The sequence below is a fragment of the Rhinolophus sinicus genome, linkage group LG16 (assembly GCF_036562045.2).
Source record: "Rhinolophus sinicus isolate RSC01 linkage group LG16, ASM3656204v1, whole genome shotgun sequence".
Classification (NCBI taxonomy): Eukaryota; Metazoa; Chordata; class Mammalia; order Chiroptera; family Rhinolophidae; genus Rhinolophus; species Rhinolophus sinicus.
In genome coordinates this window covers 4024087-4094869 of record NC_133765.1, presented here as the reverse complement: position 1 = coordinate 4094869, position 70783 = coordinate 4024087, and the positions used below count along the sequence as shown (strand labels likewise).

Genomic DNA, 70783 nt, shown 5'->3' with positions numbered 1-70783 from the left:
TGGTACCATTCACAGGGAAACCACACACAGCTGCCGCTCTGTGAGCTGATCCCTGCCACCACCACCACCGCACCTTGGAAAGACTCCCTTCAGAGAGTGCTTCTCTTCCTCGGCCCCTTTTCCATCTTCCACAAAGCCCCTTGGAGAGTGATCACTTAATTAGTATATAGATGTATGTCTTGATGCATTTGTCTAAATCTTACACAAGATAGTAGCTTAGGCAAAAATTATTTACTGTGTTTGGTAATCAATCCAAGCAAAGGCTAGGATACAGCTGAACCTTAGGAGTTATTTGCTCCAGAGGCTTAAATGACACCAAGGCTTTTATTTCTGTTGCCCAAGTGACTATCAGGCAGAATCTTCCTAGTGGCTGAAGACAGAAACTCCAGGGAATTCTCAGACTCACAGCAGATGCTTAGCCACCATAGAGAAAGAGAGGCCTATTCTCTTAGGTCTCAAGTTAAAAAAAAAAAAAAAAGTTCTGTGAAAGCCCTCCGACTGGATCTAGTTTAAAGCAGATGCTCCTCCTTCTTGCACAGGGAGACAGAACGTATAACATGGCAACTCCTATTCTAATCACATCGATACAGTTGTGCAGAAAGAACCATTTCCCAAAAGGTGAGAAGAAGGCAGGGAAATTGTGCTATTCTAGATAGAAAAATAACTAAATATCTAATATGACACATTGAATTCATTCAAAGACAAACCCAGAAAGAATCTTTGGCATTTATATCAGGCCGACCACTCTTGTATTTTCTGTTTTGTCTGTTCATTCTCTTGCTCAATTTCAATTGCAGAGGTCCATGTTCCCTGTGTGTTTGCTAAGTCCTGGCCTTAGAAGTGATTGCAGAAGAGAGAAGCCAATTGACTCTTCCAAGTGTCTTATTTACAGTCTCACCCTCTACTTGACCATGATACTTTGGGGTTACTCAAGGCTGATTCCTAAGTTTTATTTCTTCTCATTCAAAACCCTCTTTCTTGAAGACCTCGTCTCAGCTAATTAACTATATTACCACTATATGTAAATATCACAAAAATGATTACCTCCAGTCCGGACCTTTTTTCTGAGTCCCATACCTATATGTCCAGCTGTCTCCTCGGCTTCTCTTCTTGGATGTCTCAAAGGCACCTCAAAGACAACACCTCCCAAAATGAGTTCACAATCTTTCTCTTTCCACTTTTCAATGGATCCTCCTTATTGTGTTCTTAGGAATTAATACAACTCATCCAGTTACAGCATCTGGAAGCCTAGCAAACACCCTCGACTCCTCCTTCTCCCTCACTCCATATCTAATCCTTTACTTCTTAAACATCTTTGAATCCATGCATTTTTCTCAACCTCCAACACAATTCTTATCCAGGATACCATCCTCACCTACCTGCGCTGCTGAAATCTACCCATTTGGTCTAATGGCCAACATCATCATCCATAGCTGGAGTGACTGTTCCATAATCCAAATATAGTTATCTTACCCATAACTTAGATATAGCTATAAATACTCCACATGGCTACCCACGTTCTGCCTAAAAATGAAGGTGGAGGTGGCGTTCTGGAGTCTCATGGAAATACAGCTGCAGTTGAGGCCAAAAAGACCCCAGATATCAGTTTCAGCATCAACGTCAGCAGAAAAGTCTGCAACCTAGAGACCCTGTCCTTCCCCTCATTGTCCATTCCCTCCAACCCCAGCCTGAACATTCACTGGAAAAAGGAGGTCTCAGGTATTTGGAGTACCTACTACTCAGATCAACAGCACATAGCAAATGTGAAGCAGGCTGCCAGATTGGCAGCGAAGCCCAGAGATTAACAGAGCACTGACTATGGTACAGAAAATTCTTTCTCTAGAAGTCGGTGAGTTTCCAGAGGTAAACCAGTCATAACTTGGGAATCTGTGATGGCCTAGGCCATCCTTAATTGTGTCTGTGTGTTGACAGAGGGAGACATGTGTGTGAGCATGTGAACGTGAGGGATTAAAAGCCCCAGTAAACTTCTAACCCCCTTGAAACGTCTTTATTTGATGCTAAAGTTAGCAGGTTATCAGGTTATCACTTGAATCTTCAACAAGCCATTAGGGCACAGTCATTAAGAAAAAGGACGCTGAAGTGAGATTGTGTGGCTACAATCCTGGCCTGATAAAATTAGCTTCAGAAATTTGATCAAATCACTCAATCTGTCTCTGCTTCAGTTTCTTGACCTATACAATGAGGACACTCATATCGTACCTATACTTAAGCGTTATTTAAGGGTTTATTACTTCTTACATGGCGTAGTTGGAGAAATACGCATACTGTAAGGGAGAGAACTACACTGAAAATAGAGGATTTTGAGTCAGACAGAAATGAATTAGAATCCCAGTCCCACCCTTCACTATTTGTGTTAGCCTGAACAACTTAATTAATTTTCCCAAGTAATCTCACTTGCAAATGTAGATAAAAATTATTCACAAACTCTTAGGGAGGCTTAAAAATGTAAATGTATGTACACTTCAGCACTTGGCATGTCGTAGACCTTAATACATAGCAACCATTACTATTAAAAGCCATGGATCCTAATACCAGTCTAGACGGGAAGACGAAATTACACAATGAAAATATATAATAAAACTAAGCAAATGTGACATGTCCTATGAGAAGGAAGCTCAAGTTTTTAGCGTATTTGGAGTAGAGCGAGATCAGTTCAAATTGGTAAGGGTTGGTGTTCGTGTTCGGCTTTAGAAGAGGGGGAGAGTTTAGACTTTGCAATGAGAACTTTTAGCCAGAAATAGTGAATATTTGTACACGTACTTCTGTTTCCCTCTCCTGGTACCACAATCATAACACTTGAGCACAGCCTTTCCCTGATTCAGGTGAGCACCACCAAACCTCCTGCCACCCACCCTGCAGGCAGCCATTGCTAATCAATTTGAGCTGGAGCCCAGATCAAACTGTTACCTTCTCTGAGTTTGATATATGGAAATGTGGCTGAAAATAATTCCAGGTTATGGAAATACTGTAGTCAAAGTCATAAAGCCAGGCAGTCATGTGTCAGGGATGGGGAATCTTGGGGAATTAAGGTATCTGAATGGATTATTGGGAAATTAGTATGGAAGAGTGACAATATTAATAGGTAACATTCATTAAACATTTGCTATACACCAGGTTCTTTTCTAAGTGTTTTATTTATATCACCTCAATCCTTGTGATAACTGTGAGGTACAATAGTCATTTGTGTTTTACAGATGAAGAAACACGGACACAGAGCATGGCTTATGAGCAGTAGATCTGGGATTCAACGCTGGATGGTCTTGCCCCACAGCCTGTACCCTGAACCCTGCCCTATATTCTATGTAGACTGGGACATATCAGCGGTCTCAGGAGGGGGGATTCAGTCAATAGGCAACGGGGAACTGAACAAATGTTGAACAGGACATGTTTAGGTCCTGTTGGCAGGGCACAGAGGGATTAGATGGTCTGAGAACAGTGACCAGCTAAGAGCAGGATACCCTTGAAGAGAAAGGAAGGGGAGCAGGGCAGGGGAAAGAAGGAGAACAAGAGAGAAGGATACAGAGAGAAAACGTGTGACTGTATTTCAGCTCTAAGCAACAGCTGAATTTCTACATCAGGAATCATTTTAAGAGTTTGTCAGGCCATGTTTTGGCCCAAGCCGTGGAATAATCAATTTCTGGCACCATGAAAGCCCATTGTGAGTGGCTGAGTTAGTTCTCAGAGAGTCAGTAAACTGAGCAACGCCTTGTCAGAGAGGGATGGGGGCAAAATTACAGCTGTGGAATTTATCGGCAGTGTCTTTCTCAGGGTGTCAATACATTTTTTATTAGCTCTTGTGCAAATAGCCCTAGAAATGAGGCAATGCGCAGGGGAACGAACCTCATAAACGTGGGAGTGCTTTGCAGCCCTGTATCTGCCCACAGCCTCTGGAGCTTCAGATCACCCATCCTCAGCATTTGTCTCTTTGTGCTGATGGCCACTCATGACACTGCCAGGAGTTAGACTAGTTCCGCAGGAAAGACCATGACAGTCACACTGTCACAAGGCAAGGGAAAGACTTCAATGTCGTGTTTTGCAGCCTGCAGATTTGTTTGGTAGAATTGCATCTTACACTTCCCAGAGAGAGGATTGTTTACTCTTTCTTTTAAAGTCCATATAAAGATCATTTTCTTACTATAATATCACATAACAGTAGATAAACAGTTGTTCTTTCTGTCTAGATTAACTTCCTTTTCCTGTAACCTAATAAAAAGATAGTGCTGATGAAAGAAGAACCACATGTTATTGGCTGGGTGCCCTCTTAAATCCCCATAAGAGTCTCTAAGCCTCAGTTTTTCTTGTCTAATATAAGAACAATGACTTGTTTTATAATGTTGGAGGCCCGTAAGAAATTTGCAAGATCAAGTGAGTCAGAACTTGTACATGTGAGGATACATTTGACAACCATAATAACAGATGGCAGAAGCTAAATTCTGAATATTGACCCTAAACACAGTAAGAAAACAGACCAAGAACGGGGGAATGAAGGAGGGGAACTTCTGCTAAATGAAGACCAGGGTTTAGACAGAGAAAGATATAGTCAGCTTTGGCAAAACTACCACATGAGCAGAATCCTTGAGGGTGAGCATGTAAAGTGAAGAACTGCCCCTCAGTTCTGCTGGGGTAACTCAGCAACTTCTTTGCCATGATGGAACTTTGAAGAGAAAGGAGGATCTCACTTTTAGAGATGGATTATCAGCTCCATTTTCTCCCATGGTCTTCCCCGGAAGGGTTGTGGGACAGACCAATGATAATCCCTCCCTCCACCAGGAGGGAATTAGATCAGAGAAAGAATGGGAATCCAACCATTCATTTCCTATGTATTTACCCAAATTCATAAAAACAGGTGCACAAAAGACTTGTACACTAGTGTTTAGAGAAAATTTATTCTTAAGAGCCCCAAACTGGAAACAACCAAATATTCATTGATAGGTGAATGAGTAAACAAAATATCGTGTATCCAAACAATGTAATATTACTCCACAATAAAAATGAAACACAAAAGAGAACATGTATCCAAAGGAAATGGAAACATGATGTTGAAGAGATATCTCCAGTATTATTCACAATAGCAAAGATTCATCAATGGATGAATGGATAAAGAAGATATAATACATATATACAATGGAATACTATCCAGCTATGAGAAAGAAAGAAATCCTGCCATTTGCAACAACATGAATGGACCTTGAGGACATTATGCTAAGTGAGATAAGTCAGAGAAAGACAAATACTGTATGATTTCACTTATATGTGAAATCTAAAAAAGCTGCACTCATAAAAACAGAGAATAGAATGGTGGTTACCAGGGGCCGGGGTTAAGGAATAGAAGAGATGTTGTTCAGGGTACAAATTTAAAACTAGTAGATAAATGTCTTAGGTATCTAATGCACAGTACAGTGGTTATAGCCAATGATATTGTATTATAAATATCAAACTTGCTAGGAAACTAGATCTTAATTATTCCCACCACAAAAAGGTATTATATGTATGTGATGGAATAGAGGTAATGCTAATGTTATAACGGTAATCATATTGTAATATATAAATGTAGTAAATCAACATGCTATATACCTTAAACTTACACAATTGCATGCCAATTAGCTCTCAATAAAAATTAGTGAAATAAAAGTAAAAATAAAATGGGAAGTGTAGGCCATGTCAGACTGCAGACTTGCCCCCGAGCAGCAGTCTCTCTGGGTCAGCCCCACCTTCCCCACGCATGATGGTCCCCATGGCAGCTCACCTCTGGCCACAACTTCCCAGAGCAAATTAGTTTATATGCTCCCACCTTTGTTCAGAGTTTCAGTGTGACCTCCTCCCAAATATTAACTGCCACTCCCAGCAGCTAGACTGTTCAGTTAAGCTCTGACAAGTTCCAGGCTCAGGCTGGGGGTGCTCTGCCCAGCATCTGAGACGAGCATGGCCAAAAAATTCCATGGCCAGGTTCTCATTTCAGATCACAGTGAACTGGCAGTGAAAGAATTAAACCTATTCAGAATAACACAATGTCTTCACAGATTAATTCTGTTCTAAGTGGACTTGAGGGGGTGCTAATGTTTTCTTTGTGGGGTTAGTAGCAGAGGTCCAGGAGAAGGGCATGCATGAAAGTGGGGGAAAGGTGATGGAAGATTGCTTCTTTTGGAAACATTTTTAACATACAAAAAGATAGAAATCGTACATCTAACTAATATGGAATGCTTTGTGCTGCCCACATATTTAATATTGGTTATAAATGAGTATATCAAACCCATCCTTTGCTGCATAATTTTGCAATTTATTCAATTAAATGTCTCTTTGCCTGCATTGCATTGATTTTATAGCAAATGAAATGAGATAAGCATAAATGCAATCTTGTAACCCATAAGATATTTTATTATAAAATTCTGATGATGTAATTTCAGGAGAAAGAATAGAGAAGGACAAAAAAGAGAAGGTTAAATAAAAGAAAAACAGGAAAAAAGAACAGGAAGGGAAGGAGAGGAAGGGAGAGAGAAAGAAGGTAGAGGAAAGAATAGAGGGAGGGGGAGAGAAGAGAGAGAGGAAAGGTGATAAGGGGAGGAAAGGGAGAGAGAGAGAAGAGGGGGAGAGAGACAGAAATGGGGGGCTAGGGGGAACTGTCAGTATTCCAAAGGCTAAGGTTATATTTTATTTATTGTTATTTTCTCTTCTCCACAGTCCTTCCTTACACAGTGCTTGACACATAATTTATGCTATCTAAGTATTTGTTGAATTGAACTGAATCACTCCACCTGGGACAGGGTGGAGAAGGGAAGAAAAATAGAGATAAAAAGTAAAGATAGAGATAGAGATAGAAGGAGATACTAAAAACATGTAACTATAGTTAATAACTAAAGAAGGATAGATTAAAAAAAACATGGAGGAGAACTGACTCTGGGTGATGAACACACAATGGGATTTATAGATGATGTAATACAGAATTGTGCACCTGAAATCTATGTAATTTTACTAACAATTGTCACCTCAATAAATTTAATAAAATAAAATTTAAAAAAAAAAGCATGGAGGAACAAAAGATAGTAGAAGATGGGAAACAGGAAAAAGAAAGAAGAGTAAAGGAGAAGTAGAGGGAAGGAGGAAGTTTGATAAAGTAAGTGATCTATTCAGGGACTGTGAGTCCAGTGAATTCAATTAAAACAACAGGATGGCTCACAAACTTGGACGCCAGTGAAGTGCACAGGCCAATGTATGAGCATAGACCTGACATTGTGCCCTCCCTAGAAGCCTTGAGTTCCCATCCAATACCTTTCAATTTCACCTCAGCACTGTCTGATAAGAGGGTTCCCCAGCTCAGAGGGATTATGCTCAAATGCACTGCTCAATAAGGTACCCAGAAAGAAGATCTCTCCAGTTCTGTGGCCACTTACAATAATGACACAAAGGTCTCCAAGAGATACCTGGGCCAGATGAAGGAAGGAGACCTGGACTGGACTGGTGTTTGGTGGACAGACATGATTCTCCTGCTCTGGAAAGATGGGATAACCACTGCTGGGGTCGATCCCCTGCCTCTTGCTTCCACTTGACACGATAAGCATATATTAATCTCTCATGCATCAGGGACAGGGTAAAATAAAATAATGGAGACAGCCCCTCTCTTCTCTCAATTTGGTATGAGGGGATGCAAGCATCAATGTGTTGGGTTTCTGTCATGTGCCAAGCCCTGTGCCAAGTCCTTCACAGATATAATTTCATTTAACCTGCACAACTCAAATAAATATCATTACCTCCATTTTTACAAATGAGGAATCTAAGGCTCAGAGATGCTTGCCCATGCCATGACATTATGGAGTAAAACAAATAGATAAATTGATATAAAACAAGATAAATCTCTGTTCATTCCTCAATACCCTGAACAGTGCCTGCAATATTGAAAGATGTTCAGTAAATATTTCTGAACAAATGAGGAAAAGGAGGGCATGGCCACAGACAGCTACAAATTGTTTCAGGATTTCTAAGGAGAAGAGCGATTATATGAGATTTGTGGCTGTCCCTTGAGGAAAAGGTAGTGCCGTGATAGAGTGGAGATGAAGTGGAACAAGATGAAGGAAGGGCCAATGTCATCCCCAAAAGTCTTCTCCCAGCACCCAGTATTAACTCCTCAGATGGGCCAGGCCAGGCCAGTCCTTCTGTCTCTGAAATCACTGCCCATGTTCCAAGCCCTTGCTCTCATACCTCTCGTCACCAGGGGTGCCTTGCTCTTCTGCTTCATCGGTGAAAATCGAAATAAGCTCCATTTAACTCCCAGAGTCTCTTCTGTCTGGGACCACTCCCCTAGACGTCTCTTCTTTAAACTCTTGCTGCCCAGATGGTCAGTACTGGATACATACAGCTCTGTTCTGAGCAGTATTTGTTGCCAATAACTTAAATGGACATAGGAAAATAAATAAATAAATAATATGTTTGTGTATATATATATTTTTTTTCTTTTTAATATGTGAATGATCTCAAAGCAATATGAGTCACTAAGAGACTGGTTCACAAAATTAGAATTCAGAAATGATAATCTGAAGCAAACAAAGTTAAAATTTTATTAAAACAAATGTTAAGTCATCTGTTTATCTATTCAACAAGATCTCACAGATAATACTCTGGCCTCAGACCTGATCTAGTTTCTAGGGGTACAAAGTTGAATGAGATGTATGTTCCCTCTCCAACTAGAACTTCATACTCTATTGGAGAAGACAAATACAAAAAATAAAAGTTTGCAATAGTGGATGATAAGTGCTGTAATGAAGGTATAAAAAGGCTGTGAGGACTTTTTGTTTCTGGTCTGACATGTATGTCCTAACAAGATCAAAGCTGAACAAATTAACAATCAACATATTTTTCTTGATCAGAGAATTGAGGTCAGAACACAAACTGCTGCCCCCACATTGGAGATACAGACAGGCTGATACAGAGACCACAACAGAGTAGAAACCATCAAAAGAACCAGGGTAGAAAAACTTAACCTGTAGTTGACAAATTGCCAAAAACTCAGTATGGACAACTGGAGAGTTAAAAACTGCTTCCAAGAGCTCATACTAAAGATTGAAGAAAAAACCTTTTGTGCTTCTAGCAGAAGGAGAAGTAACTATTTTGAAATATGTCAGAATATTCTGTTCTCAGTAATAAGGCCTGCCCTCAAGAGACATTATTGTACTAGAGACTAATCGATTGGGGTTTTATCAGAGCCTATCCTATTTGTGGAGAGGGAAATACCCAACTCTAGTCCCCTGTAGCCTCCTGTCTAAGGGGTAAAAACAAAATAAAACCAAGACAGGAATAAACTTGCTCAGATCTTTTCCCCCATTCTCCACATGTCTATCCCAGAAGCTGTCAACTCTCCCTTGGCACGTTGACTGCAGACAGCCTGGTCTACTCAAGAGGAGTTGTCAGTATTAAAGGAGCCAATGTGCATGAAAGTGTGAAGAGCTGCGCTTAGAACATCTCTATCTAATGTCCTTCAGATCCAATATATTGTACTATCACCAAATCTTTCCCACAATCCCACTAGTGACCCACACCATTGTCTCCCCTGTGGGTTAGGCAGAAATGCAGAAATTATCCTGCATGTCTCCTCTTCCCTACAGCCCATCATGGTGAGGTCCTGTGGATTCTAATTCTATTGCCGCTCACAAGCCCAGTTTTTGTTCCTAGTATTTTAATTCGGGCCCCTTCCTGTCACTGCATCTCTCTCTCTCTCTCTCTCTCTCTCTCTCTCTCTCTCTCTCTCTCTCTCCCTCCCTCCCTCCCTCCATCTGGCTTGTCCCTCCAATACCATCTCAATTCAGACCTAGAGGTTCAGAAGGGCTTAGCAGAATCCTGTGTCGAGTAAAGTTCAACAGCTGTTACTATTATCACTAGAAGTGTAAATATGGATGAGACAAGCCTTCATTAAACTCCTTGAATACATTCCTATTGCCTTGAAGTAAAATCCTCATTTCTGCCCATCTTTGCAGCCTTTCATCCACTCCTCCGCTCACACTCTCACCTCTTGCCCTTCTGAGCATTCTGCCCCAATGCTTCCAATACCTTGATTCTTTTTTGTTTTTGTTTTTGAACAGGAGGGAAAACTTAATTTTAAAAATGACATCTATAGGAAAACAGCCAAAAAAGGTGCACAGTGCATGTTATGCCTCTGTACATCAGAAAGCAGTTAAAAAGGCGACCTGGGAGGCCTTGTGTTAATCCAGAATCGTTGGTACCTCCTTTAAATTCCTGAATTCTAAACTTCATTGTATAAAAGGCCACTTGAAATATGTATCAACACCCTCCAAAAGCAGGTTTTCAAATCTGAAGGCCCCTAAAGAGGTGCATTTAGACTGCTTCACACTGTGGAATGCTTGTGCAGACCTTGATCCCTGTGAGAGGACAGCAGCATCCACCACACAGGACGTCCATGGTCGGGCCACCAACCACAGAAACCAGCCCTGTGAAGACCACAGTAGTGAACTGAGCCAGAGCTAACACTGAGATATGGCAAAAAAGAAACATCTGCCCAAGGCAAACATTTGAGTTCCAGCTCATTTGGTGATTTTCTTGACTTGTGAAATGAAGGACATCAACTGAATTTATTACGATGAATGTTCCGGGATGAGAATGTTCTGGAATGAGAATGGCATCACAGAACTGCTGTTTCCATGTGTAACTTCAAAAGTAAGTGGCTTTTATAGAAATGTCTTCCAAAAGATCATTAGTTTATAAAATAGCAGGGATTCACCAGAAGGGCTGGGTGGATCTATAGTTGTGACTCTCACCTGTGGGAGCTGCTCCTCTTTGCAGTTGGCTAATAGCACTGTTCTAGGTCATGAAATCAGTATCATGATAGCTTTACTGTCAGTGAAGACTGCATATTTAAAGATACAATGGCATTTTTAAACCCAGTAAATAATTTCAGGATGTAAACAGAGCTGCGATTTGGAAGCTTCTCTGTGGTTCTCAAGACTCCACCTCCTCATTTTTAATTTCAGAAATTCTGTCTATAGATTTAAGGATTTCAGTAACAAGAGTCCACGTTTCAGCTCCAGACACCAGGTGCTTTACTGAGGAGTGCGCGTTGCTCATAACCACACAAAGATTCTGCAGACGGTGTTCGGCGGACTGTTCTGCTTCACCACCTTCACCACCATTGGGCTTGTGGTTCTCGTGCTTGAAGTTAGGGACCTGCACCTGGAGCAAGCTTATTTCTCATTTTAGTTTCATGACTGATTTTCTGCCTTTACAGACTGTGTGGTCATCAGCTCCACGTTCTGCTTCATCTGCTGAACCACGGATTCAAGGTCGTGATAGTCACTCTCCTCCTTTATCATTTTTGCTTCTAACTTCCGTTCAAGTGTCCTCACCATTTCTGTCTCAGAGAAGCTCTGAATCTCAGTCAGCTAGCTTTCTTCTTAGCTTAGAAGTCTCATTCATTGCTTTATAATTTATCTTCAGCATCCGAAGATGCCTGTCCCCCAGAGGCTTTTAGTGGGCTGCAAAGTCTGTGCCGGGGCTTCCTGCCAGAGAGGCACGAGGATCAGAGTCACTGGACCTCCGCGGGGTCAGAGACTTAGGCCGCACCAGCTCCAATTAGCTGGAGAAGAAGATGTATGTGATACAGGGCAACGTGCTGGCAGTGACCCTCGACGAATGGTTCCTTTCCACAAAGGACAGCAGACAGGCCCCCTTCCACCCATCGTCCTTTTCCTCGACCTCTCCAGGAGGTCGTCAGGCCCTAACAGGTCTTCAAAAAATGGCTACTGGTATTCCAGGCCAAACCTGATGGTTTGGGAGGTTAGGGAGTTGCATTTGAGCCCAAGTGAGTGCCTTGTGGCTTCCTTTGAATAAATTCCGTTGTTGGCTGTGTCCTCTTTCAACAGGTTGAGTTCTTGGTTTTCGGAAACTCTTTAAAGGAGAATCGATTTGCCTCTTCAAGTTCTTCAAGTTTAACATCTCCAACATGTGTCTCCTGGGCTCCTTGATGCATCTTGCTTAGTACACTTCCCCTTTCCATAGACAAACTCTGTATCTTCCATGGAAGCTAGCACTAGACTGGGCACATAGCACATGAACGTTGGCCTAATGCGGAAGAAGTGGGAGTCCAGGTTCCTGCCATGGAGGCACTCACGGTCTAGCTGGGGAGACAAGACGAGAGATGGAGCATCTGGAATGACGAGGCGGTGGGCTGGGGACAGTGGAGTGACACTGGTGGAGCATGTAACTTGCCAATTGCCATGGGCCCTGACACTCCTGCCCACCCTAACCCACAAGCAGTGGCTCCCTGGCCCTGGCGCTGCCCTGGCTTCAGCCTAGTAGGCTGCCCCAGTGGCCTGCAGCGCAGCAGCCACTCCAAGCCTCTTGCCGAGGTTTCCGCTCCCAGCACCTTGATTCTTTTTTCTTTTTAATTTTATTTTATTAAATTTATTGGGGTGACAATTGTTAGTAAAATTACATAGATTTCAGGTGTACAATTATGTATTACATCATCTATAAATCCCATTGTGAGTTCATCACCCAGAGTCAGTTCTCCTTCCATCACCATATATTCGATCCCCCTTACCCTCATCTCCCACCCCCCCACCCCCCACTCCCCTTACCCTCTGACAACCACTAAACTATTGTCTGTGTCTATGACTTTCTGTTTCTCATTTGTTTGTCCTGTTCTTTTGTTGTTTTTGGTTTATATACCACATATCAGTGAAATCACATGGTTCTCTGCTTTTTCTTTTCTTTTTTTTTTATATTAAATTTATTGAGGTGACAATTGTTAGTAAAATTACATAGATTTCAGGTATACAATTCTGTTTACATCATCTATAAATCCCATTGTGTGTTCATCACCCAGAGTCAGTTCTCCTTCCATCACCATATATTCGATCCCCCTTACCCTCATCTCCCACCCCCCCACCCCCCACTCCCCTTACCCTCTGGCAACCACTAAACTATTGTCTGTGTCTATGAGTTTCTGTTTCTCATTTGTTTGTCCTGTTCTTTTGTTGTTTTTGGTTTATATACCACATATCAGTGAAATCACATGGTTCTCTGCTTTTTCTGTCTGACTTATTTCGCTCAGCATTACTCTCTCAAGATCCATCCATGTTGTCACAAATGTTCCTATATCATCTTTTCTTACTGCGAATAGTATTCCATTGTGTATATATACCACAACTTCTTTATCCATTCATCTATCGAAGGACATTTTGGTTGTTTCCATGTCTTGGCCACCGTAAACAAAGCTGCAATGAACATTGGAGCACACGTGTCTTTATCTCTAAATGTTTTCAGATTTTTGGGTAGATACCCAGGAGAGGGATTGCTGGGTCATATGGCAATTCTATTCGTAATTTTTGAGGAACCTCCACACTGCCTTCCATAACGGCTGCACCAGTCTGCATTCCCACCAACAGTGTATGAGGGTTCCTTTTTCTCCACAGCCTCTCCAACATTTGTTACTATTTGTCTTGTTGATGATAGCCATTCTGACTGGGGTGAGGTGATATCTCATTGTGGTTTTGATTTGCATTTCTCTGATGATTAGTGATGTTGAGCATTTTTTCATATGTCTATTTGCCATTTGTATGTCCTCTTTGGAGAAATGTCTCTTCAAGTCCTCTGCCCATTTTTCAATTGGGTTGTTTGTTTTTTGTTGTTGAGTTGCATGAGTTCCTTGTATATTCTGGATACTAGCCCCTAACCGGAGGCACTGTTTGCAAAAATCTTCTCCCATTCAGTTGGTGGCCTCTTTATTTTGTCAATGGTTTCTTTTGCTGTGCAGAAGCTTTTAAGTTTCATATAGTCCCATTCGTTTATTTTAGCTTTTACTTCCATTGCCTTTGAGTCAAGTTCATAAAATGCTCTTTGAACCCAAGGTCCATAAGTTTAGTACCTATGTTTTCTTCTATGCAGTTTATTGTGTCAGGTCTTATGCTTAAGTCTTTGATCCATTTTGAATTAACTTTGGTACATGGTGACAAATAGCAGTCCAGTTTCATTCTTTTGCACGTGGCTATCCAATTCTCCCAGCACCATTTATTGAAGAGGCTGTCTTTGCTCCATTGTATGTTTTAGCTTCTTTGTCAAAAATTATCTGTCCATATTTATGTGGTTTTATTTCTGGGTTCTCAATTCTATTCCATTGGTCTATGTGTCTGTTTTTCTGCCAATACCATGCTGTTTTGATTATTGTAGCCCTGTAGTACAAGCCAAAGTCAGGAAGTGTGATACCTCCATTATTGTTCTTTTTCTTAAGATTGCTTTGGCTATTCGGGGTCTTTTGTGGTTCCAAACAAATCTGATGATTTTTGTTCTATTTCTTTAAAATATGCCATTGGGATTTTGATGGGGATTGCATTGAATCTGTATATTGCTTTGGGTAATATGGCCATTTTAACTATGTTGATTCTTCCAATCCATGAGCACGGAATGTCTTTCCATTTCTTTGTGTCTTCTTCAATTTCTTTCAAAAATGTCTTATAGTTTTCAGCATATAGGTCTTTCACATCCTTGGTTAAGTTTATTCCTAGGTATTTTATTCTTTTGCTGCAATTGCAAAAGGAATTGTTTTTGTATTTCTTTTTCTGAGATTTCATTGTTAGTATATAGGAAGGCAATGGACTTTTGTGCGTTGATTTTGTAGCCAGCAACTTTACTGTATTCGTTGATTGTTTCTAATAGCTTTTTGGTGGAGTCTTTAGGGTTTTCTATATATAGCATCATGTCATCTGCAAAGAGTGATAATTTAACTTCTTCATTCCCAATTTGGATGCCTTTTATTTCTTTCTCTTGCCTGATTGCTCTGGCAAGGACTTCCAACACTATGTTGAAAAGCAGAGGTGATAGGGGACATCCCTGTCGTGTTCCTGAACGTAGAGCAAAGGGCTTCAGTTTTTCTCCATTAATTATGAGATTAGCAGAGGGCTTGTCATATATGGCCTTTATTATGTTAAGGTATTTTCCTTCTATACCCATTTTATTAAGTGTTTTAATCATAAATGGATGTTGTATCTTGTCAAATGCTTTTTCTGCATCAATTGATATAATCATATGATTTTTGTCCTTTATTTTGTTTATGTGATGTATCACATTGATGGATTTGTGGATGTTGAACCATCCTTGTGCCCCGGGGATGAACCCCACTTGGTCGTGATGAATAATCTTTTAATGCATTGTTGTATTCGATTTGCTAGAATTTTATTTAGGATTTTTGCATCGGTATTCATCAGAGATATTGGTCTGTAGTTTTCTTTTTTGTGCTGTCCTTACCAGGTTTTGGTATCAGGGTAATGTTGGCCTCATAAAATGAGTTAGGGAGTACTGTCTCTTCTTCAATTTTTTGGAAGAGTTTGTGCAGAATTGGTATTAGATCCTCTTTGAAGGTTTGGTAGAATTCACTAGTGAAGCCATCTGGTCCCGGACTTTTGCTTTTGGGAAGGTTTTGGATGACTGATTCAATTTCGTTACTGGTGATCGGTCTGTTTAGATTTTCCAGTTCTTCATGGTTCAGCCTTGAAGGCTATATGTTTCTAAGAACTTGTCCATTTCTTCTAGGTTGTTGAATTTGGTGGCATATAGTCCTTCATAGTATTCTTGGATGATCCTTTGTATTTCTGTGGTGTCCGTGATAACTTCCCTTTTACGTTTCTGATTTTGTTAATCAGTGTCTTCTCTTTTATCTTAGTAAGTCTAGCCAAGGGTTTGTCAATTTTGTTAATCTTTTCAAAGAACCAGCTCTTTGTCACATTAATTTTTTCTATTGTCTTTTTGTTCTCTATTTCATTTAGTTCTGCTCTAATTTTTGTTATTTCCTTTCTTCTGCTGACCTTGGGTTTTACTTGTTCTTCTTTTTCTAGTTCTTTAAGGTGTAACATGAGGTTATTTATTTGGGAGTTTTCTTGTTTCTTGAGATAGGCCTGTAATGAGATAAATTTCCCTCTTAAAACTGCTTTCGCTGCATCCCAAAAATTTTGGTAGGATGTATTTTCATTGTCATTTGTTTCTATGTATCTTTTGATCTCTCCTCTAATTTCTTCTTTGACCCAGTCCTTCTTTAAAAGTATGTTGTTTAATCTCCATGTATTTGTGTTTTTTCCCGCTTTCTTTTTACAGTTGATATCCAATTTCAAAGCCTTGTGATCAGAGAATATGCATGGTATGATTTCAATCTTCTTAAATTTGTTGAGACTGATTTTATGTCCCAATATATGGTCTATCCTTGAGAATGTTCCATGTACACTAGAAAAGAATGTATAGTCTGATGTTTTAGGATGAAGTGCTCTATAAATGTCAATTATGTCCATTTCATCTAATGTGTCATTTAGGGCTACTATTTCGTTATTTGTTTTCTGTTTGGATGATCTATCCATAGCTGTCAATGATGTATTTAAGTCCCCTAGTATAATTGTGTTTTGGTCAATTTTTCCCTTTAGTTCTGTTAGTAGTTGCTTGATGTATTTTGGTGCTCCCTGATTGGGGGCATAAATATTGATGACTGTTATGTCTTCTTGTTGTACAGTCCCCTTCACCATTATGAAATGTCCATCTTTATCTCTTGTTATCTTTTTCACCTTGAAGTCTGTTTCATCTGATATCATTATGGCTACACCTGATTTTCTCTGGGTACCATTTGCTTGGAGTGTCAATTTCCACCCTTTCACTTTGAGTCTATGCTTGTCCTTGTAGCTGAGATGTGTCTCTTGGAGACAGCATATGGTTGGGTTTAGTTTTTGATCCAATCTGCTACTCTGTGCCTTTTTATTGGTGAGTTCAGTCCATTTACATTTAGGGTGATTATTGATATGTGAGGATTTCCTGTCATTCTATCTTTAGTTTTCTGGTAAGGCTGTGTCTCCATTGTTTCTTTGCCTTTTGTTGTTGTCTATTATTTCTGTGTGGTGGTATTCTATGATGTTTCCTCTGTTTCTTCTTTTATTTCAGTATATATTTCAATTCTGGATTTATTTTGAGTGGTTACCCTTAAGTTTATGTAAAAGAAAGTTTGATATTTAGAGTATTCCATTTTCTTCAGCACGCTTACTTTCTCCATTCCCATATTCGGTTCAGGCCTTTACTCTCCCCTTTTTGAGTTTTGGTTGCCACAAATTGTCCCTGTTGATGGTGGTCGAATAGCCTCCTTTAGTATTTCTTGTAGTGCAGGTCGTGTATTAGAAAATTCCCTCAGCTTCTGTATGTCTGGAAAGGTCTTTATTCCTCCTTCATATCTAAAGGATATCTTTGCTGGATATATTATTCTTGGCTCATGATTTCTCTCTTTCAATAGTTTGAATATTTGGTTCCACTCCCTCCTGGCTTGTAGAGTTTCTGCTGAAAAATCTGATGATAATCTAATGGGCTTTCCTTTGTAAGTTACCGTCTTCTTTTCCCTGACTCCCTTGAGGATTCTTTCTTTGTCGTTGATTTTAGACAGCTTCAATACAATGTGCCTTGGAGAAGGTCTGTTGGGATTGAGGTAACTAGGTGTTCTGTTTGCTTCTTGGATTCGAGGGTCCAGTTCTGTCCACAAATTTGGGAAGTTCTCATCGACAATTTGTTTGAATATATTCTCTGTTCCCTTCTCTCTTTCTTCTCCTTCTGGTATGCCCATTATTCTTATATTGCTCTTTCTGATGGAGTCAGAAAGTTCTTGTAGAGTTCTTTCATTTCTTTTAAGTCTCAAGTCTCTTTCTTCTTCCATCTGTGTCATTTCCAGGTTTCTATCTTCGATGTCACTGATTCTTTCCTCCATCTGGTCAACTCTACTACCTAAGCTGGTTATTTCATTCTTAATTTCTTCTATTGAGTTCTTAATCTCCAGAAATTCTATTTGATTCTTTTTTAAAATTTTAATCTCTTTCGTAAAATGCTCATGCTGTTCTTTGATTGAGTTTCTGAGTTCCTTTAACTGCCTATCTGTGTTTTCTTGTATCTCGGTGAGTTTTTTCAGAACTGCAATCTTGAATTCTCTGTCATTTAAGTCACATATTTCTGTATCTTTAAGTGCCTTCTCTGGAGATTTTTCACTTTCTTTCTGAGCTATCTTGTTGCCTTGGTTATTCATGGCAATTACTGGTTTACTATTTCTCTTCCTAGACATCTGCAGGAGTGACTTCTGCAACAGGTTGATAGGAAGTGGTCTTTCTTTTGTTTTCCAGTACTTGTTGGTAGAATGTTTTATTATTTCTCCAACTGCAACTTATTTTTCTTCTCCCACACGGTAGTGCTATGTTTTCTCTGCACTATTCCAGCTTCTCACACAACGGGGGGATTCCCTGGGAGACAGGCTTCTCCTCTGTTAATAGTTCGTCTAGGTCACAGGGCGCAGTGTCCCGGTGGGTATGCGGAGAGCTTTTGATGTTCCAAAGCTCTTCTAGCTCCTGATTCAGAGCCTGTATGTTTCAGCAGTTCTGTTTACTCCTGCAGGGATATGCCCATATAGGTGGGGTCAGGGGCGGGGTGAGTTGTGAGAGGTGGCCCAGAGCAATGGCGGCGACCACCACCACAGCCGGTCCTGCTTCCACAGCTCCCTCCCCTTTGCCGGAACTAGTTGGGCTGTGAATTTGTGTCTGTGGTCCACAGTTCTCAAAATAGCAAATTTTCTGTTGTTTTGATCTGACACTGCTACTGTTCTGTGTCTAGCACCGGGCAGGTGGAGGTGGGGTGAGCTCTGGCAGGGTAGGGAGGGAGCGGCTAGTCTCAGTGCCTAAGGCTCCGTTCTCTGCTCTGCAGTGCGGGCTTAAACCACTGTTTTCAGCCTTTTTCCCTCAGTCTTTTCTCCGAGGTCTCTGCCGTGAGCGTTAGGTTCAGCCGTGTTTTATGCTGCCCCCTCAGCCCTGTGGAGCCCTTGCGGAGCCCTAGCCATCAGAGTTCTTCCCTCTCCTGCAGCTGTGGTAGTTCTGGGATGCAGCGAGCTCAGAGCACTGAGCTAGGTCTGCGTCCTGTGCCCGCGAGGCTCCGTCTCCGCGCACTTCTCCCTTCCCTCCTCCCTCCACTCGCGCGAATCTCCCACCTGTAGGTGATTTCAGTCGGTAGTGGGCCTCTTCGTCTTGCCTGTCTGCTGTGCAGGGAGTCCTTTGTGGAGTTTTTGTTGTTCGATTCTTTGTAAATTCCAGGGGAGCTTTACCGAGGCTCACCTCACTCCGCCATTTTTCTGGTCTCTCTGGATACATTCTTAACAATACAACCAACGGTAATGGAAAATGATTTTTTTTTAACATCTGAAATATTTATCAAGAAGTAAGAATCAAGAGTAATCTATAGGTCAATTAATATTTTGCATGTTTTAAATTTCAATTTTAGAATGATAACTTTTGAATATTAAATATTTGTGCTATTCTACCTTTAACATTTTTAATTATTTTTATTTGACAGTTATTTTGTGTTAATGTTTCCTTTTCTTTAATGTTTTCTTTTATCAAATGTCTATGTCAGATAGAAATAATTTTACATGTAACTAACATATGTAACTTTATTGGAATATATTGTTTCATGATAAAATTATATGTTATTATTGTACAGAAAACTTCTCAAATTTTAGTATAAGCCTATCACAGAGAAATGATTCACTATTCACTATTTATTACTATTGTCACTTAAAAAATGTAAATAAAATATTAGAAAACTACAGAACAATTAAAATTTCAGGAATTCCAAATAATTACTGGGAATTCCAATTGTCTTTCTTGAGTCCAGAGGATTAATTCAGACAGAGAGTAATAAGAAAGATATATGTGTGTGGTGGGAAGGTGGGGTCCATGTTATATAATGTGGGAAATGTATAAAACACTAATCAAGGACAATAACAAAATAACCTATTTATGAAACATGGCAGAATGGCTAAGCAGTCTTAAAGTAAATGATCATAAATTTATACTCTGAGTTTTCCTTCCTAGTGAAAAGCTCCATTGCCAAGAGGAGGGATGTTATGTCAGTCACCATCAGAAGCACTCTATTTATAGAAACAAGGAAGAGAAAGATGAGTCAGGGAACTACCTCCCCTTGGCAGTGAGACTGGATGGACTTAGATCTGGCAGAAAGTTGGAGAAGAGACTATTCCTTTAAGAACTACACGTTTCAGTGTTAGGCATATAAGACAACTCTCTAAGGAGGGAGGTCATTGGCTAAGGAATCACATGTGTGGTCCAGGAGATTCAAACACACCTGGGAGGGAACGAAAATAGCTGAAAAGGGTGAGAAGGAAGGTAGAGAAGAGGAGCTATTTAAAATAGAAAAAGATTATTTCACTCATGCACATAACTGTAAGTAATGTCAGTAATTCTGAGTCTATGGCTGTGCAATGCATAGACTTACATGTACCTTACATGTACAGTCTGATGCTTTAATGTTTCCAAAATACTTTTGCATAATTTGTGTGATAGCTTTTCTCCAGAATGTTTAGTTCTTTAGTGTACATACCAATATATAAAGATCTAGTTGAGTTCTTTCAGGAATAAGACTTAGTAAAATAACTATAATGAAGTGATATTTGCCAAAAGAGTTGATCTTATTTGTAAGGAAATGCAATGTAAAGATAGATTTAAAATATATGTACAATAAAAAATGAATGAAAAAAATACTAGAGGGCCTATGTAGATATAGATAGATAGAAAGTTGTAGAATCAATGGATTGCATGTATTGTTGAATGTGAACAATTATGAATTAAACTGATGAGGTTGTGGTCAAAACTGGCCATTTGAACTCATTTTGGGGTTATGACCATCTCTGGGGATGAGTTGCTAAAAGCACTGACAGGTCAGGGTGTTGATGAATCATTTAGATAGTGAAGCCCTGAGAATGAAGAGAATGACTGTGAGCACATGCTGAAAACTTTAGTGGGGTGGAACGGAGGAGGAGCCAGGACCTCGGTGGATAACACTGATGAGAAGGGAGACGGCAAAAGCCACTTGTTAGGAAATTTACAAGAGGGGGAAGGAAAACATTGATACTATATAATGAGAAAGTACATCAGCAGTGATAGAGGAGAATTTTTTTTAAATTTCTATTCTATTCTATTCTATTCTATTCTATTCTATTCTATTCTATTCTATTCTATTCTATTCTATTCTATCCTATTTCCTCTCTTCCTTTCTTCCTCCCTTCTTCCCTCCCTTTCTCTCTCTCCTCCATCCTCCAGGCTAGCAGCCTAGCTCAGTACATTTCAGATAAGTTAGACAAGTCACACCAAATTTGATGATCAGCATTTGCAGTTAAGAGGAAAAACAAATGTTCAATTAACAATGCTACAATTATTCTCACTCCCACATTCCTATGGCCTCTGCCTTACCAAAGCAGCCTGTTTCAACTTTATGTTTACTGCACCTATATTCGTGTTTTATGTTCATTTCAGAAAATACTTTCCATAATAAAATATGTTCAGTTTACTATCTTATTTACAAATATAGGTTTCCCATTGTTTTATTTAACATTCTTGTAAAAAAAAAAAAAACTATTAAATTTCTAGTTCTGACCGTGACACAGTAATAGGTATCAGAAATACCCTACGGACCTAGATAGCCTTAATTTTCCCCTCAGCCTGACTAAATTTAGACAGGTTTCTTCCTGGCTATAGTCTCCTAATCTCGCTTTTCTTAGAGCATTTACTTTAGAAATCCTATAATTGCAAATTCTTTCTCTGCCAGTTTGAGATGCGGATCATCTCCCAGCCATAAAAAAGAAGAAAATCTCGCCATTTGCAGCAACATAGATAAATTCGGAGGACATCACGCTAAATAAAATAAGCAAGACACAGGAGGACAATAGTGTCTGACCTCACTTAATTGTGGAATCTAAAGAAGTCAAACTCATTGAACCAGAATGTAGAATGGTGTTTACCAGGGACTGAAGGTAGGGACAATGGGGAAATATTGGTCAAAGGGTGAAAATTCTGTTACAAAATGCAAAAGCCCTTGGGTTCTAATGTACAGCATGGTTACTACAGCTAATGATAGTGTATTATATATTAGAACTTTGTTCAGAGAATACATTTTCATCACAAAGGTAATTGTGAAGTGATGGATGTGTTAAATAACTTTATTGTAGTAATCATTTAATAACATAAACACATCAAATCATCATGTTGTACATCTCAAATTTATACGGTTCTATTTTTAAAACAAAAGGATCTATGTGAGGTGATGAGGTAACTTGATCAATTCACCATGTTATATGTATAGTAAATCTTTAAAAATCACATTGCACAACCTAAATATATACAATTTTTATATTCTAATCATATCTCACTAAAGTTGGGTGAAAAATGTAACCCTCAAGAAGGATAGCATCTCCATCTACCAGTTTCTGTGAGAGCTGGAGCCTTACTTCAATAAGTGTCAATTAGTAAACAAAGATGCTTAATCACATTGGACTATCTCCCTCTGAACAGCCTCCAGTACTTTTTCATTTAATTCACTCCAGTGTTTTGAAACCTCCCTGCCTTTTGTTTCAGTGGAAATGAGTTTAATCTCTGTTCCTATTGTAACAGTCTCAATCCCTATTGCAATAGTGTTGAATAAAGTTGTTTTTTTCCTGTTTAATTCCATCCAGTGAAATTTTTCTATAACACTAACACTGCAAACAGCTATAAAACCAGGCAAAATCCATGAAGGAAATGTTTTCAGGCATTGGAAAACAAACAGAACAGGGCTATGTTCCTTGAGAAAAGGGAAACACAGAGGTGGGCTCCACATTTACTCTAGCTTTCCACGTGGGGCACTTCTCAAACCATGTCCATTAGTTCCCCGAATGCTACTATAACAGATTACCACAAGCTTAGTGGCTTAAAGCAACACAAATGTATAATCTTACAGTTCTGGGTGTCAGAAATAGGTTTCACCAAGCTAGAGTCAAGGTGTCAGAAAGGCTGGTTTCCTTTTGGAGACTCTAGAGGAGAATCTGTTTTCTTTTTTTAGCTTCTAGAGGCCGCCTTTTATTCGGATTTGTGGACTTTTCCTATATCCTCAAAGCCCATAGTTTAGAATCTTCATATTTCTCTCTTACTCTCACCTTCTGCCCCCCTCTCCCATACGTGAAGGAACTTGCTTACATTGGTTCCAGCTGGATAACGCAGGATAATCTCCTCATCTTAAAATCTCCTGATTAGGTGAGTACTAGACATATCTGGGGGAACCCCTATGTAAGTTATATAAATGTCTAACCACTATGCTACACACCTATAACTAATATAAAATAATACTGAATGTCAACTGTAATTGAAAAATAAAAATGAAAAAAAATCAGCTGATTAACAACCTTAATTCTGTCTGCAATCCCCTTGCTATGTAACATACTGTGTTCACATATTCCAGAGATTAGTACATAGATATCTGTTGGGAGGACTATTATTCTGCTTACCACACCATGGCCCAGACTAAAGTTGCCATCTTCCTGGGTAGAGGAAACACATAAAGGTCTAGGGCTACTTGGGTTGTCATAACTTGGAGGGCAATTGTACAGTAGACGAAGGAGCTGTTCAGGGAAGATGACTGCTATGGCCTGAGTGTTTTGTCCCTCCAAAATTCACATATTAAAACCTAAATTCCAAGGTGATAGTATTAGAAGCTAGGATCTTAGGGAGATGATAGGGTCATGAGGGTGGAGCCCTCATGAATGACATTAATGCCCATGTAAAAGAGGCCAGAGAGAGCTCCCTAGTCTCCTTTAACCATATGATGACATAAGGAGAAGTCAGCTACCCAGAAGAGGACCCTTATTCAATCATGCTGGCATTCTGATTTTGGACTTCCAACCTCCGGAACTGTGAGAAATACATTTCTGTTTGTTTATATGCTACCCAGTCCATGGTATTTGGTTGTAACACCTGAACAGACTAAGACAGTGACATAGAAATCTGCATGAGTCACATCCCAACTCAAATCTTTGGCAGTTCAGGACAAGGCTTAGAAGAAAACAGCTTTTTGGGAAACGAATGGCTGGTCACACAGTGCTAGAAGATGCTGAAATTATGACCAAGTAGAGCAGAAAGATATCACTGAAAATTTTTGAAATCAGTTGAAATCTCAGAATGGCCAAACATTAGAAATGGGTTATTCTAACACAAGAGTAAAGATTACACTAATCAGCCAAAATAACACAACAAACAACAACAAAAATTTAACTAAAACCAAGCCTGGAAAAGACCAAATAATGACTGATGAAAACAAAGTTCAATGTTCTTAAAGGAGAACAACAAAATCCAGACCAGAATAAACAAATTAAGGACAATACACATTATTTTTATATTCATACAGAGTATTCACCAAGGCATACCACATGCTGAATCACAAAACAATTTTTAATACATTTAAAATGACAAAAATCACATGACACCAACAGAAATTGACAAACCAATAGCAAAAAGATATTTGAAAAAATGCCGGTATATTTGAAAAGTATCCAACCCATATAATCTAAGGGTCAAAAAAGCACAAGAAAAATAATTAATTTTCAAATATTTTGAAATGAATAATAATGAAAACACAACATTTGAAAATGTGTGGGATGCAACTGAAACAGTGGTTAAAGGGAAAATTATAGCTCTAAGTGATTTTATTAGAAAAAAGAAGAGATGTTTAAAATCACACATCTAAACTTCCACTTTAAATATCTAGAAGATCAAGAGCGAATTAAACCCAAGGTAAACAAAAAAAGAGACATAAGAGCAGCAATCAATGAGATAGAAATAAATATTAAATAAAAAATAGGTTACTTCAAAAAATTAAAAATTTGTATAAACATTGGCTAAATTGCTCAGGAAAAAACAAATGCAGATTACCAATATCAATAATTAAAAAGGAGACATTACTATATGCTTCAGACATTAAAAGATTAATAACAATGTATTATGGAAAAGTTTATACCAATAAATTCAATATTAGAAACGAAATAACTCCTTAAAAAAAACCTTATCAAGACTAAATAGAAATTCTATGATATATATATATATATATATATATATATATATATATATATATATATGTGTGTGTATGTAATATATATTATATATATATATACATATATATATATATATACAGATATAGTACATAAGAGATGTGATAAAAAATGGTGAATGTTTAAATAAAAAATATATTACAATAAAAGACACATTGCCATTGTCGTGCAGGGTGCCAGGCAGTGTCTCTGCTCCCACTCCCCTCATAAGAACGCAGGACATGGTGAGGCCAAAAAGGAACACCCACGGAGCCATAGATAGGGGTTTCATACTACTATATTCTCGCTGGTGGCTGGGTTGGAGAAACAGGAAACAGGAGCCACACAATTCTCAACCTTCATTGCTCCGCTTGCAGGCTTAGCCACCATATTCTTGCTAGCCCCCATTTTTTTGCTAGCATAGCCACAGCAGTTATATTAGTGGCCAATGGCTCACTGGTTACAGCTGACGGCCAACGAGTCACAGCTGATGGCCATGCAATCACAGTTGATGGCCATTTACTACCTGAGCCAGCACCTATCTATGTGAGGCCGAGAGCCTGGAAACTGCTTTCTGGGGCTCTGTCCTCACACTCCAACCCTACAGGCTCTCGCCTCACAATCTACGCAACAAGTGTCTTCCGCGAGGGGCCCTGCGCGAGGAGCCTGGAGGTAAATGCAATATCCTGGACACAGCTAGGCTCTCTGGGCACAGCCAGGGTTTCTCAGGGCACCACCAGCACTTCTGGGCACAGCCAGACTTCCTGGGCTTCTTAGGGTACCACCTGTCTTCCCGGACACAGCCAGGGTTTCTCAGGGCACCACCAGTACTTCTGGGCATGGCCGGACATCCTGGACTTCTTAGGGTACCACCTGTCTTCCCGGACCCAGCCAGGGTTTCTCAGGGCACCACCAGTACTTCTGGGCATGGGCAGACTTCCTGGGCTTCTTAGGGTACCACTAGTCTTCCCGGGCACAGCCAAGGTTTCTCAGGGCACCACCAGTACTTCTGGGCATAGCCAGACTTCCTGGGCTTCTTAGGGTACCACCAGTCTCCCCAGACACAGCCAGGTTTTCTCAAGGCACCACCAGTACTTCTGGGCATAGCCAGACTTCCTGGGCTTCTTAGGGTACCAGTAGTTTCCCCGGGCACAGCCAGGTTTCTCAGGGCACTGCCACTCTCTCTGGGAACAGCCCGACTTCCTGGGCACAGCCAGGGCATCTCAGGGCACAGCCAGACTTCCTGGACTCAGCCAGGGTTCTCAGGGCACTGCCACTCTCTCTGGGAACAGCCCGACTTCCTGGGCACAGCCAGGGTATCTAAGGGCACAGCCAGACTTCCTGGACTCAGCCAGGGCTCTCAGGGCACTGCCACTCTCTCTGGGCCTCTCGGGGTACTGTGCTGGAACAACAGCGACTCACAGTCAAGGTGCTTACATATTCTCAATGGTGGCCGGTCACGACACAAAAGCAAATATCCCCAGTTCCACTACATGGTGGTATGTTCCCAAACAGTCAAGTGGTCCATTAAATTAGGGATGGAAGGCAATTCCCTATAGTCCATAGTCATTCACCAGGGCTGTTCTGGGGGTGAGGGACGACCTTGACCTCACCCTCATTTCCCACGGAGGACTCAGCAAGCGTTTCCTCCTGGGACTACAAGTCCTGTGTCTGGGCTGCCTCAGCAACAACTTTCCAGCCCACAGGGCCACAACGACCTTTGCTTTCTCCGACCTGTGCTGGTTGGGGAACCGCCCACATCTTTCCACCTCTCCACTGGGCTCCATCTCTCCAGCAGCTGCATGGCTTTTCCTGTGCTGGTGGGAGAACCGTCCACATCCTCCCACCCCTCCACGGGGGTCCAGCTCTCTGGCAGCTGCTCCTCCTGGTCTTCCAGACTGAGTGTTCATACACACAAACTGCTCCACCACTCTTCAGAGAGCTTTGGCCGGCACCATATCCCGCCGACTATGCCATGTGTCGGGCGGGGCGTCCAGCGGGGTCTCTGCTCCCGCTCCCCACATTAGAACGCAGGACACGGTGAGGCCAAAAAGGAACACTCACGGAGCCATAGATAGGGGAGTCATACCACTATATTCTCGCTGGTGGCTGGGTTGGAGAAACAGGAACAGGAACCACACAATTCTCAACCCTCATTGCTCGGCTTTCAGGCTCAGCCACCGTCTGCTTGCTAGCCCCCATTTTCTGCTAGCCTAGCCACAGCAGTTATATTAGTGGCCAATGGCTCACTGGTTACAGCTGACGGCCAAGTAGCCAGAGCTGATGGCCATCCAATTACAGTTGATGGCCATTTACTACCTGAGCCAGCACCTGTGTATGTGAGGCCGAGAGCCTGAAAACTACTTTCTGGGGCTTTGTCCCCACAGCCATTAATCCCTTTCAAAATACTCCCCCTTGTTTGGAACACACTTATCCCATCATTCTTGCCACTTTCTAAAACAGTTTTGGAAGTCCTCTTTTATGAGTATCTTTAGTTGCGCTGTCATGGCTGCCTTGATCAATTCAAAATGTTTGCTTATTATGGTCATTTTGACTTTGGAGAAGAACCAGAAGTCACATGTGCCAGATCAGGTGAATAAGTTGGATGAGGACACAACTTAATGTTTTGCTTGACAGAAATTGCCATACGAGAAGCAATGTGTGACACAGAGCCTTTCCGCTGTGATCAAAAACTATGGTGAAAGCTGCTGCCGAGTGCCATCCAAAAGAAAGGCAGGCAACTTCAATACGGAAAGTGGTGCCTTGAACCTTAGTAACTGTGTGACAAGTTTCAACTTGTTCAGTGCAGTGTATCAGGTGTGAGCTAAGGTTGAGAGAAAGTGTGTTTTAAAGTGTGTCTTAAATCATCCTCCATCATGACAATGCTCCATGTCACACATCATTTCTGGTATAGCAATTTCTGTCAAAAAAAACATTATGTTGTGTCTTCATCCACCTTATTCAATGGATCTGGCATCGTGCAACATCTGGCTCTTCCCCAAAGTCAAAATGATTCAGGACATGGACATAGCCACGACAGCACAACTGAAGACACTTATTATGAAAGAGGGCTTCCAGAACTGCTTCAGAAAAAAGTGGCAAGAACGATGTTGGATAAGTGTGATTGAAGCAAGGGGGAATATTTTAAGGGGGATTAATGGCTATGTGTCTTTCACTGTAATAATTTATTTTTATTTAAACATTCACTGTATTGTATGATCACACCTTATATGTATATGTATATGTAATGTGTTTCCCCGAAAATAAGACCTAGCCAGACAATCAGCTCTAATGCGTCTTTTGGAGCAAAAGTTAATATAAGACCTGGTCTTATCTAACATAATACAATATAAAACCAGTTCTTATATTAATTTTTGCTCCAAAAGACGCATTAGAGCTGATTGTCCAACTAGGTCTTATTTTCGGGGAAACACGGTATATGTTGTAATATGTATGAGATCTGCAATGAAGTTCACGAACTTGCCACCATGTGCTTACACTGGCAGCACTGTACAAACAGCTCAGTAAGGTTTCATTACCTTGGTATGTGAGTGTCTCACAGCTATATTCATGTGGCATTGTCTTGCTGAGTGGCGCTCATTATTGCTGTTATGTGTTTTTGTGCACAGTCATGAGAAAGTCTGAGTTTCAATTAGAGCAACGGGACAAATATTAAGTTTCTTGTTAAACTTGGCAAGAGTGGAAGTGAAATCAGGGACATGTTAGACCAAGTTTATGGGGATAATGCCATGAAGAAAATGGCAGTGTACAAATGCATTAAATGTTTTTCTGAGGGGAGAGACCACATCACTGATGAAGAGAGGTCAGGATGACCAGTAACGAGCAGAACTGATGAAAATATTGCAAAAATTTGTCAAAATATGCATCAAAATTGTTGGCTGACTGTGAGAGGCATAGCAGAGCAAGTAAACATTGATAGATAAATAGTTAGGAAAATCTTAACTGAAAATCTTGGCATGAGAAAGATGTGTGCAAAAATGGTCCTGAAATAGCTCACTGATGAACAAAAGCAAAGGAGAGTCGAAGTTTGCCAAGATCTTTTGAAGAGGCAAGGCAATGTTTTGGGTCGTGGTATCACTGGTGATGAAATATAGGTGCACCAATATGACTGAAACAAAGCGTCAAAGTGCACAATGGAAGTCAACCCATTCTCTATGACTGAAAAAGTTCCGTCAGTCCAAATTAAGAGTCAAAACAATGTTGCTAAACTTTTTTGATATCAGAGGGATTATTCATTATGAATTTGTACCAACTGGACAAACAGTTAACCAAGGTTACTATTTGGAAGTGCTGAAAAGGCTGTGTGAAAAAGTTAGACGAAAACGACCTGAACTTTTCACCAGCAATTCATGGCTCTTGCATCACGACAATATATCAGCTTACACAGAACTGTCTGTGAGGGAGTTTTTAGCCAGTAAACAAATAACTGTATTGGAACACCCTCCCTACTCACCTGATCTGGCCTCCAATGACTTCTTTCTTTACCCCAAAATACAGAAAATATTGAAAGGAAGACATTTTGATGACATTCAGGACATCAAGCATAATCCAATGACAGCTCTGATGGCCCTTCCATTAAAAGAGTTCCAAAATTGCTTTGAAGAGAGGACTAGGCACTGGCGTCAGTGCATAGCTTCCCAAGGGGGTTACCTTGAAGGTGACCATAGTGATATTCAGCAGTGAGATATGTAGCACTTTTTCTAGGATGAGTTCACGAACATAATTGTCAGACCTCATATACATGTATACATATATATATTTCATATAGGTATGGAATTGATTTTGTTCAAAAAGAAAAAAAATCTTCCCGGACAGAAACCTCCAGTCTCAGAGGACTTCAACTGACTATTAATAGTGTGTGTGGGTATGTGTGTGAATGCATGCGTGTGTGTGTGTGTGTGTGTATGTATGTATATGTGTAGGTGTGTGTGCTTGTTTATATTTGTGTACACAACTGTATGTGTGTGTGCATGTGTGGGAGTGTATGTTTGTGTGTATGTGTGCACACATGTGTATGTGAGTGTGTGTGTGTGTGTGTGTGTGTTTCTGCCCATGTGTGGACACTTCCTGCTGCACTGCCTTTTCTCTTGAGAATTGGGTGGCTTCCATGATGCAGCACTGGGCTTTCTTCATATGCCTCACACTATGCTCATTGTATAGTAATAACAGTAAGAGTAAGAATAAGAAGAATTAGTAACAAGAATAATAATGATAAAAATGACTGATGTTGTGTCAGAGTTTTCTGCAGAAAGAAAAGAAGTTGCTATTTCTGAAGAGAATGTAGTTGGAGAACTGATGGACAAAATGTATTTTCAGACCAATTTATCAGTTTATATTTTAAGCCTTTCTTTGAGGATGATACATATGAATTGCTTAGCTCTTCTTAATGAACACTAGCAAAGGTTTATTTATGCATCTTAATGACTCCAGAAGTAGGAGTAACATGAATATTTAAGAGATTGTTCCTGCCTATGCAAATATTTGGAGGTAGCATGGCATTGACTTGTTATCTGACTGCCCGTTAATGTCCTCTGAGGAACAAATTCATAAATGTTTATGACCTCGTATCCTGAACTTATTATCATCAGTAGGAACATCAGTATTGTTTGGATAGCCCAGTTTTAATTTGTCCTGGTAGTTCAGTGTGATTACTTGACTTAAGTTGTTTCAAGACTCCAGAAATACACATCATCATTATTAACTTTTGGTCATTTTGTGTTTGTTTTCAGAGCATCTTTGGAAAATAAAGTGTTGCTTGTTTAGGGAAACAGACTTTGCAACAATTCCTGTCCCAGTTCCTATTTCTCTGAGGCTGGAAACGACTGTGTGCCTTCTTTCCCATTCTATGTCGTTGTTCCTCACCCTGTCCGAACAGGCTCCCCTCCGCTCTTAAAGCAACGCAAAGGGTCTGCTTAGTATCAGTGCGCTCACTGCCTGATTCAGAAGGCGCTCTGAGGGGTTGGGGTGGCAAGTGAGAGCAAAGAAGGCTGATTCCCAATTAGTGTTTATCCTCTGGTGTGGACATTTTTTACCTGAACTTGTAGTTTATTCACTGCTCGTTCATTCTTTTATCCCAGCCTCCAGCATTTGCTCCATGCTTGCTTAGTGCAAGGCCTGTGCAGGGGTTTGGCTCATGATTTCTAGCATGATAAAGGGACAGAGTCACTATGAGGACTGCATCTGCTCACAAATAACAAGAACTTTGCATACCTGAGCTTACTTCTACACCACAATCACCCCCATGAGGTCAGTGATAGCGTCATTTCCATTTACTAGAGGAGAAAGCTGAGGCCTCACTTGCCTGTGGCAGCATCCAGGAGATGAACAAGGCTCCACTTGCTAAACTCAGAAGCCCCTGCTTTTCCCTTCTGCTTTGCTTCCCAGGGGTTCCTTATCCGCTCCACATCTACCTTAGCCTAAGATGATCGTCACACATACCCTCTATACCTGAGTTTCTAGGTGGCAATCTGCCTCACTAGTTAAAATCTTGGAAACTCTCATACCCAATCTATTTTCAAATATTTGTGGAGCACCCACTCTTCAAATCACTAGGAAGGAGGCTTTCCCTGGATTCCTTCACCTCTCCTCCCCTCACATTGTGTTCAGACCCATACCGTGGTCACCCTAGTGATAGATGTTGCCTGTTAATTAGCAACCCTCTTGAAATGTGGTGCCCACAATGCCCTGATAAACATTGAGCACAGAGGTGCTGTTAGCACTCTTGACCCAGCTATCATTTGGGTCCTTAAAGCCTAAGACAGGATTTGTACAAAGGAGACATTAGCTCTTCAGTGCACCTTCCTTAATGGATACTCCCACATTCCCAACCCCGACACATACACCACACATACATATGCACACACTGCCACAGGGAGAAAAGTTGTTACCTTGATTAGGGGTGAGATTATAATACTTTGTCTAAAGAGTAAGACTGCCTGGGTTCAAATCCTAGTTTCACCACTTGGTAATCATGTAACCTTGGGCAGGTCACTTAACCTTGCATTCTATAAAAGGAAACTTGAAATAGGACAGCTGTGAGGTCAGAGCACCTTAGTCAAGGATGGTGTGTGTACCTGTGCTCCCTGACATGTTATTAGTGCCCATTCTTAGATACATCCCTCAGAGGAGACAGCCATTACCGTCCTCAGAGAGGAATGCATCACAATTTATCTTCCATCAGTCGCTGAGAACTTATTTCTCAACCATGTGTTACTAAGATCTCTCACTGTCCCATCTTCTGAATGGCAATAGCTCTGGTTCAATTGTCTATTTATGCTGATCTATTCTGGTATGTAAATAAATACACCATCTATGTCACAAAACTTATTTCAGCCAGAACTCACAGAGCACTATGCTGATTCATTTGCATAATAACCTACCAAAAATGTGAAAAAAGCCATATGCCAGTCTCCTAACTTAAAAGATACATCAGAAAATGCCTAGAATAAGTGAAACCCTTGGGTCATTATTATGGCTATCTCAGTCACAGAGGATGCAATTTCTGGCATACTTGGGCCCAGTAGATGGTGCCATGTTATATAAAAACTTCATGTTCTGAGAAATATTGGGGTAATTCTGTTGCCTCCTCTAGGGTCCTGGTGGGACCCAAAGAAGAGGTCAAGGCTTGGGAGAATAGTCTGAACCAGCCAGACAAAGGATGCTTACAGGACGCTGGCCCTGAGCCAGGATCACACATGGTGGGGAGAGGAAGCAGGAAGTAATAGATAAGCCAGTCTTTCCATAGCTGGACTAATAACATCTTCCTTTTTGTTCCTGATGGTTCAAATTCCAGATTTAAAGGGCCAGAGATATGTTTTCCAAAGGCTCATAAAGAACTTTGGTAAAAAAATTGAAAGAGAGAGAGCCTTTCTGTTGGTGGACACCGCTGAGTAAGCATCACTAAATCTCTCCTCCTGCAGTTGTGGTGTCTAAGTCAGAGTCTCCCAAAGAGCCTGAACAGCTGTGGAAGCTCTTCATTGAAGGCTTGAGCTTTGAAACAACAGGTGAGTCTGAGGAGCCATTTTGAGCAATGGGAAACGCTCACAGACTGTGTGGTGAGGAGATCCAAACACCAAGTGCTCCAGAAGCTTTGGGTTTGTCACCTATGCCACTGTGGCAGGAGTGGATGCAGCCATGAATGCAAGGCCACACAAGGTGGATGGAAGAGTCATGGAACCAAAGAGGGCTGTCTCAAGAGAAGATTCTCAAATACCTGGTGCCCACTTAACTGTGAAAAAGATTTTCGCTGGTGGTATTAGACCCTGAAGAACATCATCTTAGAGATTATTTTGAACACTGTGAGAAAATTGAACTGATGGAAATCATCACTGACTGAGGCAGTGGCAAGAAGAGAAGATTTGCTTTTGTAACCTTTGATGACCATGACTCTGTAGACGATTGTCATTCAAAAATACCATACTGTGAACGGCCATAACTGTGAATTAAGGAAAGCCCTATCTAAGCAAGACATGACCTCACTCAAGAGGTCAAAGTGGTTCTGGAAACTTCAGTGGTGGTCAAAGAGGTGGTTTCAGTCAGAATGATAACTTTGGTCATGGAGGACACTTCAGTGGTCTAGGTGGCTTTAGTGGCAGTCGTGGTGGTGGAGGATACGGTGGCAGTGGGGATGGCTGTAATGGATTTGGTAATGATGGAAGCAATTTTGGTGGTGCTGGAAGCTACAATAACTTTGGCAATTACAACAATCAATCTTCAAATTTTGATCCCATGAAATGAGGAAACTTTGGAGGCAGAAGTTTTGGCCCTGTGGTAGTGGAGGCCAATATTTGCCAAGCCATGAAACCAAGGTGGTTCCAGCAGCAACAATAGCTATGGCAGAGGCAGCAGGTTTTAATTACTGCCAGGAAACAAAGGTTAGCAGGAGAGGAGAGCCAGAGACGTGACAGGGAAGCTATAGGTTACAACAGATTTGTGAACTCAGCCAAGCACAGTGGTGGCAGGGCCTCGCTGCTACAAAGAAGACGTTTTAGACAGTACTCATGTGTATGGGAAAAACTCAAGGACTGTATTTATGACTAATTGTATAACAGATTATTTTAGTTTTTGTTCTGTGTAAAGTGTAAAGCATTCCAACAAAGTGTTTTAACATAGATTTTTTTTTTTGCATCCCTGCTATTGATTGCTAAATGTAATAGTCTGAGCATGACACTGAATAAATATGTCTTTTTTAAAATGTGCCGTGTGAAGTTAGTCTACTCTGAAGCCCTCTTGGTAAATTACCCCAACAGTGTAAAGTTCCTTCAGGGTGGTGACAGGTTCCATCTGAAATTTATATACAACCTGCTTGGGCTCAGAAGCCATTGTCTTCAAAAACCTTGGTGTAATTGAATTGACAGTTACTGTGTTGTGACCTGGAGGTCACCATTAAAAAGGTCACCCAAGCAGAGTAATGGAGTTTATTTGGTTATTAATGATTGTTGGCACATCCTATGCAATATATCTAAATTGAATTATGGTACCAGATAAAATTATAGATGGGAATGAAGCTTGTGTATCATCCATTATCATGTGTAATCAATAAATAATTTAATATTTTCTTTGAAAAAGGGTAAATTTTCCATTGATATAAAAATAAAAAGGAAGGAAGCTTGGGTCTAGGGAGGGAGAGAAAAAAAAAGAGGAGAGGAGAATACTACAATTGCCAGAACACACCTAGAAAGGAAAGAGAGAGAGAGAGAGAGAGAGAGAGAGAGAGAGAGAGAGATCTGAGGGGAGAGAAGAGCTGCTGCCTAGAAGGAGGTGACAGTGGTGTGAGAGGGAGGGAGGGAGTACTCTACAGCAAAAAGGAACCTTGTGAGAATCCTGGAGACCCAATGTCTAGCCTTAAGTAAGGAGGAATCTTAACATCACCGGTGTCCTTGGCTGGCCTCAGTTGATGGTCATTGTTGCCTGTAAGCTCAAACTTGGAGGTATGGGGTGCTAAACTCAGCTCCTGTACTTGGCCAAGGACCCTAGTCCTTAGAGTCACAGGTCTGGGGAGCTCTGAAGGAAAAACTAGGTTTCCCACCATCAGCTGAAAACAAACAAAACAAACAAAAACAGTAAGTCTGCAGGTCCAATCTATCTCCTCCATGGTCCTTATAAGGAGGAGTGTCTTTCCATGAGGATAGCTGGGTCTTATAGGCCCTCTAACTCTGCAGAGATGTGTGTTCTTTTGAGGATCTCTCTCCAAGAGTCACTGTTGCCCGCACATTGACTTTAGGTGATGCTGTCCTACAATTGGTGGTCAGGGTCGAGCTTAGAGACCTGAGACCAGGTAAAACTTTTAAATATGAGCTAGCTCCCACAAGAACGCCAATATGTTAGCCCTGGAAAACTCATTCATCAAGTTACCTTATGGCTTCCAACTCAATTTCTGTACCAGGTGAAATAAAACTCAGTATCTCACAGGGCTACTTTCACTTGTACAATGTGCCTAGACAGACCATGGATATGATTCAAGAACCACTAGGAAGACCCTGTTTCAAAACAAAACAACTCTTGTACTCATATTCTTAGAGAGACGGAATGCTGTCTTAATGGCATTTTGACCAGGAGGTGCAGAAATACACGGTTCTTATCTTGTTTTACCCAACTCTCCTCCCCAAGGCAATACATAGGCAATGATGAAAGGAAAGCATAGTAACATATCATTAATTAGAGCTTTGGTTCTGTTACTTAGGCAGAAAGAATATGGCTATGGGGAGAGGGGGAAGGAAGTAGGATGTGAGGGGAGGCAGAGGAAAGAGAGGAGATGAAATCATTCTTAAGAAAAGGTGCAGCTACAGCTACTTGTAATGGATTATAACACTATTAGCATTATAGGAAAAATTCTCCACCCCCTGTGTTGCCATGACAGGTCCAACAAAGGCCAAGTAAAAACAAGGGAATCCCGCCTCCTGACGGGAAGGAGTGATCATCGAGAACAGCAAGGACCCACCTTGGGAACACCACCCCTAAAACTTGAGTTTTTCATGCCCTCATTCTAATAAAACCCTAAACGTCTTTGTTCTTTGGAGCAGTTTACCTCCTCTTGTCCTTCCCAGGCCCATTATTTTAGGAGTGTACTCTTTTTATTTACTTTAATGAACCCACTGCTTGCTTGGCTTTGTTTGCATGACTCATTTGGTACATCTTGGAATTCCTTCTTGCAACAATACAAGAATGCTTTTTCTCCTATAACAGTTCCAAGCCCAAGTTCAAGGTTTATCAAAATAGTTTTGACCCCTTGGAGAATTATTTTTATATAGGTTTAGGGTAGCTTAGAGCACAGAATCAAAGGCTGGACAAATATTACTCCTGTACCTATACCCATCGTCAGATCTTGTAACTAGACATTATCCACCACTGCAGGAGAAAGGGCCAAGGCTAAGCTATCAACTGTATGTCTGGTTGTCATTTAGAGGAAGAGGAAAGAGCCAAAGAAAGGAAAAGATAGTTGGCTCTAGAGTACTTAACCACGTAAACCATGTGGGTGAGTAAAAAAGAAAACAGGCCACACCCACTTATGACCTCTGCACCTGCTGATATTTCTATTATACACAGGCCACCCAATTATTAACTTGGAACAGGTGTTCTCTACATGTGGTCTCAAGCCCAGCAGCATTAGTGTCACCCGGGACATTGTTAGAAAGGCACATTCTCAGGTCCCACCCTAGGCATACAGGATCAGAGACTCTGGGGCCTGGGACCTGAGATCTGTGTTTTAAAGAGCCTCCCTCCCTCAGGTGAATGCAATGCAGATGAAATTTGGGAGCCACGAGTCTGGAGCTGAAATTGTCCTGTCCTTGATTCTGACTCATCTTGGGCAGTATTAAAGTGTGTGGGGATTGCGACAGAATGGGAGGAAAAGGGAGAGGTGAAAGGAGTCAAGTTCCTCCCAGAGGTCGACTAATACTAGCACAGATGCCTGAAGTTCCACTGCGGGACCACTGCACTTGATTGCAGTGTGAAGCCTCAGAGAGGGCTGAGTTCTCAAGCTGCCATTGGCCATTAACACCATTAACACTCAAGCGTGGACCCATCGCTCAGATTGGTTATTTGTCATCTTAGAAATCAGACACACAGACTGAGACATTAGTATTCCTAATGGCAGGGGACTGCTAAGGAGGCAGGAGATGCAGGGGCCCAGAAGTGAGCAAATATTTGGAGAAAGCAGAGGAAGATCTCTACTGGAGTGTTTTAAGAAGCTGATTAAGTCTGGACAGGAAATGCCACATAGTCATGCATTCAACATCCTGTTCTAAACTCTCCTCTAAGCAGTGTCAGGACACCTCAGAGGCAGCGGAAAGTACTGGGCATATTCCTTAGAGCCTGGAGCTTTCATAAGGAAAACATAAAACTAAATTATTCTTACTTAATATAAGGCTGAATATGTTATGGAAAGTTATAGATTATAAGCAGAGAATATCAATTAAGTTTCTTTAGTTGTAGGTGACACAAAGACTTTGGAAAGATACAGGGGAACTCACATAAGAAAAACATCCATAAACCCAGAGGAGTGGTCCTAGGGATCTAAGTCTCAGGAACAAATAAGTGTCTTCAAGTTATGCTTGCAGTCACCATACATAAACTCTATTTCAAGCTCAGGATTCAAATTTGAGGGTAAGGACATCTGCTTGACCAGATTTGTTCACATGCTTTTTACTTGGTTGAAAGATGGTGTGACTTCTTCTTTCTTGCCTGAAAGATGGTGCAGTTTCTTTGATAAAGTTTTACTTCCCAAAACAAAATCAGGAACTATTGTACCAGGTGTTGGCAATACACTATATGGGAGACCCTCCAGCTGCATGGGCTGAGCCAGCAACATCTGTTTTCTGTGTATCCCCTCCCTGATTTTCTTATTGTCTGCAGCTTTTTATCAACCCTGATCACAGCCACGGGGTTAGAGAGATGTACAGGAGTTCAGAGACTATCAACCACTGCTCCCCAACTCTCTGAGGGAGCTCAAAAGTTATTTACACCAGTGTTCCCAACTATCTGGGGGACCAAAATTTGCTCATTTTGTTTCTTGATTTTATGTTTATTTTAATTTCCCATCTGTTGTGGACTTTAAAATACCATGGTCATTAAAAAAAGGAAATAAAGAAAAGACCAAAAAGAAGAGAAAGAAGAATAAGGAGAAAGTAAAAACAAAATAAAACGAAATATAAATAAATATTTGAAAAATAATAGATAATAAAAGAAAAAAATACCCTAATTATTTGAATGGAGCATCAATGTCAAATTGTTACAAAATTTTCTGAATGCTTCTTCCTATGAGAATTCTAATATCATAATTAGTGATCAAATATCTGGACGCTGCAATTTGGTCTCTGCTCAAATTACTAGGCCATTTTGCAGTTTAAACTCTGACTCTGTCTACATGAGGAACTGCATTCTTTGCATTGTCCGTTTCATAAAAAAACAAAACAAAACTTGTTTTACTAGTTTATTTTGCAGATTCCAAGAGAAACTGAGGTGTTGGCCCCTTTCTTGTGACCCCCACCTTTTCTGACCATGTTTTACGACTCCAACTGTTGGCCATATCCTGTGACTCTACCTGCTGACCATGAGTCAATTGAAACTACCCATTGTTCTTATTTCATAACCCCATTGCTGACCCCTGAAAATCCAGTTGCCCCCACCAATCAGAAAATGAATGATGTAAGTTTATGGACTTGTTTCCCTAGCAACTCATCCTTTTGATCAGCAACTCCTCACCACTCTTTCCTTTAAAATCCTTGCCTTATACTTCCCGTCTTAGAGCTTGTCTTTGATTTATGCCAAAGGCTACATTCTGTGATTTGCAAATCGTATCAGAATAAAATTCTCTTTTATTGCTCAGACAAGTCTTGTGGAAGTTTTGTTTACAACTATTTTCAGTACTTATCTGGTATAAGGACAATAATAACACTGATCTTGACCACTAGTTCTCAACCTTAACTGTACATTGGAATTACCTGGGGCACTTTTAAAAGTATTAATATGGGTCTCTTCAGAGATTTCAATTTAATTAGTCTATAGTGAGACCTGCCAATTAACATTTTTTAAACCTCCTCAGGAGATTCTGATGTGCAGCCAGAATTGAAAAGCACAGATCTAGACCAGTGTTTTCAACCCAGGTAAGAATCTGAATGACCTGTGGAAATGTATAAATATACATGGGCCTAGAGCCTACTCAACTCTCACCAAATGCAAAGTTCTGACGGTGCTTCCAGGGCAGTGGTGCATTTACAAAGGGCAGCATGGAATTCTGATGGATATTCCTGGATAAGAGCCATGAGTCCAGGCCAAATACCTTATTTGACTGATAACGAAGTAGAGGTTCTGAAAGATAAAACAACAAACCAAATCAGAGATAAACCTCGCTACTGTGTGAGAGAAACAGAATGGTTTAAGTTTTTAATATTATATCTCTGTTCAACTATATGCATCAGATCCTCTTGAGTGTGAAGGAAGAGACCATATAAAACCATGAGCAGTTATTGCAAGGAGAATGAAGGACAAGGCGGGGGTTACAAGGCTGGGACCAACACCTCAGTTTTTTTGGAGAACAGGCAATAAGCAAGTAGTTTATTGCCTTTCAAATGAAGTCCAAACTTCTTAACCTGGTGTGAAGTTTAGCTGTGTGCGTCTTGCTTCAGCTATAAAAATTGATCCATTATGTCCGTTGGTTTTGCTTAATGAGTTGAATTAAGTAATTCTAGTTTATATTAGATGTTTGTTGTTGACTGTGCAGATTTAAAAGATAAGAAATGGTAAAACAAATAGGTTTATTTAAAAAAAAAGTTGTGGTCATGTTGATCCATAACAACTATTGCTAACAACAAATTCACAACAGAATTAGATAGTTTTAATGTTATGATACATTAGCCTGTATGTAAAGCATGGGATGATGTGCCATGTGCAGAATCAGGTAGAAACAAAAGCTTGCATTTCACTTTTGAACAAACTCAAAGATTTGGGCTCCAAAGGGAAAGAGTACTGAGGAGGCATGGACATTGTCTGCCATCAGAAATGTCCTGAATTTAAAGAAGGGAGACTTGGGGTTCTTTGGGTTCAATGACACTACACAGATTAATCAAGCAGTGAGAGTGAAGGTAGAAAGCCTAATACAAATATCAAGACTAAACTATATTCATAAATAATTTTATCTTATTCATAAAATAATTTTTATCTTATTCATAAAAAAATTTTCTCTCATTGTTGATTAGAGGCAATAATATAATGACTTGAAAAACAAGGAAACAGAAATGACTTAAACATGCAATTATTCAGGTAGATATTTTTAAATCATAAATATAGACTGCTCTGATCTGAAGTTACCATGGTACACAAATGTGATTAAGATGTGTCAAGATGTCCTGGGATATATTAAAAAAAAATACAATAATGTTAGAGCCAGATGCAGGCCATTAGCATTGATAACCAATAGTGTCCTGCTGTGTATTCTGTCTCATTACCCTCCTGTCAATTGGAAGGTCAGACCAAGCCTATCCAGTGAGCTGACACCAGTGGCAGCATAGCAAACAGTCAAAATCCTGTTTAGGGGATACCAGGTTCTCTAAAAACACCCTGGCCCTACAAAATATTCCTGGGAGGACAGCCACAGTAGCTACAACCCATACCATAGCTCTCCCAAGGTGAGCTCACTCCACCCCCTCCCCACCCCCTGTGGCATCTAGACCATCCAGGTGTCAACAAGACTCAGATCCACACCTCCAGCCCAGACCTATATTCTAAACAGCTGACTGTCCATCCGATAGCTTCACTAGCACACTGGAACCCCAAAATGAAGATGCCCCAAATGCCCTCCTTCTCTCATCAATCTGCTCTTATGTAGTCTTTGGTAGCTCAGTAAAAGACAGTATAATCCAATTAATTCATTGAGTCATACATATACAAGATATTCTTGACACCTCCCTTTCCTTTCTCTTATTTGAATTCTATCCCCATCTTGCCAATTTTAAACTCCAAAACATGTCTTAAATTCCTCCACATCTCTAAGTTGCAATCATCTCTACTTTAGATATTATGCAAAGATCTTATAGAAGCCTTCCAGCTGTTCTCCTTGCCTCTGCTTGTAACTGCTGCTCAAATGCTAGACTGGTTTTTTAAAAAAACATTATTAGGCCATATCACTTTTCTGCTTGAGACAAATAAGTAGCTTATTGCCCTTCAAATGCAGTCCAAACATCTTAACTTGGTGTGGTTTAGTTGTGTGTGTCAACTTGGCTGGGCCATAGTAATCAAACACTACAGTAGGTATGGCTGTAAAGATACTTTGTAGACGTGGTTAACATCTATAATCAGTTGACTTTATGTAAGGAGATTACCCTTGATAATGTGGATGTGCCTAATCCAATCAGTTGAAAGGCCTTAAGAGCAAAAACTGAGGTTTCCTAGAGATGAAGAAATTCTGCCTCAAGACTGAAACAACAATTTTGCCTGAGTTTCCAGCCTGCTGTCCTGCCCTACACATTTTGGACTTGCCAATCCACAATTACAAGATACATGAATCAATTCCTTGAACAAATCTCTATTCCCTTGCTCCTTTCTCTATATGGATGTAAGTAATATATATTTGCATTATTTGTGTGCATATACATATATGTTATACGTATGCATATATGAGGTCTGAAAATTAAGTTTGCAAACTTGTTGCAACGATGTTGCTAACTTTTTTTGATATCAGAGGGATTATTCATTATAAATTTGTACAAACTGGACAAACAGTTAACAACAATTCATGGCTCTTGTATCATGACAATGTACCAGCTCACACAGCACTGTCTGTGAGGGAGTTTTTAACCAGTATACAAATAACCGTGTTGGAACACCCTCCCTACTCACCTCATCTGGCCCCCAATGACTTATTTCTTTACCCAAAGATAAAGGAAATATTGAAAGGAAGACATTTTGACAACATTCAGGACATCGAGGGTAATCCAACGACAGCTCTAATGGCCATTCCAGAAAAAGAGTTCCAAAATTGCTTTGAAGGATGGACTAGGCGCTGCCATCAGTGCAAAGGGGAGTGCTGCGAATGTGACTGTAGTGATATTCAGCAATGAGGTGTGTAGCACTTTTTCTAGGATGAGTTCGTGAACCTAATTGTTGTATGCATATATATGTTGTTGGTTCTGTCTCTCTGCAGAACCCTGACTGACACCTGGCATGGGAGGCACTCCATAGTGTCTGGCCTCTCTCTTCTACTCTAACTTTATTACACAAACTTTCTCCTTAGCTCATCACCCTCCCATCACAGTAGCCATTCAGTTCCTTGATGCTCCACAGTTCTCTTGCCTCCACATCTTTATACATGCTCTTCCTTCTCCCAGGAAAGGGAATGTTCTTCATAACACCCTCTCCCTGGATATCTTTTTCCTACCATTTAGCATGGAGATAGAACATCACTTTCTCAAAGATGTCATCCTCACCACCTTATTCAAAATATCTTTCCTTCATTCTCTCTCACTGTATTCTGACCTCTCTTCCCACAGTTAGCCATTATATTTTAATTCACTTCTTAACAGTTTGCATTTGCCACTACATCATAACTCCCATAATGACAGGGTCTATTTCTGCTTTACTGATCCTTAACAATCTAGATGCCTACCACGGTACCTGGTACATAATATGTGTTCAAAAATATATGTAGAATGAATTAATAAATCCTTTTATTATAGAGAAACCCTCCTAACAGTGTGTCATAAAAAAGGGTCCTAGACTAAGATTTAGGACATTTGTGTTTAGTTCCAGCTCAGTCACTAATTCATTGAGAGATGTTAAAAAAATATTTTGCCTATCCAGACTCCATATCTTTATATGAAAAAGATATTGCATTTTGTAATTATAAAATATCCCACTTCCTGTGACTCCCTGGATTATTCTCTGATAGGCTGCAGGGGCCACTTTGGGGTCCGGCTATGGTTGAAGAATCCATTTCCAAGATGACTCAATTTTTTTTTTTTTGATGTGGTGAGAGACAAGGGAGGAGAGAGAGAGAATGTGGGAGAACCATGGAATGAAGACATGGGAGATACAAAAGAGAAGTGGGGGGAAAGAATAAAAAAGAAAAGAAGAGAAAGAGAGAGGAGGTGAAGATAAAGGGTATGAGGAGAAAGAGAGTAGAAAATAAAATTGTCATTCTAAGGTACATAATTTGCATGACTTTAAAAAGCTGGCCAAAAGCAGACAGAATAAATTATACCCATATTGTGAAATTTAAATTTTCACAAATTATACAAATATTCCACAATGCTTTAATTTATTCATTAACAATTCATGAATACACAGCAAAAGTTATAGCTGGAGTTGGGGACTTCCTACAAATTTCCCCTCCATCTGGGGCCCTAACAGACCAAAACAAGTTGTTTTCTTCTCATGAAAAGAGCCCCCAAATCCTCAGTGTTCACTTGTATTCCTAACCTGAACAAAGTCATTATTTCTGTGCCTGGATGTCATGAAATAGCCTACGAATGAAAATTCTCAGTCATGTTAAATGTGAGCATGTTGGATGGCTCCCCATTCCATTCACTCTACCCTCCTCTGCTTTACAACGATGCAGCTTATTTCAGGATCAGCAATTTTTCTTTCTTGCATTGTTTGGAAGCCCATTATCAATGCCCTAGTTTAGGCACACTTTGTAAATGCTTATCGTACTCAAGCCTGAAATACTTGTTCTTCACAAAACACAATAATGCCATTGGAGGAGTTGCTTCCTGCTACTTGCTTGTACTATAATTCCATGTGACTTAATATACTAGTATATTAAGAATAGGACACTCATTTTTTGTGGAGCTTATTAATGGAATAATGTGCTTCACAGAGTTGAAGGAAAACAAAAAATATTTTATCAATTTTTATGAAATTGTCAATACATTTAATATTCATCATAATCTCACTTGGGTCATAGCATTGTTTAAGGCATCTCTTTCCTATATCTTCAAGTCGCCTTTTCTGAGCTCTCTCACCTCTCCCTCCTAGGGCTGAGGATGCTGATAGTTTTTACACCATCCGAGTGGCCAATCGCTTCCCACAAACAAAACAAAAGCCGTTTCCCAGGAGAAGCGTCAGGGCCCTTGCCAAGCCTAATTTAGGGATGCAAGGTTAGGCTGGGCTTGTTAACTGAAGCAGAATCTGTCTGGGTCCCAGCTGCTGGAGTGGAACTCTCCACTCCCACTGCCAAAGGAGCAGTCACTTGATTGGCACCTGTCATTAAAACTGTTCATGGACATGAACTTAAGCTTGGGCACCTGCCAGGAGGGAGCAAGGTCTCTTGCCTAATGGAGTTTTATCCCCTCAATTGGTGACAAGCTCCATTCTCTCCATTCACTCCACTGGTGGAAAGTAGATACAGAGCAGGGGTCATAAGCCAATTATTACTATGGGAATTGTGGCTAGAAGATAAGAGAGGCTCAGAGTAAGAGAAAGGACGAAAAATACTATTGGGAACTCTGTATGGATGTGGTGTATAATATACAAGATTCTACAAAAGTAGCTTTGAAGTTATTTAAATATGCCACAAGGGAACTATTATAATAATTTTGGCAAAAATTTGGTCACATGATGTGCAATTTATCTCCAAGATAATTTTCTACTCTGACAAGCTGACTATGGCTATAACAAGACTCAAATGAGATAATGTTTGTTAAAGCCATTTTTAATCCCTAAAGTGCTGTATAAATATTTGTATATGTATGCTGATGATATTGTAGTATTACTTCTATCAATATGGCTCATATCGAAACTCCCAAATGACTTTAAAGTATACCTTACAAAATCATATGCTGTAAGAAGAGTAGACATGATTGTTCCAATTTCATAGATAAAGCTAAGGTGTAGGACAAAATAATTGGAAATATATATCCAAATTTAACTTAGAGCCAGGTCTCATATTTCTCTATATGCTGTAGTTTCTATTGGTCAATGCTGCTTTCCAATAATATAATGAGATTGAAGTCCTCATCAACGTGGTATGAAGACAGTCTTCTTCAATTTTATATACATATAAAATTGTGTATGTATGTGTATATATATTATATGTATATTGTAACTACAGAGGACAAGCCGATAAATCATAGCAGGAGATTCTGTGAGGAACAAAGAACAGCATGTAAAGTCCTGAGACTTGCCATTCTGGGAACCTCTGTTCACTGCCTAACACAACAGGGATTCCCATGTATATTTTACCCTTTGCTGTAGAGAATCAAATCTATGTAATCTTCACAGTTTGGGCTAACATGATAGTTCTACTTTGTAAAGTGTGGCTACTAGAATTTAAAATTATGCATGTGGCTCACATGTTTTTATATTTGAGAATGCTCTTTTAGAAAATACAAAGAGCAAATTCCAAGGATAAATGTCACCTGGTTTACTATTTTGGTATAAACATAAAAAGACATTCTATCCATCGATCCACCCACCCACCCATCCATTCACCCACCCATCCATCTATCCAAGTAAATACTTCACATTGGAATATGTCCAGGGAAGAATTCAAACCAGGGCATCAGCTCCAAGGCCAGGTCTTCCCACCAACATGTCACACCAAGCTGCCTCATGACTCATCAAGGGATGAAAGGTGGGAATTTAACCCCAGGCCCACCTTCCATAGAACCCATGCTCCAGCCTCTGCACAACTGTACATTCCATCCCTGTGGCCATGGGAAGGTGCAGGACTCCAGTAAAAATGAGCTGAAGCCTTTGCTTTGCACAAAGCAAATAGAAGAGTTTCTGGCACAGTAAACACTCCTAGTTTATACTATATAAACAGTTCCTTCTTTTACTCTTTTGTGCCTCCTGACTTACACTTTGCTACTATCTCTGGCTGAAAAGTCTATACTCAGAATAGGCTAGAGCATGTACACTGGCTAAATTTGATCCTGGATTTGAATCCCAGTTCTGCCACATACTACCATTGTGACCTTGGGCAAGTTACTTATTATTACAAAGATTCAGTTTCATCCAGTGTAAAATGGGAATATTAATAAAAGATTCCCAGGAGGCTATTGTGCTGACGAAATGAGAAAACATATTTAAGCACTCAGTATAGTGCCTGGTAAGCACTTAGTAAATATTAGCTGTGATTTAGTTAATAACATCATTGAAGACTCAGTCGGGGCATTCTCTCTGCAGGATTTCTCTCAACCCCAAGATTACCTTCCCTTCTCTGTGCCACAAGAACATCCTTTAGTGCCAGCAAGGGAAAGACCCTGAATCATCGTCTCTGCTGTCCTGGAACAAGCACCTCTGTTCCAATTTCCATCTAAAGCAACTTTCATAACTATTCTTAGCAACTGGGTTTCATAATTTCTTACTCTTTAAATCTTGAAAAGAGGAACTTTACAAAAGGTTTGTGTCATTTCTATGCTTTATAGAAAACTAGATTCACTTTGCGTGGGTTTTTAAAAAGTGTATAACCCCAGAACTGATGCCAGTAGGCAGACTGTCGTTTTATTGCTAAGGTAAACAATAGGTAAAGGGAACTCTATGTTCATTTGTAGGACATTGTTTGGAAATGCTTCATTGTTTCTAGAAGGATCATAAAGCAGAACTAAAGAGCCTCACTCAACACAGAAAGTAAATATAAAATAGTAGAACTTCAGTGTTTTATTTGGCCAAACACATGCAATTTGTATGAAGTTCATATTTCCTCCTCAAATGTAATTTGAACCATACATTTGTTCCAGTGACGTTTTCACTAACCTGTAGCAAGCTGACTAGTGGCCCCAAAGATTCACCTGCTAATCCATGGAATCTGTAATGGTGTCCTTCTATGCCAAAAGAGTGATTATTACCTTATACGGCAAAAACGCGTGATTCAGTTAAGGATCTAGAGCGGAAGAGATCATCTTGAGCTATCTGGGTGGGCCCTAAATGCCATCATATACATCCTTATAAAAGTCTGACAGAGATTAAATGTGGAAGACAGCCACACAGAAGAGGAGATCATATGAAGATGGAGGTCACAAGCCTAGGAATGCCAGAGCCACTACCAGAAGAAGCTGGAAGTGGCAAGGAACGAATTCTACCCTAGAGGCATAGGAGAAAGCAAGGCCCTCTACCTCGAGAAGAATAAGGTTTCCCATATTTGCATGACCAAGATTGTCACTCTATCTGGGGGACCAGGAAACAAAATGTCACAAGCAGTCACACTTCCCAATATTTCCAATGCACTTCTCCAAGGTGCCACCAACACTTCCCCATGCCAAGCAACATATTGACTAACTTCCCCCCAAACAAAGTTGGTTAACACATCCATCACCTCACATATTCACCATTTTTGTGCGCATATTAGAACATCTACTCTCTAAGCAAATTTCAAGTATGAAATACAACATTATTGACTATAGTCACCATGCTGTGCATTTAACTCCAGAACCTCTTCATTTTATAACAAATATTTGTACCCTTTGCCTGATATCTCCCTATTTCCCCCGTCTCTGCCCCTGACAACCACCATTCCAGTCTCTTTTTCTTTGAGTTTAATGGTATTAGAGTCCACATATAAGTGAAATCATACAGTATTTGTCTTTCTCTGTCTGACTTATTTTTGATAGCCATTCTAACAGATAGCAAGTCATATTTCATTGGCATTTTCCTGATAATTAATGATATTGAGCACCTTTCCAAATACTTGTTGCCATTTGTATTCTTTGCAATGTCTATTTAGGTCTTTTGCTCATTTTTAAATCTGGATATTTAGTTTTGCGCTCTCTCTCTCTCTCTCTCTCTCTCTCTCTCTCTGTTTTTTTTCACAGACCCTCACATTGACCTTCACAGACCCTCCCACACACCCTCACAGAGACACCCTCACACAACCCTCACACACCTTTACAACCCTCCCACAGACACTCATACAGACCCTCCCACCTAAAGACCTTCACAAACACCCTCCCACACACTCTCACACAAACCCTACTGCAGACCTTCATAGGCCCTCACATAAGGCCCTCACACTCTCACAAGCCTCACACACAGCCTCACACAACCTCACAAACACCCTTATACATGCTTACACAGACTCTCACATAGACCACACAAATCCTCACACACACCCTCACATACATTCTCACACACACCCTCACATGACACCTTCTCATATGTTTGTTGAATGACTGTAGGCCTGAATCAGGTGTCTGCCCCTCTGTATGGATTCATCTTCTTCTATGTCCTGCTTTATATGCTCTGGACAGGACACACCAGACCCATTTGCAGGACAGAGAGCAATGATTCCCCCAGGATGGGCACCAGTCTAATCTCATGATAAATATGGTAGAGAATTGGACATAATCTGCACATGTTTCTGAGCTGATCTAGTTCCCTTCTACCTTCTCTGCTCCCCAAGTAGACACACACACACACACACACACACACACACACACACTTGCGCCTATTTCTAATTTTCTCTCATATAATCTACAAAGTCTGGCAATTAAGTTCACGAACTTAATGCAATAATGTTGCTAACTTTTTTTTATATCAGAGGGATTATTCATTATGAATTTGTACCAACTGGACCAACAGTGCACCAAGTTTACTATTTGGAAGTCCTGAAAATGCTGCGTGAAAGACAAAAACGACCTGAATTTTTCATCAACAATTCATGGCTCTTGCATCACGACAATGCACCAACTCATGTGACACTATCTGTAAAGGAGTTTTTAGCCAGTAAACAAATAACTGTATTGAAACACCCTCTCTACTCACCTGATTTGGCCCCCAAGGACTTCTTTCTTTACCCAAAGATAAAGGAAATATTGAAAGGAAGACATTTTGAGGACATTCAGGACAACTCCGATGGCCATTCCAGAAAAAGAGTTCCAAAATTGCTTTGAAGGGTGAACTAGGCGCTGGCATCGATGCGTAGCTTCCCAAGGGGAGAACTTCGAAGGTGACATAGTGATATTCAGCAATGAGGTATGTAGCACTTTTTCTAGGATCAGTTCGTGAACTTAATTGTCTGACCTTTGTATATAGATCATGGATTATAGAATTGTACACTTGAAACCTATTTTTACTAATCATTGTTATCCCAATAAATTTAACTTAAAAAAAGAAAGACTATAGGATCATGCTAATGCATCCAGAGATGAGAAGGAAAAGCCCAGTCTCACTAGATTTCTAAAGGATGTAAAGATCTTGAAGGATCTAATTTTAAGGAAGTTCTCTCATATGGATTTTGGCTGGAGCTTCAGTTTTTCACCTAATGGACATCTCCACAGGGCTGCCTGATATGGCAAAATATGGCAGCTGGCTCTTCCATAGGGGAGGATATAAGAGCAACAGAAATGCAGAAGCTATAATGTTTTTTATGACCTAGTCTTGGCAGTCATATACCATCAGTTCTGCCATATTCTCTTGGTCCTACAGATCAATCCTAATACAGAGTGGAAAAGAATTACACAAGGGCATAAATGCCAGGGATTGATCACTGGGGACCACCCGGAGGCTAGCCACCGCATTAGGTCACACTTGGGGCAACTCTTATGCACCCTCTTTGGTCCTCCCCACTCTAGACCACACTACTGTGTGTTTGTGTGTGTGCATGAACACACACACACACACACACACACACACACACACACACACCCCAAGCCTAACCAAGAGATCACCAAGTGTCTCTCCCCCAGGCAATTTGGCAAAGGAAGTAAAGCGAAGCTTCAGCTTCTGTGCCCTCCTAGGACTGGGAATCAGGAGAACAGATTCTGGGACAGCTGGGTGGCCTTTGAGTAATCACTGGACTTCTCTAGACTCATTTGAGAAACAAGGGCACTGGACAAGGCTGTCTCCATGTCTTGGACAGACCTAGAACAAAGGTGCCTGCTCCAGTTGGCTTGGACAGTGGCATTGGGATTTCAGGACAGGGTAAGAGCGCAGATGGGGTCCTCTAGGAAGCAGACTCTGAGATGCAAATTTGCACACAGGGAGCATATTGTGGTGTGCTCTCAGGATCAACACAGGTGAGGAGGAAGTCAGAGGGAGACATTGGACTCCAATACCACACTACTGGTTACAGTGCAGCTGGGATGGCCCTCCAGAGTTATCCTGAATTGGCATGAGAGGGTCTTTATATGCTAGACCTCAACTAACAACCAGGTATTGGATGAAGGCTGCCCTCGGGACGAGAGTGGGGCATGGGGTAAGGGCAAGTCCCAGAGAAGAACTCAGCTAAGGGCTGCCTGCTGCCAGCATTCCATGGAGGAGTGCTTCAGTCCTGGAAGGTGGGATGTGTATGGGGCACCAGAAAATCCATCACAGGTGAGGACAGCAGAGGGAAGGAAAGAAGAAGAACAAGCTGACACTCAGATGGGAAGGGGAACAGGGAAGAGGCACTGCCTGTGGGCAGAGTCTTCGGGCCAATTCCTAGGTGAGGAACAAAGTAACAGTTTCCATGCTCCAGTGGGGAACATTTGCTTCTCTCAAAGGGCCTTCTCTTTGTGTCAGGCGTCTTCTTAAGGGCTGCCAGACAGTACAGAGCATGCACTTGTGCTTCAGGTTTAGCAGCAGGGACAGATGGGGAACTGTAGATATGACCTGAACTGGGACCTAGACTCCTGAGGGTGATGGAGTTGCAACTATGACTTGAGCTGTAAGTCCCATGCCTCTGACAGCAGCTTCCATCCCTGGTGAGCCAGCTCTGAGCCCTGCAGAGAAATAGGGCAACAGACAAGACAGTGATGGGGAGAGTGGTACAGAATTAAACCAGAACATTTAGCAGTAGCCCCTTAGCAGCCAGTGAAACCAGAAAGATCCACCAAGGTTTCCCTTGACTCATCTGAGTCATTCATCTGCTCTCTGCAGGCTCCCATTTCCACAGCAAAAATCCAAATTATCTTTTATGTTGCTTTACGGCTGCCAAACCATTTGTTCCCCCGCGCTCTTCCCAGGATTTCACAAGGGAGTGCCTCAGCACACTGAGGCCCGATGGAATGATATCTGTCCCTCCCCTTCAATGGATTCCTTGGTGATGTGCCTGTGTGTGAAGGCAAAGTTCAGCTGGAACACAATGGGAACTTTCGGAAAGACAGCCAGCAGGCTACTAACACACAGATCTTGAGATTAACAATCTTTTACCTCTTTAGAAGTTTACCAATAAAAACTACGCGTTGACCCAATTCGATTCGGGGTTCAGTCCCTGAGACTGTTCCCTTGACTCAGCGGTTTGTATTCTATATTCATGGCTACTGTCTTTTCTTAGCCCTGTGCTGCCCTTCTCCCTCCCCACAACCCTCGTGTGCTGGACGCGACACTTTTAATTTCACCTGTGTTCTCCTTTTGAGCTTCTTTCTTTCTTTCTTTCTTTCTTTCTTTCTTTCTTTCTTTCTTTCTTTCTTCCTTCCTTCCTTCCTTCCTTCCTTCCTTCCTTCCTCCCTCCCTCCCTCCCTCCCTCCCTCCCTCCCTCCCTCCCTTCCTTCCTTTCTTTTTCCTTTGAATTATTTTTTATTGTCAGGCTCCGAAGGCAGCTCTGTGTCATAATGGTTCTCTCTAAGTAGCTGACGGAGCATTTCCTTCAGGCAGAAGAATCATGGAGGGGGGAGAAGAGAGGACTAAAAGGAAGAGGAGTATAAATGGAGGGGAAAGTGGAGCGGGACAGAGAGGGAGGAAAGGAATGGGGAAAAGAAAAGGGACGTGGAGTCGTAGACGTAGCAGTGGCTCTGTAACAGGCTGTGGCCTCTACTTTCACTCTCTTTCCCTAGGGTCCAACCCAAATCCCAAGCTCACAGCAGAGTACAACCGATCTCCCTCATGCACCGGTCAATACACATAAAAGATGGTGGATAGGCAGGGACAGAATAAAGAGACGCTATATGCAGAGTGAGGACGTTATTTTCCCTGTTGCAGTAAAGATCAGCTGTGGCCCTGCCCCACCCATTGGCTAATGCAAAGCTCTGGAACCCTGGGGGAGTAAGCTATGCACATGAGGAAGTTACCTGCACAAAAAGGATACTGGAGAAAGGCCTGTGAAGTGAATGAATGAACAACTCAGCAGGGCAAGGGTACAATACACTGGTCCACATCCCTGAGGCCCTCAACTGGAATTTTGGGCAGGTCCTCAGAAGTTTCTTTCGGTATTTTTCTGGGGTCAGGAAGAACTTGCCTTTGAGCATAGGGACTTTGGGGTCACACTGGGCTCAGATACTGTGTTACTGACTGGAAGTATGATGATCTTGAGTCTTGCTCTTCTGTGTGTCAGTCATTAGTATTGACTTAGGCACTGCTGTCCAACTTCACTCAAGAGATGTATCCTGTATAACAACCCTCCAGGGTAAGCATAACTATCCAATCTTAGGCATTAGGATACTGAACTCACAGAGGTCACACTAGTAAGTTCCAGGGTTGGGATTTGTATCCATGTCTGTCCTACTTTGACTGCCAAAGACCTTTCTCCCAACCAGGTCACATAGCCCCAACCTAACTTCCCTCAGGCCTTGAGCCCTACCTGTAACACAGGGAAAAACACGACCTACAGTGGTTGTTGGGGGTACTAAGTACATAAACATGAAAATTTCCAAAAGCAATAGCTTGAAAATAACGGACTCTCATCAGAAGCTCTAATGCTGCATGAGGCCAGCAGCACTGTGACGAGCTTATACATGAGTACGCAGGCCAGTTAGCCCTGCAATGTCCCTCTCTATCGATATACGTGTGTATGTATGTATTTATTTATCTATTTATACCTTGACTTATTCTGGAAAGGGCAGCTTATAAAAAAATCCATACAACCCAATAAGATGAAATAAAATTTCGTTTCAGTGAATAAGAAACCAAGACAAAGGAAAACTGAGAATGGAAAAACATGGTGAAAAGTTAAGTGAGCATGCGCAGTGTATTGTGAAAGGGCTTGGGTAGTTATGTCTATCTATCTATCACATATATATATCACAACTATATATATATCAGGACTATATGTATGCATGTCATATATATATATATATACACACACACATATATGTCACGAATATATATATATATATGTCATGAATATATATGTCACAAGTATATATGTCACGAATATATGTATATATGTGTGTGTGTGTATATATATATATATATATATATATATATATATATATATATATATATATGTATATATATATATATATATCTTGTATTAGTTATAGGGACCACAGGATATTTTTAAAGAGGGAGGTTGATGAAGAGACCTCTCTCAAGAGACATATCCTCCACTGGACACTCATAAGGATGATGCTGTATGTCCTCACCCACCACCCCATGACGAATAAAGCAACAAGTTCTGTTGGGCTATTTCTAGAATATCCCCCAGTTCGTTTTGATGACACACCACCATAATCTCATCAGATGGAGCAATTCTACAAGCGCCTCAAAAGAGATGGCTCAGGTGTGGAACCTTCTGATGATATATTATTACAAGCGTTATCCCAAGCTACATTTCCAGCAATTTGGGGTTGGGGTGGGAGGCTCAAATTAGATGAAGAAGGGAAAGTGGAAACCGCGCTGGGCAGAAAGCTAGGGGTCCTGGACTCTAGCTCCAATGCACTTACTAAACTCAGTAACTTGCTGTAGGACCTGGGGAAAGACACCCAGTGCCCCAAACTGTAACAGGAGGGGTGGCCTATAACTTGTTTGGATCCTGTGGTGACAGGCAATGTTCTTGCTTAGGAAGATCACAATCTGTGTGCCCAAAAGTCAGCAATCAAGGGTCAGTCTACTTTGCCAGGTAACTTCTTCTACTGATCTTAGGCCCAAGATTTTGCTTTCTCCTTAAAGGCACTGCCTCATGACTTCTGAAGCACCAGACCCAAGGGGGTGTGGGAAAGACAGCTCTACCTTCCTCAGTCCCACATCATTTCACCTGATGAAATGGTTTTAACAGCTCCTTGGAAACAGCACCCTGGAAAGTGGTCACAGATCAATTGTTATTAAGATGGATACCAGCAGAATGCCAGTATTGACTGTCCCACTCTCCTAACACAGACCAACCTCCTTTGGGGATTTAAGGGAACTGCATATCTAATTAGAATTTAAAAATTCATGCTGTCTCCCACACCCTTTGGCTAGCAATGAGCACCTGCTCTTCACAGAAATCGGCATGTTCTGAAACATTGCTAATGAGGTCCCCCAGCACATCCCCAGGTCCCTCTCCATGCTGATGGGGATGAGGGCTAAGACTTCAGTCTCCTTGCCCAGAGGAGCCAGAGCACACGCTGGCTCTGTATATCCCTGTTAGTGTTTGCCCAACAAGGAGGTGGTGGCCGGGCTGCGCGGTGGGAGCAGGGCTCCTCTTCTATGAGGCCCACCTAATATCCCAGGCCAGCTGCCAACCGAGCCAGCTCCCAAAAGCTCTTGGTCCCAGAGACAGTTTCTTTTTTTTTTTCTTTTAATTTTTTTTTCTGGTGCAGCCACTATGGAAATCAGTATGGAGGCATCTCAAAAAACTGGAAATGGAACTACCTTAAGACCCAGCAATTCTACTCTTAGGTATCTATCCAGAGAAATCCAAAACACTAATTCGAAAAAATATATGAACCCCTATGTTTTTTGCAGCACTATTCACAATAGCCAAGATGTGGAAACAACCAAAATGCCCATTGGTAGACGACTGGATTAAGAAACTGTGGTACGTTTATACAATGGAATGTTACTCAGCTATAAAGAAGAATGAAATCTTACCATTTACAACAATATGGATGGACCCAGTGAACATTATGCTAAGTGAAATAAGTCAAACAGAAAAAGACAAATACCGTATGATCTCACTTATGTGTGGAATCTAAAGAACAGAATAAATTAGCAAACTAAACAGAAATAGTCCCAGGGACAGTTTCGAATGTCACTCAGAGCCACCGACTTCTGGTTTCTGACCCCTGAATGGGGAGAAAGGGGAAAGGAGATGGCAGATGAACAGCAGTACAGTGTAGTGATTTTGAGCATGGGTTATTTTGGGGTCAGTTAGGCCTAAGGTAGAAATGGTACTCTTTCACTTACCTGCTGTGTGATCCAAGGTAAATCACTCAACTTCTCTGAGCCACTTTCCTTCTCTGTAAAATGAAGCACCTAATGGTTCCTACGTCCAAGTGTTTATTAAATGAAATCTTATGTGCACAGTGTCTATCACAGTGTCTGGCATGTAGCAGGGACTCAGAAATATTGCGGTTATTCCTGAACTTCTATTTTGCTCTCAGGGGAGATCTGATAACTGTGTGTACATGGTCACACACATGTGCCATGAGAAAGCAAATACAAGATGTAACTGACAAGAGAGAAGGTGAAATAAAGTTTGTAAAAGTAAGTCTGACTTGAGTAGGGAGGTCAGTACACAAGAAGATGTTTGTGGCCTGGACTTAGAGACCTTTCAAATGTCTCCGAGTAACAGGCAATCGTATAACTCCCAAACTGCAGAGCAGGCTCCTGGGTGACGTGCCTCCCCTCCCCCATACTTCATGCTCCTGAATCCCATTCCCCATACCTCCTGCAGAAAATGTCCAGGACCAGTCCAGGAAGGGCACACATATCTGGTGGGAGATAAAGAGCTTCTAGGACTTCCCCACACACTTAGACCGTGACACAGTCCCCAGGTCTGGCAAGGGGAGAATGGGGTGCCTGTCCTGGAGAGTGGCAGGCTGCAGCCTAAGCGCTGCCCCTGGCATGGGGAAGAGAGCTGTGATAGGATCAGGAGCCTGGATGCCAGGACAAGTCTGTGACCAGGGCAAGGCCCTGCCTCTCTAGACCTTGGTTCATCAATCTCTGTAATGAGGTCCTGACCCACTTGCTACCCTGGCTACTGTTCCTCTCCCTCCTCCCACCTCCCAGCAAGGACAGCTCCAGGGCTGCCTTGGACCTGGCCCAGCTCCCTGGCCAGGACCCCCTGTGCCTGTCTCCCTGGTGACAGAGCCTGCCCTGGCCACTGACGGGTTGTAGAGAGATGGGTCTGCAGGAGAAGAGAGCTTGCCTGCAACTGTCACTTTTCTCTTTAATTGAAACCTGCCCTGGGAGGTCCTATCAAGACTTCTGCTCTCAGACATTCCTCTTTACATAGACACCCTGATCCCTAGGATTTAAAGTCACCTCATCACTACCCTCTTCCCTCTTCTCAGTCTCTCTGAGATGGCCCAGTGGTCCATCCTGACTCCCAGCCCTCCCACCTGTATACTCAGTTGTATATACAGTGCAGTGTGCAACCCTAGGGGATATACGTAGTTTCCTGGCGTGCAGGTAATGGTATCCTCTGGGGCTGGGCTCTGAAAATCAACACAGCTCTGCTCTGTGATGCTGGGGCACTGGAATCCTCTCATGGGGTGGGATTGGTGAAGGGGCACTCAGGGCCCTGGATATCCTCTCAGGTGACAAGTCTGTGACCTGTGTGTGGCCACCAGGCGAACAGGAGCAATTTCAGAGTATGGTCTCTAATGCCACCTTTCAGAGGAATGGGACTAGCACTTAGTGTATGTAGCACACACTCTGAGATTTTTTTTTTTTAGTTTTTATGTCATAAAAAGCCTAATCTAGCTATTAATTATGTGGAAAGTGGTGTTGAAAACCTGACATACAGTAAGATGTTTTCTTATCATTTTGAACTGTTACTAGCCAGTGCATAACCTGCATAATATGGAAAAGCACACATTCACCTGGGATGTTATCTTAGGGGTGGATGCTGCTGTAAGCTCATGGGGGAGACTTGGAGTGGAGGGACATGACTCTCCAACAGTCTGGTGTGCAGAGCTTTTATCAGCAACTTCCCTCAGACTTTCCAGAAGAGGCACTTAACATAGAGCTTATCAGAAATGACACCCCCAGCAACCTTGTCAGTTTTTTCATTAAATCTCACGACCTTCCCATCCCTTCCATCTCCTTTGCTTCTCAACTGCATCAGCAAAAATGGATTACTGTGAGGTTTCCAGCCAGAAGAGATATTCATCGCCTGACCCAGACTAGAAGCCAGAGCAGGTGCAATGATTTCTTCATAAACATTCTTTATAGCCAGAAGAGTCTCCTCTCTCCAAATACAGGAATTTCCCTTATCCATATAATAATTATATAAAATTACTTTAAAATCACATGACTTTTTGACTGAATTTGCAAAGTCAAACCTAATCAAATTGCACTTTGAAAAGATGTATATATTTTCACCAAAAATGCTATTTTTAAATCAGTTAAATAATACAATATGCAATTCTAAAACAGAATTGAATTCAAGAGTTACAATGTGGTACTGAAGAATGAAGGTTCTGAATCACATCAGTGGTCCTCAATTTCAGTGATGCTTCAGGGTGAGCAGTGAATGGATCTTTACAAACGTATCGATCCTTATGCTTAGATCTTCAGAAATTCTGACTCAAGATGCCTGGGGATACCATACAAATATTGATCTATCTATTTATCTATGTATCCTTTATCCATCTAATTATCTATCAAAATATCTGCATAAATGGTTCTGCTGTACCATCAAGATGGAAAACACTGCACTAGAACTTTGGAATCATTTATTGATGTAAAGATGTGAGAGCCAATTCAACTGGATTAAGCTGAGAATTATTTCACTGAGCTAGTTTTTACAAAAGAGAAAAGGGGAGTAGGGAAAGGAGCTGTACTTTTGGGCCCGCCTGTAAGTCGGAGACGGATTGGACAGGATGGCACCTGAAGACGTTGGTACAGCTGGGAATTTGTCTTTTACACACCAAGAGTTGTTTGGATGAGAGTAGGACCTGCACACTCAAGTATGACCCACCAACTCAGGACATGCCACTTGACATAAAATGTGTGCAGTTGTAAAATTTCAATGTCATAAAGGCATCTTAAAGATCACCTTGGGTACCCTACTTCATCACTGCATGAATAAAGTCTCTGAATCTTTAATCCACCTTCCATTCACCTTCTAAATTATTTAAACCTGACTATTTGATCATAAATAGTTAGGTTTAAATCTCTTATAAATCAGATAGAGTCTCTACAGTGAAATGTGCTGCCCACATCTTTTAATTCTGTTATCAGGAGTTCGCTACTCAGTACATTCTTCAAATCACCATCCTAGAATTCATGTTGGCGGTTGTTTCTGTGAGAGCATTGCCCTCAGAACTAGGCTCAAAATTGATGCCATTTTCCTCAAATTTTAGCTTGGGGTGTGCACTGCAGATCCTTTCTCAGAATTCTGGTAAAGCACAGCGATTGAGGCAGGACAGCTTCCATTTTACAGAGAAAAATTATGGTCACCTAGGAAATCATTCATGGTTCCCCCTGCATCCAGGAACAGAGAGAGATGAGATTTGCAAGAACAACAATTATGATGAGGCTCCCAGACCTTTTAGGAATCTGCCCCAGAGCTAATGGTTTCCATAGGAACATTATGGAAAAGGCTAGGGAGAACCTCTCTCTTGATGAGCAGCTCTTAGGAAGGGATTACTCAGCACAAAGGGAGTAAATCACTGGAGGTGAGGCACTCCCTCCCTCCTATTCCTACAGAATAGGTCTGTTGGGGCAAAGTTCACAGGTGAAGGACTTGCCCTTCTCCATCCCAGAAAGAAATACAAGTCACAGATTTATTTAGGCAAAACCCCATTCAATTTGTATCTTTCCCTCCAATTTGAGTCAACTCAGATAATGGCTTTATTCCATAAATTACCATTGAAAAGACAGCAAAGAAAACATGGATAACATAAATTAAATAAGCCTCATAAACAATTAAATCACTCTTTTTATCCCGTTTGCCTCTTTTCCCTGCTTTAAAAATTCTCCGCTGAGGTGTGGGCAGTGAGTGGTCATTTACCTTTCTCCTGCTTCCAAAGAAATTGCTTTCTCTCTCATAAGGATGCTCACAGAAGGAAACTCCAGCACCTCCTGGATCAGCTCTTCTAGAGCTGCCTGCCCTTGCTGAATATGCAGTGCTATGCTGTTTACCCTCTATTTTCCTTGCTGGAATTTTTATTTGTTTCCTCTAGTTCCATCCTCAGTGAATCTAAAAATGGGCATTCGCTTCTCCCTACCTGTAGGACCCCGTGTGCCATCTGCAAAGTGCTGAGACCTCCCCAGCCACCCTCATCGTTTTGCATCCAGACTCAATACACCGCTTTCCAGAAATGTTTTCTCTGGTTCAGGCAATCCAAGGAAAATTTTTCAAATTTGGAATTTTAGGGATCTGGAACTTGAAAAGGAATAAAACTGTTTTAGAATATTTCAGCTCTTTAAAGAAGCATGTTTGTATTAAGTTCACTTAATCCTCTTAAGAAATGTGGAATAAGTGATATTACTATTCACATTTTCTTGTTGGGAAATCTAAAACTCAGAGAGGCCAGGATGATAGCGTAGGTAGATAGATAGGAATAAGCAGGAGAAATTTAGCCCTGGTTAGAAAGCCCCTTGCTGCAGCTCCTACTTGGGTCAAGACCCCTTGCAGCTGCCCAGCTGGATTCCAGGCTTATATATACCCCTAAGGGATGTATTTACACATGCCCCTAAATCAAGGGGATGTGTTTACGCATGTCCCTAAATTTAAAAAAAATACAATGCTAAGAGAAGAAGACTTCCTGCTTATCAGGGAACATATCCTGTTTGTCAGAACAACCAATATTTTACTAACCCAATAGGATTCCAGGTTTTCACATACCCCAAAGGGGATGTGTTTACACATGCTCCTAAATCAAAGGTGTGTGTTTACACATGCCCCTGAATCAAAGAAATGCGCAGCTAAATGCCAGAGGAGTAGATACCTCAGGCGGAGAAAGAGGTAAGAGAAGGGAGAGGGTGACACAATTCTACCCATAGAAATAAAACACTTCATGGATTGTAAGGCAAGGCTGCTTCCCTCTGTTGAGTCAGCCTGCTCCACGTCTAGGAGTGTGCTTTCTTTTACTAATACATTTCTTGCTGTCTTAATTCTGCACAAAATTCTGTCTCCTGATTGAATGTTTTCCCTCAAGAAGAGAAGAGCAAAGGTTCAACCTCATTTCCCAGTAACAAGGCCATTTGCCCACTTTTGCACAGCTGGTGATCAAGGAAACTGAGGCTTCAGTTCAGGCATTTTGGCCCTAGTCAGTCACCTTCCTCCATCCCATGAAAGTTGTCTCAGGCCACAAACTCAAGACTTTGAGCTTGTCACCAGCAGGCACAGCTCGGGGTTCTGCAGCCATTGTCTGTTTATCCATGTGCTTTGGTCTCACAGTGTGGGACCCAGAGAGGATCCCAGTTCTCCTTCTTCAGCCCTGCAGCCAAGCACTGGAGATATGAAGTGTGTAGGAGAGGAGAAAGCACATCCTCTACATTCCTTCCACTTACAATTCTCCCCCCAACCTGCACTAATCTCAGGTTCCTGCACTGCAAGGCCCTCCATCACCTGGCCCTTCTGATCTCGTCCTTTTCCACTCTCCTCTCCCTTGCTCTGCCCCAGCCACACTGAAACAACCATCACGTTCCTGCCGCAGGTCCTTCACTTGCTCTTCCCTAAGCCTACACGTTACCTATCTATTACCACATTAACAAATTACCACAAAATTTAGCAGCTTAAACCAGCCCACATTTATTATCTCACAGTTTCTCGGGGTAAGGAATCTGGGCATGGCTTATCTGTGTCCTCTGATTCAGGGTCTTATCACCTTGCAATCAACATGCCAACCAGGGTTGGTTGCCTCTGAAGGCTCAGTTGGGAAAGGATCTACTCCTAAAATCACATGGAGTCAGCAGGACTCAGATCCTGTAAATTATTGGGCTGAGGACATCAGCTCCTTGCTTGCTGACTGTTGGCCAGAGAGCACCCTCAGTTCTTTCCACAGGAGCCTTTCTGACATTGCAGCTAGTTTCACCAAAGCCAGCAAGGAAGAGGTGATACTAGAAAGACAAAAGTCAACATCTGCTGTAACTTAATCATGGAAGAGAGGTCCCATTACTTTTGCCAGATTCTTTTGGTTAGAAGCAAATCAATATATCCATCCCATGTTCAAGAGAAGAGGTCTACATGGGGAATGAACACTGGTGAACGTTGGGGGTCATTGGAGAGTCAGCTTGACACAACCCTTTTTCCAGATGTTTTTAGGGCTTACTGCTTGACTTCCTTCAAGTTTTGGCTTACATATTACTTTTGCAGTGCTGTCTTCCCCGGCCACCCTCTCTAACATTACAATCCTTGTCAATCACTCTCTATCCCTCTCCCCTAGTCAGTGTCCATACATGGTATGTTGGAGCCTACGCTTATCAGCTCACATAGAAGCTGATTGTTAAATCTTCAGGAAAATTGTGACCTTGTTTATTTTATGTTAACATCATAAAATGTGCCACTATAGGAATATTTGTACCACATATATTGGTAAACGTTAGAAATCAGGACTTTTTAAAAATGTAGAAACAGGGCAGACAGGTGGCTCAGTTGGTTAGAGCCCAAGCTCTGAGCAACGGGGCTGCTGGTTCGATTCCCACATGGGCCAGCGAGCTGCGCCCTCTGCAACTAGAATGAAGTCAATGAGCTGCCGCTGAGCTCCCGGATGGCCAGATGGCTCAGGTGGTTGGAGCGCGTCCTCCCAACCACAAGGATGTCGGTTGGATGCCCGCAAGGGATGGTGGGCTGCACCCCCTGCAAGTAACAACAGCAACTGGACCTGTAGCTGAGCTGCGCCCTCCACAACTAAGATTGAAAGTTCAACAACTTGACTTGGAAAAGTCCTGGAAGTACATACTGCTCCCCAATAAAGTCCCCTTCCCCAATAAAATCTTAGAAAAAAGAAATGTAGAAACAGCAATGTTAACATTGACAAACAACTGCCTCCAAAGCACTCACCCCGTTCTAACATATGTCGTAGTTAACTCATTTATTTGGTTCACTATCTTCCTCTCCTCACTGAAATGCAAGTCTATGAAGACCCACAATTTTGTATGTTTTGTTCACTGCTATATCCCCAACACCAAGAGTAGTAGGTGTTCAATAAACATTTGTTTAATGTTGATTAAATAAATGGATTAAATATTATTTCTTCAGAAGAGGTATTCCCTGACCAACTACCTACCTCCTTCATAATCTAAATTAGATTGTCCCTATGAGTCTATCATCAACAGCTAGTTCTTTCCTTTAAACCAGTCATCGCAATATCTAATTGTAGACGTTTGCTTACATTTGTGTTTCATGTCCATCTCCTCAACTAGACTATGAAACATTTTCAGGGCAGGTGCTGTATCTGACGTACTTATCACTGCCTAGCCTAGTACAGATTATAGGTGATGAATAAGTGTTTGTTAGATACATAACTGATAAATGGAAAAATTAGTAAATACAAGGTTATTGTATGTATATTTGACAAGTATGTCACATTGTAGAGATTATCTATCCATCTATCGCAGCTGGCATGGAGGGATGAGAGCAGAACCCAGCATCTACACACACGCACACACACACGCACACGCACACACACACATTAATTAATCATTCAAGGATCAGAGAGAACTTTTAGGTCATGAGAGCATAGTCTGTGAGATGTGAGTTGACCACAGGAAAAACTAGAGGGAAGATATTAAAGAAATTTAGGGTGAAATACTTCCCCTCATTGTTCTGAGGGTGAACAGAGTTTGCCACTCAAAATATGCCTTTGGGGCATTGTTTATCGTTTAAAGCTGGTTATTTTCAAAAAACCAAAAACTCAGGAAAAACCCTAACTGCCTAAAATAATTTAGACAAAGGACCTGCTGCAGGATGGAAGCAATTAAATAACTATGTTTTAATATGAAATCAATGTGATAGAAACCTAGCAAGGCCCATTTGATCAAAGTCCTCTGTGTCGCATTGTTAAGATAGCCCAGCAGACACTTCTTTCTTCATCTCCATGTGAGTTGCTGTCCATCCGTTTGAAGTTCAAACCACTACACCCCGTTTCCTTAGCTTAAGATGACATATAAGCCTAAACTGCCTGAAATGTCCTCTGGTCCCATATTCTTATGTAACCCCTGTATGCCCACATGTAATTAAATTTGGTGGGTTTCTCCTGTTAATCTGACTCATGTCAATTTAATTCTAAGGCCAGCCAGAAGAACTAAGGGGGCAAAGGGGAAATGTTTCCCTCCCCACCGTTTAAAATGTGAGAACACTCCCTCTCAACACTTCCAATCTTTCTAACTTCTGATTCTAGAATGTACTCAGTAACTGGGCCATCTGGACCAACCTAATTTCTCTGTTGTCTCTTCAGATTGATCTGTTTCCAGACATTTCCAACCACCAAAATCAAAGGAAAAGTCAGTCATGCTTCTCTCTTTCTGAGTCTGACTAAAACCACTGGATTAATCGTAAAGGCTTATTCCTCAAACACCAGTTTGAAGGCACAGGAGAGTGGATGTGAGTGTATATGGGTGAGAAGGTGACGGCTTCTCCATTAAAATTTATGAGGCTGTTCTCTTTAGCATAATATGACAGCTTCCTTGAGATATGCAGTCAAGAATATAAGAAACGTGGCTGGCAGTGCAAAATGTGAGCACACTCCTTCACAGGCACACACACAAGCAATCCCACACACTCAGACACAGACAGGCGCGTGCACACACACACGCGCGTGCGCGCGCACCAGTGCAAGAAGAAAGGAATGTGACCAGAAGAGAGGACAGTGACTGCACCTGTCAGACCCCATTACACAGGTCTGTGAGCAGGTCCTCAAGCTGGACTCAGCCCTACAGGATCTAAAAGGCCTTGTAAAGCCTGACCTTCTGCAGCAGATCAGAATGGGCTATTAAGTTTTCTGAGCACTGATTGGAACAATGATCTCTGAGGATCATCAGGAAAGCATCGTAGACAACTTTTTACTGGTTGCCAAAGGTACCCTAGCACTTTCCTTGTCCCAGATTAACCCAGATATGAAAATAAATCCAAAAGGAGGGCAAGGAAAATAAAAGTGCAGTGTCAGAGTTAGACAGAAATGTCATCACCACTCCAGGAGCTGACATTCGTTTCAGCTTCCCTCAGCTCCTCTCTTTCATTCATGAGATTTTCTTTGAAAACTTTTGAAAGATACTGTTCCTCATCCAAGAATAATGTGTTTCATTAAAAGTGAGTTCTTTACAACAAGGGTGTGGTAAAGATGCAAACCAAACCACATCTCCTAAAGCACACCAGTCCAAGATTGCCCTAGCAAGGGTCTCATTGTACACAGGCCCTGGGACGTAGTAGATGCTTCCTAAATACTGATTGACCCTGCCTAGTAATGATGACTCCTCTGAGAGCCTCCTTTGTCTGCAAGACTTCATCTGTCCTTTCCCACAAGGGAACAGAGGAATGGTTGTGCTCAACCTTGAACAAGCCCATCCTCTCATCACTAACCATCCCTCCTTTCCCAGTCGCAGAACTCCAGAGAAGCTAATGAGGAATTGCCTGCTGTCTCCTCTAGAACTGTGTCCTCACATCCTTTATCCATCCTCAGAATTGGGTGTTTTAACAAAGGGCTCAGAGGTCAGATAGCTCTAGTGCTATGCAACTCTGGTCACAGCCAAAGCTGGCAGATTACATCTTCTTTGCCCTAGAGGCATTACCATCTCACAGGATATCCCAACATTCTCCTTTGCCAGGAGGTTCTATGGAAGCCAGAGGCAACATCTATGCAACCTCTTCCTCCCCTCCTTTCTCTCCTCCTTCCTATGGCTCTCTTTAATCTCTCTCTTAAATTCTGCAGCACAATTTCTGTGAATTAAATGTAATTGTGCCCAATCTCCAGATCAGCAAGGAGAACTGTGTTCTTCTGAGACTAGGTAGGTTCTTTCATCCCAGAGGAGGCCTATGGAGATACACTAGCTAAGGAGGAGCTTCCTGCTCAGAGGGTCAGCATTCAGAGCCCAGGAAAGTGGGAGATGCTCTTAGTGCATGCCTGTTCCTTTGACTTCCGGCAAAGACAGAGTGAGAACCAATGAAAGGCAGCAGCCTGTGTACTAGAGACTTGGTGAGAATATGAATTTAAGTTCCAAAGTCCTAATTAAGACCCGCATTTGGTGGAATTGGGAAAGAAAGGGAAGTAGACAGGCTCAAAGCCAATGGCAACACCCTACCTTTTATTTAATACAGCTTCAATGAGCTATAAGCGATATATTAAAAACTGTACACATTTAATATATACAAATTTGAAGAGTTTGGACACATGCATACCTGTGAAGCCATCACCACAATCAAGGTAATAGACATGTCCATCACCTCAAAAAGTTTCCTTATGTCCCTTTGTTTTTTTGTTTGTTTATTTGTCTGTTTCTTATTGTGGTAAAAATACTGAACATGAGATCTACCCTCTTAAGTCGTAAAGTGCAAAATACAGTACTTTTATTTGCTCATTATTTACTGTTTTCCATATTACTTTTTTTGACACTATATATATTTTAAATTAAGCATCTACCTATAGTTTAGAATCAAAGTCAGAATAAACATAGTTCAGTCTATGTTACAATATAGCTGCAAGTACATTGAAAAGTTTCTTTCCTTTTTGTAAGGCTCACCTGCACCTCAGTGTCCCATGTAGTACACAACTTTGAATATTTCACACAGTTGTATGATACCATTAAGTCTCAGGCATTGGCAGCACCTTGTCAGGTTGGATTGTTGTTACCTAGATTTCCCATGCTAGTGGGGGTAAGAAGAGACATGGGTAATAAAATCAGATAATCCCCAAGCATTTATACCTTGTTGAGGCAGGCATGTAGAGAAACATTTAGCTCGAATGAGTGCCAGCGTAGATCTTTTTCCAGTTTTATGAGGTAAAATTGACAAATAGAACTGTATAAATGTAAGATGTACAACCTGATGATATGTATATATTGTGAAATGATTAGCACAATAATGTTAGTTAACACATCCATCACCTCACATTGTTACCATTTGCTTTTTTATGATTAGACATTCAAGATCTACTCTCAAATGCAAATAAAAACCACAATGAGATATCACCTCACCCCTGTCAGATTGGCTATCATCAACAGGACAAATAGTAACAAGTGTTGGAGAGGCTGTGGAGAAAAAGGAACCCTCATGCACTGTTGGTGGGAATGCAGACTGGTGCTGCCGTTATGGAAGGCAGTGTGCAGGTTCCTCAAAAAATTACGAATAGAATTGCCATATGACCCAGCAATCCCTCTCCTGGGTATCTACCCAAAAAATCTGAAAACATTTATCCATAAAGATACGTGTGCTCCAATGTTCATTGCAGCTTTGTTTACGGTGGCCAAGACATGGAAACAACCAAAATGTCCTTCGATAGATGAATGGATAAAGAAGTTGTGGTATATATACACAATGAAATACTATTTGGCAGTAAGAAAAGATGATACATTTGTGACAACATGGATGGATCTTGAGAGTATAATGCTAAGCTAAACAAGTCAGACAGAAAAAGCAGAGAACCATGTGATTTCACTGATATGTGGTATATAAACCAAAAACAACAAAAGAACAAGACAAACAAATGAGAAACAGAAACTCATAGACACAGACAATAGTTTAGTGGTTGCCAGAGGGTAGGGGGGATGGGGGGGTGGGGAGTGGAGATGAAGGTAAGGGGGATCAAATATATGGTGATGGAAGGAGAACTGACTCTAGGTGGTGAACACACAATGGGATTTATAGATGATGTAATACAGAATTGTACACCTGAAATCTATGTAATTTTACTAACAATTGTCACCCCAATAAATTAAAACCAAAATGTCTACTCTCTAAGAATATGTACCATATTATTAAGTACAGTCACCATGCTATATGCACATTAGAACCCCAGAACGTAGTCATCTTATCACTGAGTTCGTAGCCTTTGACCAGGATCTCTCCATTTCTCCCACACAACCACAGCCCTGGCAACCAGAATTCTGTTCCCTGATTCTATGATTTTGACCTTTTTGGATTCCATATACCATTTCCCTGAAAACCAGACCTAGCCGGATAATCAGTTCTAATGCATCTTTTGGAGCAAAAATTAATATAAGAACTGGTATTATATTATATTATATAAGACCCGGTACTATATTATAATAAAACAAGACTGGGTATTATATTAATTTTTGCTCCAAAAGATGCATTAGAGCTCATTCTCCAGCTTGTCCTTAGTTTCGGGGAAACACAGTACAAGTGAAAATATAGAGCATTTGTCTTTATCTGACTGATTTCACTTAGCATAATACTGTCAAAATTTATCTGTGTAGTTGCAAATGTCAAGATTTCTTTTTTTTTTTTTGTGGCTGATATTATTTCATGTGTGTGTGTGCTTGCGCACTCGCGCGAGTGTGTGTGTGTGTGTGTGTGTGCGTGTGTATGTGTGCGTGTGTGTGTGTGTGTGTGTGTGTGCCTATGGGGGTAGGTAAAGCTGGTCACTACCCCACGTACCCTTTGCTGTAGACACAGGGACTCATCTTGATTCTGTCTCTGCTCCTGTCCCTTTTCATCTGGCCCAGCCTTCAGACCTCTCTGAGATAGCTCCCAGCTGCCCCAGTCCCATACTAACAACAGCTTCTGCATTCTGCTTCCTCTTGGCATTGTGTCTTAGCCCAGATACAAAGTAGAGCAAGTCAGCTTCTGTGCTGTTCTCTTATTGGTGAGGGCAATCCCAGGGAAGCAAGAATTCAGGAAAGAAGGAGGTAAGTTGAGGAAGATGGGAGCATAATCGGAGACAGGAGTTACTGAGCCAGCTACTATTGATGTAGATGATGCCAGATCTGCTGGCAGTTTCTGGGTGTGGGCCGGGTTCATGTCTTGTGAGATGGAAGAATGGAAACATGGCAAAGAGTTAAAAAAAAAAAAAGGATAGTTTATTGAAAGCAAAGAGTCAGAGCTCCTGAGGGGGAGGGGATCCAAAATGGGGGTGGCCCTGTGATTGAGGCAAAAGCTCTTACTTTAATACCTTCCCTTGCCTGCTTGGGGAAGGGGAGCTGTTTGAAGAAGGGAACTTGTTTGAAGAAGGAATTTGTTTGAAATTCCTTCAAACAAGTTAGAACTGGCGCCTTCTAATGAGATTCGTCTACCAGGTTTGTTCTGCTTGCCCATCCTAAAGGAATTAGCAAAGTAACCCACTCTTATCTATCAGATCTGCTCCGTTTGTCAGGCCAAAAGGAATTTTATGATGAATCTCGGGGCCTTGTTACATTTTGTCCTGGAGCAAAGGAGTGATTTCAAACCCTGGAGCTTTAGGCTATGCCTGTCTTTGTTTATTCCCCCAGGGACCTCCCTGTCTACCCAGGGACATGCTAACTATTCTGTGTCATTCTCATGTCTGTCCTGGAGTGAAGGAGACATTCCAGGGCCTAGAGTTTTAGGCTATGGCTGCTTTTTTGTTTATTCCACCAGGACCCCCGTCTACCTAGCAACCACACTAACTAACTAGTCTCACCACTAGGTGGCAAGCAGAGCTGATGGAGGGACCTCTTGGACATCTTCAGAGAGGCTCTGTGGACCCTATAGCTCGAGACAGGCTGTCCACAGAGGGCAGGCGGGAACAGTATCTTGCTGGTTTCTTCCTGATATTTCCCATCTTACCCAGGGCATTAACTCCCCTGTCGTACTGGGATGTCATCCAGTCTCTCCAGGCAGCATCCACTGTGGCTGTGACACAGGCATGGAGTCTTTCAGTGGCAGTGGAGGCTGTGTGTATAGCATCTCCTTCAGTGCTGAGACTGTGGCTCTGGGACTGTGCAATGCATGAACCATTACTAAAGAGGTGTAGAGGCAGGGCTAGTGGGCCAGGAGAGGGAAAGGAGTCAGCATTTGGCAGCAGAATAGGGAACGTCCTTGGGAAAATCCCAAAGAAGGGGGAAACGGCAGATCGAGTGTGAGACTGGAGGGCGTAGGAATGCAAAACGCTTGCCTTTTGGATGTTCATCACCTAACGTAGGGGTGTGTCTTCTATCCAACTCTTCCCTCCCCACTCTAAAATCATTTAGAGTTGGCCTTGAAGCTCCCATCCCATAAATGCTGACCAGTGAGTCTATAGTGATAACTGACTAAGAGACATGTGGAGAACTAAGGGGTCTTTTGAGAAATGGGAGGAATGTGACTTCCCATACCAGGCTGACTGGGCCAATTTGACAGGCTTATAAATCCTGGCAGCCTCTTGTGTTGAATGTAAAAATGAAAATTATTTTCAAAAGCCTTTTCTGTCTTAGTAGCTGCTATGAACAGAATGTTTGTGTGCTCTTCAAAATATATGTTGAAATTCTAACCATCAATGTGATAGTATTGGTGATGGGGCCTGTGGGAGGTAATTGGGTCATGAGGGTGACTTCCTCATGATGGAATTTGTGTCCTTATAAGAACAGACATGAGAGAACTTGCTTTGTCTCTCTATTCTACAAAATGTAAAGATTCTACCCAATGTAAAGAGAAGAAGGCATCCATCCGTAAACCTGGAAGAGAGCCCTCATCAGAACTTGACCATTTAGCACCCTGATCTCAGACTTCCAGTCTCCAGAACTGTGAAAAATAAATGTTTCTATTGTTTAGGTCACCTAGTCTATGGTAATTTTTTAAAGTGACTCAAATGGCCTAAGGCAATGACAAAGAAGCAAGAAGACAGCTACGAAAAACTAAAGTAAAATAAATATGCTGGAGGGCAGAGCTACTTCAACAAAGTCAGGTTTCCCTTGTAATACCTTCTGTAACCCAAATGTTGGAAACACTGACAAACAGCTGTTAGCCAATTGCATGCTGCCTTTCTGGTCTGTACTGTCTGAGGTGAGAATGGGGCTGTTGGGTATTGGAGGTGGACAGAAGAAAGATGGACCTGAAAGGATGCAGTCTGTAACTGCCCCTCTCCAAAACCTCTGCCAATGGCCCTCCCTTCCTGGATGCTACCTGTTAATATCAGGATAGGGAGAGTCCCTGGGAATATATCCCATCCTCAACAGGGCATCGAGGCGCCCTGGTCAAGGTCAGCCCTCTCTGCCATTTCAACTGTAGCTCTTCAAGGTAGGTTTGCCTCTTGGTGACTTCAAGTCAAGTTTATGTTTATTGGGAGGGTTAACAGAATTGATGTTGTTTCTTCGATGCTGGAGTTGGAGGGAAGGAAGATAAATGTGCCTGTATGGGCAGGAATCGTGCATGGGGATATGATTGCCACCTGTATTGTTTCCAAAATTGGATATGCAATGTTGGTGTCATGTATATGTGCTTTTTCTTCTTCTTCTTCTTCTTCTTCTTCTTCTTCTTCTTCTTCTTCTTCTTCTTCTTCTTCTTCTTCTTCTTCTTCTTTTTCTTTTTTTACAGAAAAATAGACCTCATGTTTCATTAAGACTTAAAATGAACAAGTAACCCCAAAATCATTACAAACCACTGCATGGGGATAATAGAAAGGAATTTACCTGGATACACACTCTTCACTAGATAGTTTCTGAGACAGAGACAAAGCAGAGAGTGTGGGGTAGATCAGACTCTAGTTGAATAAAGCTACTTCCCTGGGACAAGGCCATGTGATATTTTTGGCCAGTGGAATGCTGACCGACTTGAAATAAGTAGGAGCTTGAAAAATGCATGTGCATTTGCCTTGCCTTCTTGCATGCTACCCTTTCTGCAAAATGAATAGAGTCCAGCTGTCCCACTGGTCCAGGGATGACAAATATGTGGAGCGAACTGATACCAACCCTTCGCTTAGAGGTGCTTATTCAGCCAAGTCCAATTGATCAACTAAACACTAGCTGCTCCAAAGATGTGTGAATGAAACAAGTGCATATTGTTATAAAGCAATAAGGTGTTATTGAGACAGGTTAGTCAGCATGTCCCTAGGTAGACAGGGAGGTCCCTGGTGGAATAAACAGACAGCTATATCCTAAAACTTCAGGTTTTGAAATCACTCTTTCGCTCCAGGACATAATGTAACAAGGCCTTGAGGTTAATCATAAAATTCCTTTTGGCCTGAGAAATGGAGCAGATCTGATAGATAAGAGTGGGTTACTTTGCTAATT

At 41.4% G+C, this 70783-nt stretch overlaps 1 pseudogene; it reads right to left on the bottom strand.

Moving 5' to 3' along the window:
- Positions 1-10962: 10962 nt before the first annotated feature.
- On the bottom strand, positions 10963-60305 carry LOC109438800 (endosome-associated-trafficking regulator 1; annotated as a pseudogene).
- Positions 60306-70783: the final 10478 nt, after the last annotated feature.